At 37.5% G+C, this 64007-nt stretch overlaps 6 protein-coding genes and 1 non-coding gene across 9 annotated transcripts; 1 reads left to right on the top strand and 6 right to left on the bottom strand.

The window, feature by feature from the left end:
- Positions 1 to 7006: 7006 nt before the first annotated feature.
- On the bottom strand, positions 7007 to 10810 carry LOC104110759 (probable anion transporter 5). 2 transcript variants are annotated; one of them, XR_689535.4, is made up of 3 exons: positions 10666 to 10810; positions 7485 to 9013; positions 7007 to 7192 (listed from the first exon to the last, which is right to left on the bottom strand). XR_689535.4 is itself a non-coding variant. In XM_009620301.4 (2 exons), exon 2 carries the CDS (start codon positions 8925 to 8927, stop codon positions 7599 to 7601), a length of 1329 nt encoding a protein of 442 aa, XP_009618596.1. In that variant the 5' UTR covers positions 8928 to 9013; positions 10666 to 10805; the 3' UTR covers positions 7319 to 7598. The 2 variants fall into 2 exon arrangements, 1 of the variants encoding a protein (XP_009618596.1); XM_009620301.4 differs by lacking the exon at positions 7007 to 7192 and having other exon boundaries at positions 7319 to 9013; positions 10666 to 10805.
- Positions 10811 to 17627: 6817 nt separating this feature from the next.
- On the bottom strand, positions 17628 to 17734 carry LOC117280183 (small nucleolar RNA R71). The gene has a single exon (XR_004510671.1). It is a non-coding gene; the product is annotated as a small nucleolar RNA R71 (small nucleolar RNA).
- A 6976-nt stretch (positions 17735 to 24710) lies between these two features.
- LOC104110760 (probable anion transporter 5) lies at positions 24711 to 27547 on the top strand. Its single transcript, XM_009620302.4, has 2 exons — positions 24711 to 24851; positions 25915 to 27547. The coding sequence occupies exon 2, from the start codon at positions 26001 to 26003 to the stop codon at positions 27327 to 27329; it is 1329 nt and encodes a 442-aa protein (XP_009618597.1). The 5' UTR covers positions 24711 to 24851; positions 25915 to 26000; the 3' UTR covers positions 27330 to 27547.
- Positions 27548 to 28088: 541 nt separating this feature from the next.
- Positions 28089 to 33577, bottom strand: LOC104110761 (uncharacterized). Of its 2 annotated transcripts, none has more exons than XM_009620304.4 (12): positions 32742 to 33577; positions 31954 to 32156; positions 31670 to 31867; positions 31460 to 31531; positions 31183 to 31278; positions 31030 to 31109; positions 30810 to 30885; positions 30240 to 30450; positions 29940 to 30136; positions 29539 to 29647; positions 29108 to 29197; positions 28089 to 28996 (listed from the first exon to the last, which is right to left on the bottom strand). In XM_009620304.4, exons 1-12 carry the CDS (start codon positions 33259 to 33261, stop codon positions 28251 to 28253), a joined length of 2598 nt encoding a protein of 865 aa, XP_009618599.1. In that variant the 5' UTR covers positions 33262 to 33577; the 3' UTR covers positions 28089 to 28250. The 2 variants fall into 2 exon arrangements, with proteins under 2 accessions (XP_009618599.1, XP_009618600.1); XM_009620305.4 differs by having other exon boundaries at positions 29539 to 29644; positions 32742 to 33575.
- A 5749-nt stretch (positions 33578 to 39326) lies between these two features.
- LOC104110762 (protein PELPK1-like) lies at positions 39327 to 40798 on the bottom strand. Its single transcript, XM_009620306.4, has one exon. The coding sequence runs from the start codon at positions 40766 to 40768 to the stop codon at positions 39614 to 39616; it is 1155 nt and encodes a 384-aa protein (XP_009618601.1). The 5' UTR covers positions 40769 to 40798; the 3' UTR covers positions 39327 to 39613.
- Positions 40799 to 42895: 2097 nt separating this feature from the next.
- LOC104110763 (protein PELPK1-like) lies at positions 42896 to 44235 on the bottom strand. Its single transcript, XM_009620307.3, has one exon. It carries the CDS (start codon positions 44189 to 44191, stop codon positions 43079 to 43081), a length of 1113 nt encoding a protein of 370 aa, XP_009618602.1. The 5' UTR covers positions 44192 to 44235; the 3' UTR covers positions 42896 to 43078.
- Positions 44236 to 46474: 2239 nt separating this feature from the next.
- Positions 46475 to 47590, bottom strand: LOC104110764 (protein PELPK1-like). The gene has a single exon (XM_009620308.4). It carries the CDS (start codon positions 47588 to 47590, stop codon positions 46475 to 46477), a length of 1116 nt encoding a protein of 371 aa, XP_009618603.3.
- Positions 47591 to 64007: the final 16417 nt, after the last annotated feature.

Genomic DNA, 64007 nt, shown 5'->3' with positions numbered 1-64007 from the left:
CTCAAAATGAACCTGGATATAATAATTAAATTTTAGTACGAATTCAAGTAAATTATCCCAATGAAACTAAGTTTTCTTTAGGGCTTAAGTTGTTGGGACACGTGGACTAAGCAGTTTAATTTGTAAATAATAATACTAATACTTTTTATTTTAAAAAGTGATTTATTTAGGCCACCAAGTACACAGGTGTACACTCAGTAATAGAGCTTGATATAATAATCCTATTTACTTAATATTTAATCAATCTGCGTTTGAATAAATTAGACACTTCTTAGTTAATTAATTACAAGGTAGATTTCGCAATCTATTAAATTATGAATTAACTCCCTTTATTATCGGAGATTAGAGTTGGATGTAAGCTAGTGTATTTTTTAAATCCTTATGGTGTTGTCTTTATTTGGCATGTTACTTATTCGATTCCGCGGACGATTGTTACGTATGGTTTCATAATATATTATATTTTATTATAATTATTTGAATATATTATATTATTTTGACGTCGTTTCATGATGTAATTCACTCGCTATGAAAAATAAACTTACAATATTACAACAAAAAAGTATGATACGAGATAGAATTATTATATAAAAAAATAGAATAAAAGATAAAATGAGATTATTTAATAACAGAAAATGGGCAAGATGAAAGAAAAAAGTAAGGTAAAGACGCAACCACACCAAATCGGTCGTTACATAAAGTGACATTTTTCGTCGTTATATAACAACGAATTTAACAATACATACAATAAAATTTAAGTAATAATCAAATAATATTGTATTTAAAGTGACAATAGAATACAATAAATACTCCCTCCGGTCCATTTTTATTGATTTTTTGGCTCTTTTCACACATATTAAAAAATTCACCTTTTAGCATTAATTAATAATGAAATTGACCATATTAACCTTAATTTGTTCATTGTAAATATAACAAATACTCTCATGCTCTTTACTCCAAGAACAACTTTGAAAAAGGAAAGTTAATTCTTTCTTGATATCTAAAAATATCAAATATTGTGGACAAAAAAAAATGGTCGAAAATCAATTAAACTGGACCGAAGAGAATAACCATCCAAACAAGTTGTTAGTGTTTGGAACCAAAAGGTTATCTTCTTTTTTTTTTTCGATTTCTTGAACAATATCTGGTACTCATATTGAGGCCCGACGAGGACCGAATTCAAGCTAAGGCGAAGCAACTGTAATGGCTGTTTTAGACCCCAAAAATATTTAGGCCCCAAAATTTATAATATATATAAAAATTACTGCTAGTTAATAATAAATCCGAAATTGAATTAACCACAATCTTCCAACTTCAAATCATATAACTATTGCCCATTGCCAGCTAAAGAGTAAAAATTATATGGGGCGCCCTATTTGGTCGCCCCCATTTAATCTATACCCATATTTTTAAAATTATTTAACCTATACCCTAATTTTGACAACTTCAGATCCTGCGACCTATGCGCTCATTTCTTCCTCCTCTTCTTTTCCTCTTCTTCTTCTTTTCTCTCTCAAACATGTTATCCTGTAAGTTACACATTTTATCATTTCTAAAAATTGGACAAAGCGACAAATCAAGAAGAAAGAAAGACTCGCCACTGCCTCTCAAATATTAATACATCCCAATACAAAATACGTAAATAATAAAATAAGAGTTTATTGTCAAAACTCGAAAAAGCATCAACTGAAGTTTGGGACTGCAGGGACAAACTTCAGACATTACCAGGTTAAATTTTGTCTAAAGTTTGCAACTATTATGCCAGAAAAAATAATCTGAAGTTCAAATATAATAAGTTGATTTTGTCTGAAGTTTGCACTATAAACTGAAGAACTTCAGACAAATTAGTCTGAAGTTTGCACCCCAACACAAAGTACATAAATAATAAAACAAGAGTTTATTGTCAAAACTCGAAGAAGCATCAATTGAAGTTTGGGACTGCAGGGCCAAACTTCAGACATTACCAAGTTAAATTTTGTCTGAAGTTTGCAACTATCATGCGAGAAAAAATTATCTGAAGTTCAAATATAACAAGCTGATTTTGTCTGAAGTTTGCACTACAAACTGAAGAACTTCAAACTAATTTGTATGCAGTTTGCACTACGAACTGAAGTTTTTTTTTTTATTGCTTTTGCAAGTTAAGCCAAACTTCAGACGAAAATATCTGAAGTTTTACTTTGATAAGGTCACACTTCAGGCAAAAAATTCTGAAGTTCAAACTTCAGGCATAAATTCTTGCTACTTCAGGCCCCGTATGTCTGAAGTTACTCGAAAAGTGGGTACGCTTGCAATTTTTTTATAAAACGGGTATAAGTTAAATTGTGACCCAAAAACTTGGTATAGATGCAATTAGTTGCGAAGGTCATTTAAATCTATTTTTGAACATACTACTCTGCATGCATATTAATTATATATGTATTACGGTGGAGATTCTCAGAAAAATATTAAAGAAATAGGACAATTTACATTCTTTATAAGTTTTTCTAAGATTTTTGTTCAACTACTCTTTATTTAGTTGCTATCCTTTATAACACACATAAGACACTTACACCCTCCAGAGAGCTTGACCTTTGCTTTAAAAGGAAAAGAAAAATTCAAAGATTGTGGCGGGACATATAAAATTTCTTCATTCTTATTCAGAGATCTCGGTTCGAGTTTTGAGATGAAAAAAATTATGGTATAGAGTGTTTCCCCTTTTATCGAGCCTTACACAATGCGAGTTCAAGTTAATCTAGTCACGCTTTGGATATCGAATGATTATTTAAAAAAAGAAGGAAAAAAAGAAGGTTTTGACTATTTTGCCCAACATCTTGGAGGATAGGAACTAAATGCTTAATAAATGTTTAAATAACTAACATGAGAATTGAGATTGGAATTAGCCAATCAAGTCAAAGGGCCAATAATAAAATACTACTTTTTTACCCATAAATTATGCATTATACATCAGTTTGTCTGCTAAAAATTCAGTCTTACAGTTCATTCATTTGACCTCATGTAAATTTTTGTCTTTTTCAGTCTATTTTTCTTGAACTAGAGTAGGAGAATCTTCAAAAAACATTATAAAAATAATAAAGATCAAACTTCATTTTTTTTTTTTTTTGATAATTATGGTATTCAGACTAATAGTATGATTGATGTTAAACAAAGAGAAATAAGAGAGCATTGATCATGGGCATGACAATCATATATATGTAGGGTATACGTTGAAATTAATTCATATTTTGGGCAAATTAATAGCTGTGCCTTTTGTTTTGTTAGGAATGTCATTAAATTAGATAACGATCTGATATTTTCTAAATCCTTAGGTAAGAAATTACAACAAAAAAAAAAAGTTCTTTGAAAAAACCGTGAATTAGAAAGGATTGGTCAAAGAAGTATGAAATGAGGACTTTTAATATACCTCCTATTGCATTTTAATTTGTTCGATATTTTTTGCTTAAATAAGTGTATTTAGTATGATAAAAAATATTTTTCGAAAATATTTTGCTTGAGCACGTGAGATGAAATTTTTTGTTCTAAAAGACATGTCATGAAATAAGAGTGAGATGGAGGTTTAAAGACATCACGACTGCGTAATTCTCAAAACTAAATAAAATGTTCCAAATTATTACTATTTTGTATTATAAAAAAAAGTGTTTCAAATTATAATGTGTTGGGAAAATGGGAGACATAATTAGCTTATGTTGTATGCAATTTTAAGACTTTCTTTGTTAACTTTTTGGTGATAACACTTGGTTAATAGCCTGTTTGGCCAAGTATTTTTTTGGCATTTTTTTTTATATTAGAGTTAACTCGTTTGGCCAAACTTTTAGAAGGAAAAATAATATTTTTAAGTAGAAGCAAAAGCAATTTTTGAGAAACAGGAAAATATAGCTTCTCCACAAAAATACTTTTTAAAAGATTGATCAAACACTAATTGTTACTCAAAAGTGCTTTTTCAAATTGAGTGGCCAAACACAAATTGGTTCACGCCAAAAATACTTTTTTTGAAAAGTACTTTTTAGAAAAGCAACAACAACAAGTGAAAACTGGGAGGGTAGTGTTTACCAGCCTTATCCCCACCTTGTGAAGGTAGAGAAGTTGTTTTTGATAGACCCTCAGCTCAGGTGAAGCATAGTCAACACATTAGTTGAAAAGAAAACAATAGTGTATAACCCATGAAAGAAAACAGTAACACGAAACAATACCAACAATAACAGAATAACAAAAAACTGAAGCAAATATAAAAATAAATGGTAATAATATAATTTTACATATAAAAAAATATGATAATACTATTGATCCTACAAGTAAGAAAAGGATACACTTACGACTACCTACTAGCCTTCTATACTTGTTCTCGATCTCCATACTTTCTTGTAAACACTTTTCAAAATAAGTTGATTTTAGAAGGACGACCAAACATGCTATAAGTAACAACATTTCACTTAGAATCGACCACCACGTCAACTTCATTATTCAAAAGGAGAAGACAAAATTTTTTTGCTACCAAAATTCGAAGATCAACCTGTCGAAAAACTATCAGGTAGGTGAGGGTAGCTTGTCGGCAAGTTTATGATAGTCTTTTGTTTGACGATAACAAGAAAGATAATTGATTGCAACATTTTCCGCCCTATTTGTTATTGGGTGGGGGTAATCGGAGGAAGATAGCACGGGGCAAAGCAAAGGGCAGAGCTTCTGGTGATTTATTAGGGCTGTCGAAAAGCAAAGAAAAAAATAAGTGTGGTATAATAATCAAAGTTCCTCTACCCTTAGAAATCTAGAATTGGAATTCTTGGAATGAACTTTTCTTTGCTAGAGCACTAATCTCCTATAATAAGTATGAGTATTACAATCTATTTGGCCAAGTTTCTTCAAATTCAAATGTTTGGCCAAGATTTTAGAAGAAAAAAAAGTGATTTTGAACAAGAGCAGAAGCAATTTTAGAGAAGCAGAAAAAAGTAGTTTCTCTCCAAAAACACATTTTTGAAAAATACTTTTGAGAAAAGTACATTTAGAAGCGGTTTTTAAAAGTTTGGCCAAATACTAAGAGCCCATTTGGATTAGCTGAATGTAAATAGCTAATAAGCTTGAAGTGCTGAAAAGTATTTTTAAGTGCTGGAACTGATTTTTAAATAAGTATTTACATGTTTGGATAGATGTGCTGAAACTGTTAATAAGCAATTGATGTGTTTAATAGAAACGTGATAAACTGTTCTTTTATTAAAATGATTAAAATATCCTTAAAAACTTTACAAAAAATTATGAATTAAAAAGTTTCTTTGTAATGAAAAGGATGAACAACCAATATGGAATGAAGAGAAAGTTAGGAAATTTATTTTGTGAATTAAAAATATTATTAAGACTAAACTAATAAAAGCCTGGGTCAAACTAAAAGTGTTTATAAGTTGAAAAGTCATAAATTGGTGTGACCAACTTATGACTTATGACTGCTTTTAGCTTATAAGCACGTTGGGTGTTTACCAAACGCGTAGATAAGCCAAAAGGTATTTGTAAGTCAGTTTGATCAACTTATAAACTTACAGACACCCTCTAATTGCTGCTCAGAAATGCTTTTCAAATTAATTAGACAGACACAAAAAGTACTTGTGAGAAAAAATACTTCTCATTTGGCCAAACATATTATTAATTGGATCAATAATTCCGGACACCAAATAATTAAAAAAAAAGGACAAGAGGAAAGGCATTACAGCAACGAGCATTAAAGTACGTTATGTGCAGTCCCCATCAACATTACAATCCTCCAAACGAAGTGATGGAACATCACATATTTCTGTGTAGGAATGAGGATTTTAGGAGTGATATTTTTTGAATAAGATCTTAAGGTTAACGTATATTTTGACGTTTCAAAAAAGTTGAAAATAACACTTTTGTTTTTAACGATAAAGTTAACTTTTTTAGCTAAAATATCTTTCAAGAATAAATTACAATACAAAACATTTTTCACCTGAACACAAAAGGAAAAAAACCAACAAATTTTCGTGGATTTCATTTTTTTATTATCATTTTCATCCAAAATATATATATATATTCACTAGTTTCTTATTCTGATTTTTGAAATTGTTATGGGACAAAACATTGCTAGTATATTATTGCATATTGTTTGAGTCAAAATTCTAATGTAATTAATGGCCACCAATTAAAGAGACAAATATCTTTCCAAATTTGTGTCAAATAAGTAATGCAAATATCTTTCCACTTTTGGAATTTATCCCCCACCAAATCAATTGCTTTCTACTTATAGCAAAAGCAATAGTGTAGGCTAATCAATCTTGATCCTTTCCTATGTAGTAATAATAGGAGGTTCTTTTGGAAAATGTGTGGAAGAAAGAGATGGTAACCAAAATATGTATAAGGGCGGTATACCTATAACGGCCGTTTGCCCGTTAAAGGTATAGCGCCCTTTAAAAGAGCGTTGTACATATTTTGGTTACCATCTTTTTTTCCCACACATTTCGGTAGTTTGAGTCCAAAAGAACCACATTTTGGTTTCGGACTCGTAATAATAGTGCAGGCTAGCCACTTTTCAGTCATGTAATTGAAAACTAGCCACTGACATGAAGTTTCAAATTCCACGTATGAAACTTCAGGACAATATCATGGAATTTCACCTGACGTAAAGTAGGACGGCGTAGCATTTTCAATAAGGTCATTGAGATTTAAACTCGTGTACTAAAGTTCACATCGCGATATCTTTGTCACTGAGTTGTTCCTTTGGGCACAACCATATCAATATTAGAAGGTAGTTCCTCTCGCACCTGGTCTAGTATCTCTTAGGTCGATATCCAGTAGCAGCTGAGGGAGAAGATCGGGAGTAGAAGGTAACGAACTAGAGGCTCAGAGAGAGATCAGAAGCAAAACTCGGCAAGGCAAGGAGAAGGCGGAACACAGGTGCTACACTAAACTAGGCGTTACCTGGGGCCACACGACTCAGCAGACTCTACCCGTGCGCGTGCCTATTTCGCTTAGTGCAAAACTTAGACACGCAAATGAAAAAGAAGAGAAAATGTAGTTCAAGAAGGGAAAATTACACTTTTGCAAAGTACAGAACCAGAGTTCTGTTTCAAAAAGGAGTTCAATTCATTAACAATTGATACAAATCTAATATTACAGTTCACAGAACCAAAATGGAAGTACCTGACCATTTTATTTTGGCAACTATGATACATGAAATACTTTCTGATATTCGCATCGCCTGACAAAAATAGGATGAGCATTATATTTATTAAGATATAAAAAAAGTTGAAGTATGCACCCTTTAACACCATAAAGAAATCTAATATGCTGTTAACTTGTTGAACTACCACAAATAACCAATATATGTAAAATCAGCTCAGTAAAAAACCACAGCTTGAAAATATTGAAGAATCAGTCGATTAAGCTGGCAAATGTATGCAGATAGAACCTTATGAATTAATCTTCAGCAATCAGCAGACTTCAAAGAACTCAAGTTAAAATGTAAGAATAACCTCAATAGAGCTACTTACTATTTCCGACAGCCTTCGAGTTTGAACTGCAAATCCTAGACTATGTATACTTCCTCCTTGAACTGCTTCTTCCAAGAATAAGAAAGATAAACCGCAATATACATGCAGAAAGCCTTAGTCGAAAATTCTCTCCCCTGTTGACAGTGCTAGAAAAACAAAAGAACTAAAAATGCAGAGCAACCCCGGAATGGAAAACACTGCTATCCAGCTTTCTGGATTTGTCAGATCCAACTGGGCGTCTTTAGCAGCTTCCAGTAGTCGACCAGTGAGATCAACTCCAACGATACCAGCTAATGTACCAGCTGTATTTGAAACTCCCATAATAATTCCAGCATATCTTGGAGCTATATCCATGTGATTAACTGCAAAACCGGCTCTTCCTAGCGCCAAGAAACCAAGAGCCACAGAGGAACAAAACAGAGTGCCGCCAGATGTTCTAAAATAAGGAAGAGCCATTAACGCAAGAGAAGCTACAATGAAACCCACTGTGTTTAACAGTTTTCTGGTTTTAGTTATAGACAAGATTCTCCTCGTGACTAAGTGATCCGCAATCACTCCACCAATATTTGAGAATATAAACATGTTAAGGTAGGGCATCATCTTGGAAGAACCCATTTCTTGAAGGCTGATCTCGAGACCCAATTCAAAGTACGTAGGAAGCCAGTTCATGAGCACATAAAGAGCATAATGAAATGTGAAATTATTCACGACGATTGCCCAAACTGGTAAGCTCATGACGATTCGTTTCCATGGGATAGTTGGACTTTTGGTGGAATGTACTCCATTCTCTACTTTCATCTTTGAACTCCCTTTCATGGGCAGCAGGGATTCCCCAAAGCCCGACGCAGTTGCTTTTGGGTGCTCAGAACGAGGTGGATCAACTGCATAACTGAACCAGAGTAGAGACCACATTGCACCTAAAGCCGCTTCAGCAAGAAACACTGACTGAGGGCCCCTATACTTCACCAGAGTAGGAAGCATAAGCATCCCCGTAGCTGCACCTAAGTACATTCCAGAAGTTGTAAAGGAAACAGATCTAGATCTTTCATGTGGTGGTACCCACTGTGCAAGGACAGTGTGTATGGATGGAAAAATGAAACCTTGGGCCACACCAACAAGCAAGCGGGCTATTACCAGGACCATTGTTCGGTTTGGGTCAAGTGGTACAAAAGCACATGTCAAAGACCATAAAAGAAAAGAAAGGAGGAGTACACGCCGTCCACCGATTTTTTGAGCTGCCCAACCACCAGGTACTTGTGAACATGCGTATCCATAATAAAAGGTTGACAGAATTACACCTTTGCTAGTCTGATTTACTCCTGCAGCATCAGCAGCAGCAGTATACGCAATAGAGAAGCCCACCCGCTCTATGTAGCAGACAGAAGTGCAGATGAAGGTCAAAAATACAATTAAATAGCGCTTTGGAAATCGACTGCTGCCCATTATTTGCTAGTTTGTAAATGCAAGCCATACACTAGACGGCTTGAATTTCTGTTGAGGTGATCCACTAAACCGTGATGTGCAGCAGGCTTGAAAATAATAGAAAGAAAGAAATTATCAGATCAAAACATTTAGCTGATTTAGTAAATTTAACGATATAGAAATCAAACATTAATGGCAAATCACAGAAAGGCAACTCAAAGAGTTTCCTAAAGGGGAATACTGGAAACAAGGGAGAAAGAGCACGGAATGCAGGGAAAACGCAACTGAAACAAATGGTAAAACCCATATCTTGCATTTCGATCCAACAATATCACTTCACGGAAATAACTTTTAACTTCTCGATTGGTGCATGTCATCCTTGCGCAGGGGTCATGCTAATTAGTAAGAAGACATTGTTCAGATATTACTAACAGTTAAGAGGGTTCTGAATGATGCTATTTATATAAGAGCTAGCCTTTCTCTTGAAGCTTTAGAATTCTAAAAAAATTTCCCCAGATAAATAATGGACAAAAGCAGATTTGATCATTACATAGTAGCACATCACTGAAAGATGGCCGCCAAAAGAAGTTAACTACCAAAAGAAGTCACAACTGATAATCTAAAATTATTTAACCATATCTTTAGCAATGTCAGAGAACACTTCGATATTCACCAAATTAGTCCTAGTGTTGTCAAAAGCTCATTTAAGGCGCACTTATGCCCTGAAGCTCATAAAAGCTTAGGGAGGGCGCTTCGCCTCGCTTAAGCTGCGGTTCAGTGTAAGGCAAGGCACTAAGACATGCGCCTCATTGCCCATGAGTTCTATCGGGAATCAAGAGGCACTAAACAAACTAGAAAATAAATGTATTAGCTGTAAAGGAAAACATTATAAATGAATTTGTTACTTTGTTCTTGAATTACAAATATATTATATTTTTTCCCGTAGCTGCTCCTTTTTTTACTAAAGCCCACACTTTAAGTACGCTTTGCGCTTAAAGCCCTAATAAACCTACAACGCTTTTTAGAGATTTTCGCCTTTGATAACACTGATTAATCCCCTAAGTTTCTCCAAATTTGAATTTTCCTACTCAAAACTTCAAACCATTCTAATTCCATTCCCAACTAAACACATACGTAGTAGTTTTTAAACCCAACCTGCAAAAAATTGTTAAGAACAATGGACCACGGAATGCCATTATGGTTGCACGGAAACCACAGAATGCAAGCAGTTTTCATCTAATCACTGGCGTGTGGAAGACTCGGCTCCAAAATTTAGCTCATGAGGTAAGAATTATCTAAGATTATATAAGGAGATAACAACATATTTCTTCAACAAATGTGGAACACTCTAACAAGAACCAAACCCACATTCCCATTTCCAGCATCATACAAGAAACAAGTCTACATTTTTTCTTCCCAAGTCTTATCAATATCAATCAGTTCTGCTATATGAATCCTCTGAGCTATTTCATTTCAATACTAAACAATTTATCTTTTAAGCAAATAAAAATGTTATAAACAAGAAAAGGAAGTTATTATTAAGAAAAAAAAGTGAAACAATGAGAAAGATCTATTTTGGGCACCAACTTTTCAACAGGTCAACCACAGTCCACAACCCGATCTTACCCAACAACCTTTAAAAATCTATGGAAAAGAAACCCCATTAATCAAATTAACAGAATTCACAATACCCACAAGCTTAAAAATACAGAAAAATTACTTCAAAATATACAGTACCGTCAAGATTAAGATAAATTACCACAAATCAGAAGAACTTGATACTGACACTTCACTGGAGATCAACAAAACACTGTTGCTTCAATGGGCAAGATCTTTAATTGATTAATTTAAGCAGCATTCTGATGAGGGGGTGGGGCTATGATGGTGAGGATAAGGAGAGGTCTGTAGCAGGGGGAGGTGTAAGGGTGGTGGTATAGGTCGGGGGTTTTTTTTTTTTTGGGGGGGGGGGGGGGAGGAGTAAGTCGTAGGTTGTAGCGTTGACAATCTTTGTGGGAGATTTCAAGAGACAAATAAAATACAAAGTTTACTGATTTGAAGAGTTTTAGTAAGAAATTAGTACTCCCTCCTTTCCAAGGACACAAAATTCAAGAAAAAATGAATAATTTTAAAATTTGTGATCCTAAACAAATTAAAAAGGGGTTCAGAGTATTTGTGTGGTTATAAAATCTTCTTATTAAGGTAGAATTGGAAGTTTAAACTAAACTGTTTTCAAATTTAGAAATGGGTCATTCTTTTTTAAACGGACCAAAAAGAAAATAGGTTCACATAAACTAGAACGAGTAATAAATAGTACACTTTTTAGGTCGGCTATTAAAGCTTAGTCATATTTTAAATTGTCATGGCAAATTAGCTACTTATTAATATAAAAATACAAGTTTGGATATCTCTATCTAAATACGGAACAACTCCAGGAACGATTAATGACCTGAAGCAGTAGCTCTCAATTGCTGAATTTAATGTGAATTCAAAAACCATGAATCGTTCTTGAATTTTGCACTAGCAAAGGTTTAAAAACCAGTAATTTTTTTTGAATTTTGTACTTAAAGGTTAAAAATTGCTGAAATAAAATATGAATTCAAAAATCATGAATTGATCCTGGATTTTGCACTAATAAAGGTTCAAAAATCAATAATTTTTTCGAAATTTTGTATTTAAAGGTTAAAATTATTGAAGTATAATGTGATTATCTATATACTAATTATCCTACTTGTGTATAAATATAAACTCATCAAAAATGGCACTTTTTTGGGCGAAGCATGTCAAATCAAGGAGTTAAACAGGAACTCAAACAACAATTGGAAATATCCAAGCAATGGTTTCTTTAGTTTGATGAACTAGGTGCAGTTAATAAATGATGTGTGGATATAATTTCATAGTTTAACACATTATTCGTCTTGCATTATATATGCTTTAATGATAAATTATACTTTATTTACGCGTAATGGAGTCTATTTTATGTGTAGGTAAATTGGAGATGAAAGTAGAGCAAAAAAAAAATAAGTAAAATCTAAAGCGTGCTCGAAAACAATTGAAAAGAAGAAAGAAAGAAGTGAGCAGCCGAAAAATGAAAAGATGGCAAAGTCAGGCCTAGAGCAGGCGGGGCGAGCCTTCCACCTCGCATTAAGGCTGGCGACGTCAGGCCTGGGGCGAGCTCCACCGGGCGTTGAAGCTGGCGACGCCAGGTCTTATAACGACCCGGCCGGTCGTTTTGAGAATTTAAGCTCCGTTCGGTGGCATAAGGTCTTGAACAGCTTCATATTATGTGTATTTGACTTGCGTACGTGGTTGAATTCAGTTACCGGATGATCCGGAGTGATTTGGGATACTTAGTCCCTAAAACGGAAGCTTAAGTCTTAATATTTGGACCTTAGTCGGAACTGTGTGAAGACAACTCCGTAATGGAGTTCCATCAGTTTCGTTAGCTCCGTTGGGTAATTTTGGACTTATGAGTGAATTTGAGGTCTGTAGTTGATTTAGACTTGAAATGACAAAAGTTAAATTTTTGGAGATTTTGACCGGAAGTGAACTTTTTGATATTAGGGTCGGAATGCGATTTCGAGAGTTGGAACAGCTCCGTTATGTTATTTAGGACTTTCCTGCAAAATTTGACGTCATTCCGGGTTGGTTAGATTGGTTTCGGCACGAGTTTTCAAAGTTGGAAGTTTTGGAAGTTCATAAGTTCGATTCGTGGTGCAATTTGTATTTTCGGCATTGTCTGATGTGATTTGAGACCTCGAGCGAGTCCGTGTTAGGTTATGAAACTTGTTGGTATGTTTAGACGGGGTCTCGGGGGCCTCGGGTGAGTTTCGGATGGGCTACGGGTCATTTCCCCCTATTTTGAACTGCTGTTATCTGTCATCTGGTTTCCTTCATCGCGTTCGCGTCCTTGCCTTCGCGTTCGCGTAGTGTTATTTTGGAGGGTGAAATATTTCCTCTTCGCGTTCGTAGTCACCCTCTCGCGTTCGTGAAGTTCTGTCACCCCCTTCTTCGCGTTCGCATTCCCTATCTCGCGTTCGCGAAGTGCAAACCAGGCCCTGGGCATTGGTGATCATTTTCCTCTTTGCGTTCGCATGTCGCTTACGCGTCCGCGTAGCTATTCTATTACACTCTTCGTGTTCGCGTACTACTTCACGCGTTCGCGAAGAGCAGTCGTTAGGCCATCATATTTTTCCTCTACGCATTCGCGAACGTGTTGTCGCGTTCGCGAAGAACAACTGGGCATCTTTTGTTTTTCTTCTTCGCGAACGCGTTGCTTTCTCCTCGTTCGCGATGCACATAACACCTAGGCAGAATATAAAGTCCTCTATTCCGAGGGTTTGCCATTTTCACCATTTTTGGAGTTCTAGAGCTCGGTTTTGAGCTATTCTTTGTGGGTTTTTCAAGCAAATCGATTGGGTAAGTGTTCTTCACCTAGAATTTATTTTATTCCGTGATTTTATCTTTGTTTTTATCATTTAATTTTTTTTTTGAGTTGAGGAAAATGTTGGTTTTTGAAAAAAAAATCCAAAATGAAAAAAAATCATGATTTGAGGGACGAAATGGTATCGGAATTTGATAATTTTTGTATGGTTGGACTCATATCGGAATGGGTGTTCGGGTTTTGTAAAATTTGTCGGGTTCCGAGGTGCGGGCCCGGGGGTCGACTTTTGGACCGATTTTTAGATTTTGATAAAGATTGAGACTTTATAATCCGGAATAGTCTCTTATGAGTTTTATTTGTGCTTCGAAATTATTTTGATTAGATTTGAGCCGTCCGGAAGTCATTTCACCCGAGAAGTTCATTTTTGAGTATCTGTGTGTCTTCTTTGAGGTAAGTATCTTGCCTAACCTTGTGTGGGGGATTTTCCCTTAGGATTTGAGTCTTCTATATTGATTGTAGTCCGTGTACACGAGGTGACAGTGCGTGGACGAACTTATTTGTGGAAAGTTGGCCTTTTTGGGTTCTTAGGTCCTTGTATTCGTTGAATATGCAGTTGTTCTTGTTATGATTATATATCTAAATTACTAGATTCACACCTACCTGCTTAATTAGAATCAATTGCTTCATGATCCACTATTATTGTTACTTGATTCATATGTGCCTTAATTGAAGTTGTTATCTCTTTTATAGCCATGCTATCTTTTTATAACTGCTTATCTTTATTTGGAATTAATATTATTTTATCCTATAATTATTTAGTCTTAATTGAGGTTATGATTATTTTTCGATGCTTATCCTTAATTGAATTGTCGAATATCCTTTGTAATTTCCTCAACCTTAAAAGAAGTTTAGATATCCTATATCTTAGACGACTTGTTTTATTTGGAATTATTTGATTCGTATTAGCTTCCCTGTTGTTGAAGTGTATATTGTGGGATCGTTGCTACGCATTAATTTTTCCTTTGTTGAGTTGTTCTCTTTACGCCTAGCATTTTTATTGTGGTTATTCCTTGTGAATTGGTTCTACCATTTCGTTGTGAATTAAAGTGCTTGAGTTTATTTACTTGTCGTACTTTGTATTATTGTCATTGTTGCTGTTGTACTTGTTGTGGTGATGCACGAGGTTTCTGCCGTGCGGTTATTATTATTGTGATGCACGAGGTTTTTGCCGTGCGGTTGTTATTATGAGGTTGCACGAGGTTTCTGCCATGCTATTGTTACCATTGATATTTGCACATGCGGTGTGACGATATAAGATATGTGTGTATATATATATATATATATATATATATATATATATATATATGTGGGTTGTGCATGTGGCGAGACAAGGTGAAAATATTATTATGCAGGTGTGGCGAGACAAGGCGAGCATTTATGTTACTACTGCACATGTGGCGAGACAAGGTGGGCTGTGTCAGGGATTGATTTGTGATGATTTGTGGCATGGGGGCATTCTTGTTGTTGATATTTGTGTAGTGGTATACGTACATGTGTGAGCTTTATCTTGTAAAAGCTGTGAGACAATATTCAACGTGTTGTCCGTTCTTTTTCCTTATGCTTATTTGCTGATATGGACTATAGTAGGACACTTGCACAAGCATACACGCAGCTAGGCACTCTTATAGGATAAGAGGTGTTCTTTATATTGTTGAGCATAGATGCTCACCCTTGTTTACTTGCATTCTATGTGAGAATGGCTCTATTGGCACGTGAGTCGTCAGTGCGGTTATGAGGTGTTATGAGGGCACATGATTCCAAGTGTTAGGGTTCAGGTATTGAGACCCGTGAGCTGTGATTTATCCGAGGTTCGGTACCTCGTGGAGTTGTTGACTAAAACCTAATGTAAAAGCGGTTGTTGTTGCTGAGTTATTATTTGTCCTTGTTGTATTTGTGATTTCGGATTTAGGTTGTGTGCCATTCACTTTTCTATGTCATTTTTATGGTATTCCACTGATACTTGTTGTTTCCTTTCTTATTGCAATTACGGTATTGTGAGCCATATTGCATAGTCTTTATGTAGACATCATATTTCTGATGTTCATATACTTATACCTGTTTAGTTTGTTAGACCAATGGGTGTCTTGACTGTTACTCGTTACTACTCCACCGAGGTTAGTCTTGATACTTACTGGGCACCGCTTTGGTATGCTTATTCTACACTTCTGTACATTTTTTGTGCAGATCCAGTTATTTGTTTGTTAGCTAGTTGTGTGGACTGTTGTTGCGAAGACTCAAGGTAAACCTGGGGCTGCGTTCGCAGGCTTCAGAGTCACCTTCAAGTTTTCGTTTTGCACTGTTTATTCTTATTTCTGGACAATTATATTTAGTAGTTTTTTAGAAAACACTCTATAGAGCTTATGACTTGTACTACCTGTTTTTGGGAATTTTAAGATATTCTATTTAAATAATGTTGTTGTTTCAATTATTGTTAGGCTTACCTAGTCCCTAAGACTAGGTGCCATCACGATACCCAAACGGAGGGGAAATTGGGTCGTGACAAGTCTGGGGCGAGCTTCAGCTCGCGTGAAGCCTCGCGAGGCCAGGTCTGAGACGCGCACATTTAGAACTTTGAAGGCTTATTTCGTCTCCTGGTTTGACTAGGACTTGGCCTACACATTTAGGTCTTTTCCTACACATATCAATAGACCTAAAATGCCACTTTTGAAGGAGTTTTTTGGCAATTCGAGGCAAGGATAGCTTGTGGAACAACAGTTGAAAGCTAGACTCATCGATTTCTACATCCCTTTAACCTTACTTTGCAATTTAATTATGCAAAATATTGTGGATATTTTTACTATGAGCATGAGTAGTTAAACTCCTAATCTAGGGTTTTGATGGAACCTATTGAAAGATGATTTTCCTGTTACGTTAATATAGATTTGCCGTAGTATTTTCTCTATTTGTTCAACTATAATATTATTGTGGTTAATTGAAGGGCTTTCAATTGGTTGTACCTATTTAGTATGTATTACTCGAGAGAGAGTGAATATTTAGGTAGTTGTTGAACAACATCATTCCTAACTTATATGAGGGATCAATACGAAGGGTTTAAAGGTGGGATTAGGGATAACGAAACCTTGGTGCGATCCGAGTGAGCCATACTTAATGCCAGCTAGCGTAATTCGGGAGAATATATCTAGTAAATTATGGTAATTACTCGGGAGAGAGTTACGACAGTCAGAGTGCTCATAATCGACAGAGAAGACTTAGGCGAATTTATAGAAAACGTTGCGCAAAAGATTCCGACAATAGGGGAAATCACAACCTTAGATCATTCCAATTCTTGTCTACAACCCGTTAGTAGTTAGTTATTAATTGTTGCACTTTCATTAAGTAATATTTAGTTAGTAAACATCCAAATTGTTACTTAAATATTTCTGAAGATTGATTGCGTGAGTTCGTGCGAGTCTAGTAGCTGTGTTTGATAGGTTAATTTCCTGTGGGATTCGACTTCGGACTTATTAGCCGGAATATATTTGCAACGACCGCTTAGTCCTTTTTATAAGGCATAGTTGGGCGTGATCAAATTTTGGCATTATTGTCGGGGAATTCACGGTGTATTAATTATAGCTAAAAGAAGTGCTAGAATTCTTAGTGTAGTCAATTTTCTTCATTTTAAACCAAATACATTGAAATTTTAACGTTTGTAGTCTTGGGTGTTACAAGTGCATGCCTAGGAACTCCTCGAGAACTAATGAATTACTTGAAGCATTATCAGATCCTGAGAAAGTTTTCAAGGCACTAAATCGTGCAAACAATTAAGGCAAACAACAACAAAACTCGACAGACCAAATCGAACCAGACATGGATGACGTAATAGAAAATCCAATCAACAACATAAACAATGCGAATGAACCAAACAATCAGGGTGTGGTGCCTCTTGTGCCAGTAGCAGCCTTGTATGATTGGGCACAACCCACCGCCGAAAATCTGGCAACCACAATTGCAGTCTCTCAAATTCAAGCGAAATCATTTCAAATCACAAACAACATGCTACATTTGTTGCAGAACAAGGGACTGTTTTCAGGGTCGTACATTGAAGATCCTCAGCAGCATCTGAAAAAGGCAACGACCGCTTAATGTGACACCGAAAGCAATAATACACACAAAGGTAACCTAATGTGACACCGGAAGCAATAAAGCTGTTATTGTTTCCATTCTCGGTGACGGGAGAGTCTTAGACTTGGCTTAATTCACTCCCCATAAACTCCATCACTACTTGGGAGGAATTAGTCAAGCAATTTATAAACAAGTTCTACCCACCCAATAAGACTGCAAAACAAATTGATGAGATATTGAGCTTCAGGCAAAGACGAACAGAAACACTACAAGAAACGTGGGAGAGGTTCAAGGGTATGCTAGTTAAGTGTCTGCATCATGGCATTCCAGAGCAAATGTTGGGGCAGAGGTTCTACATAGGATTGGTAGACAACTTAAAGGCCAATGTTGATGTTTCAACGGGTGGAGCATTTTTTAGCAAATCATTCAGAGAATGCAAGATCCTACTCGATAAAATGGCTCAAAACTCAGGATGGATGACAAGAGACTCTACGATCACTCCTGTAGTTCACTCTATGGCTTTGGACCCAAACAACTCTATAGCTGAAAATATGGCCACTCTGATAACACAAATGAGTATCCTCACCAAGAAGATCGATGAATCAAGCCAGAAGTAACAAGTACACATAGTTGATGTGACTAATGGGGGCTTATGCACACCATGCATTAACCAACCATATGCATGCTCGTGGAGTGCGGAAGGTGACAACCAGCACTATCTGGAAGATATGAACTATGTGGCCAACTATGGGGGACAGAAGCAAGGTGGTCAGAATTGGGGACAACTTAATCAACAATATAGACCAGCACAACAGCAGTACAATAACAGCAACAATCCTGGAGCTATACAACCACAGGGTCAAGTGGTGCCTTACCAAAGGCAACAAGGTTACAACCAGCAAAATCAGCAGCTAGCGTATCAACAACCTCAACAACAACAGACTGTGAGACAAGATGATGAGTTCGCTGAACTTAAGGGAATGCTGGACAGCAACAACAAAATGTTACAACAACTGATTGGGTCCACTGGAAAAATGCAAGAGAGAGTGGACTCACATGAATCAACGATAAAGGGTACTGAGATTCAATTAGGACAGATTTCTATGGCTCTAAACAATCGTCCCCAAGGGACGTTACCTGCAGACACACAAGTCAATCCAAAAGATCAGGGCCCGAAACAGCTTATGGTAGCGAGTCTACGAAATGGTAGAGACCTAGATCTGGAGCAAGAGATTGCTCGCGAAAGTCGACCCACTGAAACACTTGTGCCAGTACCCATTGAGATAGATGATTCAACAGGGTTAACTGAGGTGACGGTACAACATGCACAAGTGAGCACAAGCAAATAAAAAGAGGTCGCGAAAGAGACTGCGGTAGCACAAGAAACGATAGTAGAAGCAGTGCCTGAGCAAGATAAAACTCAAATCACAGGAAATAAGTGACCTCCAGCACCATTCCCGCAAAGATTGGCAAAATATCTGAAGGACAGGCAATATAAGAAATTCATAGAGATGTTGAAATAAATACAGGTGAATATTCCACTGATTGATGCATTGTGGGAGATACCGAAGTATGCCAAAATGATGAAAGATTTAATGTCTCGCAAATTCGACTTGTATAATGTCTCGTAACTCTCTCCCGGGTAATTACCACAAGCTATCCTTTTAGTTTTTAGGTACTAACAAGTTTGCAGGTGATTTTGGTCAAATCGAGGAAAATTTTCAGCGTCACATGAAGGAAACCAAATGGGGGAGCTCACCTCGCGAGGGTTGAGGTGAGGTATAGCTGGAGAAGGAGATCGCCTCGCCTGGGGTAAGGCCCAGGTATACCAGGCGCTAAGACTCGCGTCGCATGGGTTGAGTCCAGGTACTTCACGTGTTAAGTCGCGCGCCTCAAGCTCCCAGGCTCGTGTTAGAGCAGACGAGGCGAGGGATTACGCGAGGTACATAGGCAGGTGCCGCCAGGTAAGGAATTTCGGACTTGTTTTTAATATTTTTTGGTTCCCTTATATTACTCTAACCCCCCACTTACACGCCCAACCTAAACTAAACAAAATAAAACCCTAAGGCAAACACTCAAACTTCTCCTAGTTCCTCAAACACTCAAGCAAACTCATCTAAGGCAAATCACTGCTCAAAAGAAAAATTCCTTCCTCTCACACACTCACGCCAGTTACCACTGCTAAACCCCTTCCCTTCACAACCCCCATTGAAGACAAGCAATATTAGGCAATTCAAAGGTAATTCCTTCTTCTTAAAGCATACAAGGTATGGTTTTTGTCTCTCTCATTTGCAATTTTGAGTTGGATACAGGTATGAAATTAGCCAAAAAAAAAATGGGGTTGTTCTTCATTGTAATAATGTGTTTGTGTGTACCAACCCCATGAACCCCATAGGAATGGTGTTGCTATTGTATGAACACATACTCACCCCTACAAGCACTTTCATGGCACTAGTGCATGCTAAGTGTTTGCTATAATGCCTCAGTGGCATTCCTTGTCCCCATTGGAGCCCGAGTCTCCGGGATTAATAGACTAGTGTTATGTAGTCACGCACCACGTTAAAATCGTAAGTGTAGGGTGCCTCACTAGTAGCTCGATGCTTCGAAATCAGAGGAAGCACCCATGTGTTACGGTTTGATTCTCATGTTAAGAAAATACGAGGTGAAGTCTGAGTAACCTCGGAAATTTGGGCAAGACTATGTATGCCATATCGTAATGCAGTTTTAACTGATTGATGATTACTTGTGTAGGAACGAATATGCCTCCGAGAAAAGACACCGACAAAGGAAAGGCTACTTCCACTGCTCCGGCTAAAGCAAAGGCGACCTCCACACCTCCCCCAAAGAAGAGAAAATGGGGAGAAGCTACCTCCAGTCGAGGTGAATGAGCACATGTTGTACATCTAGAGGCCCCAAGGCCAACGGGAGTTTGTCATCATAAGCATACCCCCTGCATACTAAGGATTGGTACAGGCGCTATAGGCCTAAACATGTACATCTAGAGGCCCCTATCCATGAGCGCCGACTGCAAGCAAAGTACCAAGCTATTTGGAGGGGCATCCATGATTTGGGTTTGAGCTATGTCTTTAAGAACACATGGGATATTAATCTCAATCTAGCGAGGGAATTCTATTCAGGGTTTGATCCATAGGATACCGAACAACTGGTGCTGATTCGTGGACGGTTGATAAACTTTTCCAGCCACAGCCATATGTAACTTTTTAGGTGCTCCGGATGTTCCTGTGGAGCCATTGGACTACTTTATTCGTCGTCCTACATATAGAGAGCTGAGACACACGTTATGTGGTGTCAATTCTATGGCAGCGTGGATCCGTGATAAGAAAACAAATCGGCACAAGAAGTTCCCCAAAAAGAAAATGAGGACGGAGGCTTAAATTTGGTTGAAACTGATTAATGCACGGCTCCTACCGTGCAATAATGACACGCTCATTAGCCGAGAGAGGACTTGTGTGATCTATTTCCTCATGAAGGGTCAAAGGGTGAATGTGGGTCATCTAATTTGCTACCAAATGTCTTTGGTAAGAACGAGTAAGATGGTCGATCGAATGCCATTTGCCAATTTTTTGACTCAGTTCTTAAGACACGAGGAGGTTGAGGAGGAGACAGAGTTTAACCACATCATTGATCAGCCTATACGACAGACAGACATCACTAGTATCCGGGTGAAGGAAGAGACTACCATGCCATCATTGACAGGTGCCAAGCACAATGCTCGTGATGATAGTTTTATGGCCCATTTCTATGGGATGATGGATTTGCAGCTGACGATAGGGGACCGGCCAGCTACTATAGCAGAGAGGGACATATTGGAGGAGCGGTTCCCGCTCAATGCTCATGCTCAGCAACTGGTTGGGCTAGGTGATGTATACAGACTCCCAGATGATGAGGATGTCAAAACACCTGAGCAGTCCGAGGCCGAGCCAGAGCAGTCAGATGATGAGGATCATGATGATGAGGAGGAGGAAGCATAAGATGAAGAGTGGGAAGCCTCAGGGGATGAGGGCGATGATGCAGCATGGCCATGGAGTTTTTCCTTACAATATACTTAGTTTTCTTGTTTTGTCATTTTGTGCATGCATTGAGGATAATGCATGATCTAAGTGTGGGGTGGGGACTTGTAAATATTAGTGTGCTTAGTTATTTGTGTTATTTTAGTAAGTGCCGTAGTTGTTTTAGTTGATTGTTCTACGATGGATCTCCTAGACAGTTTTCTTGAGGGAAGTAAGTCTAAAGAAAAACAAACCAAAAAGATTTTCTTGTAGGTAGTGTATAATTCCCCTTGATTTTTCTTTGGGCCGCGGTTCTTTTCCAAGGGCTTTTAGTTGAACCGGGTGTAGTTAATTTTAATTTTTAGGAGTAGGAACCAAGGGGCTATGCATTTAATTGTAACAATATCTCTTAGCTTTGTTATGCCTTGAGAATAGTTAGTACTATGGTTGTGGCGCTTAGGCTCGGTTTTTGACTCTAGTATAAGTACCTTAAATCAGAGATTCTTAATTTTGCTTAACTGCTTGGATTGGAGTGTCGCGATGAAACCAATCCTGAGTGAGTTATGTGCCATATCTGTGTGAGGTTCTGTAGGCATTCTGTGCATTGCATTTGATGTCTAGAACTTGCCCCGTGTGTGTGCAAAACGAAAAAGTAGTTTTGTTCAGTCTAGGAAGTGATATAGGCGTTTCTTTGTTAAGACAAATATATATAGTTTACCCACCTAAATGTTATGTATCGTAGTTAACCCCTTTGAGCCTATAATCTTGTTTCTTTGGTAACCACATTACAAGCCGTACCCTTTTATTTGAATTGACCATAAATTTGAACATTGTCACCTCTCATGAGCACTTGAATGGTGATGAATTATGTAAAAGTTAAAGTGTGGGGGTGGTGGGTTGGCTTTTGAGTGGAACAATTGAAATGAGGAGAAATGTGCATTATCTTGAAAAAAAAAAGATGTCAATAAAAGCCACTTGAAGAGAAAAAAAAGAGAAAAATGATAATAGTGTATTGTATGAAAAATAATTCTTGATGATAGTGGCTAGTGATATACTTGTGCTTAAAGAAGTATGAGGTAATATAATTTGAAGTGAAGGTGGAATGTTGGGTTTGACATAAGTATGAGCTATTGTATTAAGGTATATGTATTAAAGTACTTAAGGGAGGTGTAGTCACTCATATTCAAATGTATCCTACCCGACCTGCAACCTACATTACAACTAATGAAAGTCCTACTTGATCTTAGACTGAATGAACTCGATTAGTAGGGTATTATACTACGGGCAAGCCTATGGTGCATCATGTGTGGCATATGAATGTTTATTTCTGAGAGCGAGTGAATTTTTCCTATCTTGAGTTCCTACATTCTTAAAATTCATGGTGTGTGGAACTAAGCTCTTTGATTAGGTAAGGGCACATGATTCACAAGGGAAATGTAATGTCATTGACCTCCATGTTGGAGTAAGTGAGTGAATTGTGAATAAGGCATCGTATTTGTGAGTCAAAATCTTGAGGCGAGGATGTTACACCTTTGGGCTTAGACTATTTTAAATATTCTTGGTGTAATGAGTTAAGGGAATTGTTTAGAAAGGTTGTGTCTATAAGTGTAGTTTGATTGCTCGAGGATGATCAATGTTTAAGTGTGGGGTATTGATGTGTGGCTATAATTTCATAGTTTAGCACATTATTCGCCTTGCAGTTTATATGCTTTAATGATAAATTATACTTTATTTGCGCGTAATGGAGTCTATTTTATGTGTAGATGAATTGGAGATGAAAATAGAGCAAAAGAAATAAGTAAAGTCTAAAGCGTGCTCGAAAACAATTGAAAAGAAGAAAGAAAGAAGTAAGCAGTCGACAAATGAAAAGATGGCGAAGCCAGGCCTAGAGCAGGTGTTAGAGCAGGCGGGGCGAGCCTTCCACCTCGCGTTAAGGTTGGCGACGCCAGGTCTGGGGCGAGCTCCACCAGGCATTGAAGCTGGCGACGCCAGGTCTGGGGCGAGCTTCAGCTCGCGTGAACCCTCGCGAGGCTAGGTCTGAGGCGCGCACATTCCGAACTTTGAAGGCTTATTTCGTCTCCTGGTTTGACTAGGACTTGGCCTACGCGTTTAGGTCTTTTCCTACATATATAAATAGACCTAAAACGTCACTTTTGAAGGAGTTGTTTTGGCAATTGGAGGCAAGGATAGCTTGTGGAACAACCGTTGGAAGCTAGACTCATCGATTTCTACATCTCTTTATCCTTACTTTATAATTTAATTATGCAAAATATTGTGGATATTGTTACTATGAGCATGAGTAGCTAAACTCCTAATCTAGGGTTCTGATGGAACCTATTGGAGGATGATATTCCTGTTACGTTAATATAGATTTGCCGTAGTATTTTCTCTATTTGTTCAACTATAATATTATTGTGGTTGATTGAAGGACCATCAATTGGCTGTGCCTATTTAGTATGTATTACTCGGGAGAGAGTGCATATTTAGGTAGTTGTTGAACAACATCACTCCTAACGTATATGAGGGATCAATACGAAGGGTTTAAAGGTAGGATTAAGGATAACGAAACATTGGTGCGATCCGAGTGAGTCGTTCTTAATGCCAGCTAGCGTAATTCGGGAGAATATGTCTAGTAAATTGTAGTAATTACTCGCGAGAGAGTTATGACAGTCAGAGTGCTCATGATCGATAGAGAAAACTTAGGCGAATTTATAAAAAACGTAGCGGAAAAGATTCCGACAATAGGAGAAATCACAACCTTAGATCATTCTAATTCTTGTCTACAACCCGTTAGTAGTTAGTTATTAATTGTTGCAATAAACTTTAGAAGCAATATCAAACAGGTTAATTCTTCAATAATTAATAATAAAGTGATATTTTTTATAAAAAAAAAGAATCTTGTGAGAGTTTGAGACTCATATGCACATGACTAATTTACTTTAACTTCAACCACAATTTTAATTTTTAGGGTGTATATCGTATAGTGTGGCGTTTTTCGTAATAAAAAAATGACAAAATTGGTCCTTTATGTTTGAAAATAGGTTCAAAATAGTTCCTTAAGTAATATACTGAGCATTTTTGGTCCTTTAATTTGAAAAAAGGTTAATATTTTTAGTCTCTATTAAGTATTTAATGAACTCTTTGTGTTATATTTGTCGGGAACTATAAAAACAAAACAAAAAATTGGTGAGAACTCTGTATATACTAATGGGCTACTTTGAACCTAACCTCAAACATAGGGGGTTATTTTTATCATTTTCTCAAATCTCTCACTACACCTCCCCCAGTACAGACCTCCCCAACCACCTCCTTCAGAATGCTTGAATTAACAAATTAAAGATTTTTGGCCATTGAAGTGACACTGTTTTCTTGATCTCCAGTGAACTGTTCATAATCTTGCAAATACCCACTACCAAGTTCTTCTGATTTCTGGTAATTAATCTTAAGCTTAATGGTGCTGTATATTTTGAAGTAATTCTTTTGTATCTTTTAGCTTGTGGGTATTATGAAATTCTCTTAATTTGATTAATGGGGTTTCCCTTTCATAGATTTTAAGGTTGTGGTAAGATGGGGTTTGGGGAAATGTAGTTGACCTGTTGAAAAGTTGGTGTCAAAGATAAGATCTTTTTCATTGTTTCACTTTCTGTTTTTATTTTAAAGAGCTTCTTTTTCTTGTTTATACCAACATTTTTATTTGAATAACTTGCTTCTTATATAATGCTGGAAGAGGGAATTGGGGTTCGATTCTTGTTAGTGTGTCTCGCATTAGTTGAAGGAATATGCTGTTGTCTTGTTACGTGGTATTGGACAATGCTGACCTCATGAGCTTATTTTCGAGGTTGAGTTAGGTCCAAGCTCCAGAACCATGTCCATCCTTGTTGTTGTATTTCATAATGTTGGGCCCCGTATCCGGTCTTGAGCATGTGTGGTTGTTAGAATATCTCACATTGGTTGAAGGAATGCGATTTTGTCTCATTATATGGTCTTGCGCAGTCCTCAGCTCTTTTTTAAGATTGAGTTAAGCTCTAGGTCCGTCTTTCTTAACCATTTTGCGCTGGTTGGCTTTAGAAACTATGTGTTTAATTGGGGATGGAATAAGATTTTTTTGAAGTTTTAAGTAGGAAAGTTCAAATTTTGAGAAACTTAGGGGACTAATTTGGTGGTATATTGAACTGATCTCTAACAATGCTAAAGATATGGTTAGATGAATTTTAGATTAGAAGGTGTGACCTTTTGTAGTGGTTAGCTTCTTATGATGGCCAATCCTTTGAACGTTATTTCTTTGGAAGTGTTATTGTTGAGTTCAAATGCAAGATATGAGTTGTACCATTTGTTTCAGTTGCGTTTTCCCTTGTTTCCGGTATTCCCCTGTTTGGAATCTCTTTGAGCTGCTTTTGCATGATTTACCATTAATGTTTGGTTTCTATATTGTTAAATTTAGTAAATCAGCTAAATGTTTTGATCTGATTCTTTCTTTCTGCCTATTATTTTCAAGCCTGCTGCACATTATGGTTTAGTGGATCACCTCAACAGAAATTCAAGCCGTCTAGTGTATGGCTTGCATTTACAAATTAGCAAATTATGGGCAGCAGTCGATTTCCAAAGCGCTTTTTAATTGTAGTTTTGACCTTCATCTGCACTTCTGTCTGCTACATAGAGCGAGTGGGCTTCTCTATTGCGTATACTGCTGCTGCTGATGCTGCAGGGGTAAGTCAGACTAGCAAAGGTGTAATTCTATCAACCTTCTTCTATGGATATGCATGCTCACAAGTACCTGGTGGTTGGGCAGCTCAAAAAATTGGTGGACGGCGTGTCCTCCTCCTTTCTTTTCTCTTATGGTCTTTGACATGCGCTTTTGTACCACTTGACCCAAACCGAATGATGGTCTTGGTAATAGCCCGCTTGCTTGTTGGTGTGGCCCAAGGTTTCATTTTCCCGTCCATCCACACTGTCCTCGCACAGTGGGTACCACCGCATGAAAGATCAAGATCTGTTTCCTTCACAACTTCTGGAATGTACTTAGGTGCAGCTACGGGAATGCTTATGCTTCCTAGTCTGGTGAAGTATAGGGGTCCTCAATCTGTGTTTCTTGCTGAAGCCGCTTTAGGTGCAATGTGGTCACTACTCTGGTTCAGTTATGCAGTTGATCCACCTCGTGCTGAGCATCCAAAAGCAACTGCTTCGGGCTTTGGGGAATCCCAGTTGCCCACGAAAGGGAGTTCAAAGATGAAAGTAGAGAATGGAGTACATTCTACCAAAAGTCCAACTATCCCATGGAAACGAATTGTCATGAGCTTACCAGTTTGGGCAATTGTTGTGAATTATTTCACCTTTGACTATGCTCTTTATATGCTCATGAACTGGCTTCCTACGTACTTTGAATTGGGTCTCGAGATCAGCCTTCAAGAAATGGGGTTTTCCAAGATGATGCCCTACTTTAACATGTTTATATTCTCAAACATTGGTGGAGTGATTGCGGATCACTTGGTCACAAGGAGAATCTTGTCTATAACTAAAACCAGAAAACTTTTAAACACAGTGGGTTTCGTTGTAGCTTCTCTTGCATTGATGGCTCTTCCTTACTTTAGAACATCTGGCGGGGCTCTATTTTGTTCCTCCGTGGCTCTTGGTTTCTTGGCGTTAGGAAGATCTGGGTTCGCAGTTAATTACATGGATATTGCTCCAAGGTATGCTGGAATTATTATGGGAATTTCAAATACAGCTGGTACATTAGCTGGCATCGTTGGAGTTGATCTCACTGGTCGACTACTTGAAGCTGCTAAAGACGCTCAGTTGGATCTCACAAGTCCAGAAAGCTGGACAGCAGTGTTTTGCATTCCGGGGTTGCTCTGCATTTTTAGTTCTTTCGTTTTTCTAGCACTGTCAACAGGGGAGAGAATTTTCGACTAAGGCTTTCTGCATGTATATTGCAGTCTATCTTTCTTATTCTTTGAAGAAGCAGTTCAAGGAGGAAATATACATAGTCTAGGATTTGCAGTTCAAATTCGAAGGTTGTCGGAAATAGTAGCTATTGAGGTTATTCTTACATTTTAACTTGAGTTCTTTGAAGGCTGCTGATTGCTGAAGATTAATTCATAAGGTTCTATCTGCATATATTTGCAGCTTAATCGACTGACTCTTAAATTATTTTCGAGCTGTGGTTCTTGGATGAGCTGTTCGTATTACATATGTTGGTTATTTCTGGTAGTTCACACAAGTTAACAGTAAATTTCAAATTTCTGTATGGAAGAAGAAAAGCCTCGTTTGTCCATAGATTTTTTTCTCCTTTTTTCCGGAATTTGTTTTTTCAAAATCATGTTTGTCCATGAAAATTTGTAAGTTTTTTTGGAGATTTTCGGAAAAAAAAAAAAAAAACTTTTTTCCCCAGTCACAAAATTACAATATTTTGTTTAAGGGAAATGCATGTCCAAATATAATTTCAAATTACAAATACTATTTTTTTTTAAAAAAATCATAATTTTTATGTCCAAACGCCTACAAAGTATAGTCCTAATTCCAAAATGCCTATTTGACATGTTTTCATCACATCAATCAATCAATTGATCAACTACACGTCAATCCTAAACAAGTTTGGTTCATCTGTGTGAAATACTCTGTATTCATTTCTGTTCAAATATTCAAAAATCTTCTTTCAAGAGAAATTAAGGATTCTCAAACTGAAGACTAAAATAAATACTAGACAAGCAATTTTAATGATTATAGGCTAGATACATAGCAGCTTCTCCTATCTAAACATAATATTGGAAGTTGAACATATATGATTTTATTGTCATCTGGAACAAACAGTAACTTCCCTGGCTACCACTCTCTCTATGATTGAATGTTAAAATACACAGTATAAGATTCATCTCTCAAGCTAAGTAATGGTGCCAAAACAAAGTTTCTCTTTGCCCCTTTTGCCACAAAACTAATAGGATGATATTCACTAATGCCATTTCCCAATTTAAAGCTTGCTGCCTGTTTGAAACCAGCATCCGAGGACTCTGAATTGCAGCTAAGCTTGACAGTTGAACTGGATTTGTAACCCACACCAGTATAAATGAAACAACCTTTCTGTGATTCAGACTCAAGAGAAACTGTATCGTCTTTCCCGTCCAATCCAACAGTCAAACGGAACAAAGAACCACCCTCATCCGAGGAGGCAGCGATCCCAAGACTTTGTTCTTGCCCTTGATGAGATATAAACATTCCAGGGAAATCAAAGGGCTCTAACATGACTTGATTTCCGATGAAATCTTTTCGTTCTGAAAGCTTAACAGATGACATGTTAACTGAAATGAGTCTGAATGTAGCACTAACAGCAGCATCTGTTCCAGCTTCAGGGAACTTTTCCATTTGAATTGACTGATTGGAGTTTGTAAGAACATATGTTGCATTACCAGATTCTTGCATAAGAGATATTAACTGAGAATTATAATCGGCTGGAATGGGAGTTATCACGTCCGAAAGAACAGTGGTTGACTTTGTTTCAATATCCCAATCACCACTAGAATGGCCAGCTAGAAGGTATGGACCGTAGAGAATTGCCTGAACGGATGCATACTCAGGCCGATCATCTGAAACATCACACAAGAATTCGTTAGCTGTTACAAAATCGAGAGATCTCTTCTCCACGCGAAGCAGGTACATAGAAACTGATAGAACATCAGAAACAGTTAAAGAAGTACCTTTAATGGCCTCGGTTCTAAGACTCATGGGTAGCTCGAGAGTGATTTTATCGCCTTGGCCCCACTTTTTGGTGATTGATAGGAAGTTACCTGCATCGACGAGTAGACATAGAATACCTTAAAACTTTTCCTTAAAAGATACTCTCTCCGTTTCACTTTGTCTGTCATAGTTTAACTCAAAAAGTTTAAGAAAGAAAGGAAGACATTTAAAACTTGTGGTCTTAAATAAGCCATAGCATCTGTGTGGCTATATAAAGTTCCCATTAAGGAAATATTGAAATGTGTCATTCTTTTTTGGAACGGACTAATAAGGAAATAGTACCAAACAAAGTGGAACGGCAGGAGTACCAACTATACAAAAGACTGATAACTAAGTAAAGAAAATGACTTGGTGATAATGCAACAGCATCAGATGAAAGAAAATGTCACACCTGGTGTTGGTAGAGACAAATCCTTTCCATTTAAAGTTGCCTTTGCGCCACTTGAATGTGTCCAGCTTGGTATTCTCAAGTTCAGTGTTGAAGATGCACCAGTTGCCTGCTGAAAGAAACAATTATACAGGATATAATCTATTGACTATTCCAAAAGACTTATGTTGCTCGGACTCTGCAAAAAATGTTACTGGGTGCGTATCGGATCCTCCAGAAGTAGTGCATTTTTGGAGGATCCGACACGGGTGCAACAACATTTTTGGAGATACCGCACAACATAGCAAAAGACAGTACTCAAGGTAAAAAGCATGATAGATACATGCTATTTAGTCAGCAAGTAGAAAAGTTAAAAACATAAATGCAATAATCTGAAGATATAGCATGATAAAATGAACGCTTACCCCGTTTGAAGATATGGTAATTGTCACTTGGAGGCGATTATCCCACGAAACAACAGGCTCGATTTTCTGACTCACCAATATCTGCCCAGACTTCCAATCAAGAGAGCTAGGTATATACTGGATAATGTAGAGGCTCGGCGAACTCCCTTTCTCTTCGAAATATATAGAATCTCCCAACTTGGAGAATGATTCAATTCCTACAGAGGGAAACAAGGTAAACCAACCATTATAGTTTGAGAACATAACTTCTTTGCCAGAAAAAAAGGGGAAGGATTAAAAGTTGAGGATTGATTCCAACACCTGTTCCATAGCAACACCAAAAGGAATCGAACTGTGTTCCCCATCCGTGGTAGCTCCGAGCTTTGGAACCACCACGAAGAAGAGGAAGCATATATATCATTACACCAGGATCTCTTCCCCTTTGTATGCTGAGTACACCATTTGTTAATGCGCGTTCATAATAATCAGCATATGCCATTTCTTTTGTCCATCTGAACAGGTGTCGGGACACCTACAAAGATATTAAAAAAAGAAAAGAAATACACTTACAGAATTGCCTATGAACAAATATAAACTGCAATAGTAGTACTTTAGTTCCTTCCTCTCTCATTTCTCCGAGAAAGGAAGCAATGAAAGTTTTCATAACTAAACTTTTCTCGAAAGCAAACGAGACTAGAAAGAATATATCACTCTGGAGGGCATTTTTATTGGTTGTAGTGCGGATGTTGGAGCAGCCCCTCTATGCTGTCGGTTTTTGGGGGGGGGGGAGGGACTGTCGCCACCTGATAGAGGCAGAAGCGGGGGTGTATCCTCTTTCCCCCCTAGGTAGAAAAAGAGAGAAAAACAAAGGCACAAAATCTTATAGCGTACCTTCAGCATGTTGTAGGTTGTACAAGATTCCTCATTCTCAGTTTGTAATGTGCTTGCCAACCGCTTTGGATCTGACCTGTTCAGGATTGTACGAGAGAAGAAAGATATCAGCGAAAATGCTAAAGATGAGCTAATTTTGAGCTTATAACAAGTGTACTTGAACAAACATGAAATAAAACTGATTCATCAATAAAGTTAAATTTCTAATATTGGCACTTACCAAAACTCACCAACTGATGTCCCACCAGTTGCATAGCTGTGGGAAGTATTGACGATATCCATAAAATACGTTCCAATTTCCTGTCAAACGAAGTTCAATAACTTAAAAAGATCGATATTCCTGTCAAACAACTTGAAAAGCAAATCAATGTACCTTATATAGGGGATCTCCAGTAATTTCATAACGAAGTTGAGATCCAATAACAACTGGGATGTGTGTATTGGCATGAAAACCAGATATATCATCAGCCTGTTTCAACAGAAGACATCAAAAATGGTAAAGAAAAGAATCATACATTATAATTTCCTGTTGCCATGATCAGTTGAGTGTAACACGTTCTATTACAGATAAAGCAATGAGGATAAATACAAGAAACGACATTTTAGTATGAACAAATGAATCAGAATTTGAGCAGAAGTGTGATTTCCACCTTTAAAGCTAATAGCCCTAGAAAGCAAGGTTTGTCAAATAGGTGAGCCAGCACTAAATGCTTTGAATTGCCCTGCAAAACCATTAAAAGAAAGAGTTAAATCAGGATAAGCAATCAGTTCTGTTGTGCTCATTTGGACTTGAAATATTACAACAGAAAGTAGAAGGATAAAGAAAAGGTAAGACAGTTCATTCGACATATTATACATACCGTTACACTGTATAACTTATAAAGAACATCATTCATGCCACCAGTTTCTTCATTTAAAGATCGCCAGTGTCGTTCAATGGTATACTTTGATATCACATTCTGCACTCGGTTGTAGAAGTATTCGGCCATCCACGTAGTCATTTTTAAAGCTTGATCGTTACCAGCTAACATATACTGGTCTAAGAGACCTGCCAATATCTGTCAAGTCCAATGGAATAAGTCACTTATTTAAGAACAAAAACAGATGTAGAGACAAAAACTTTTAGCAATTTAGTCTAGTTTACCTTGTGTATTGTATAGTATGGCGCCCATACTGGTTTTATAGCTTCAACACGGTCGAAAAGTTCAGAAGGGAAAGCAGATAGATAACCTGATCCCATTTTCTCTTGACAAACAGAAAGTGCAGAAACAACAGCAGACATTTTCTGTTTGAGGCTGTCATTATGAGTGCTAGCCCACATCTGTGCCGAGGCGCTAAGGTAATGCCCTTTTCAAGTTAACATTTAACATCAGTACAATAAGTACATCATATCGCCGATACAAGCACATAATTGAATGAAGTACAACTGCCGAAACCTTATCTTAAATGATCAGAAAATAAACATACTGAAAAACAAAAACATTGATAGTTTTTTCATACTGCAGTATTCTGGTCACTAATCCAGTACTAAACATTGATAGTTTTTCATATTTGTTTTCAAAATCCGCAATCAAAAAGTCAGTAAGAGTGATTCTTTAACATGTTGAAAAAAGATTCTTGTAAGTCATTCTACAAAATCTTGCTTTCAGGATATTTTGCCCTGACTCTCCGAAAATGTCACTGGGTGTGTGTCGGATCCTCCAAAAGTAGTGCACTTTTGATGAAAGTCCGACACGGGTGCGATGGCATTTTGGAGAGTCCGCGCAACATAGTTTTAGGACATTGACAGAAAATAGTGACATTAACTTGAACTAATAAGTATCTGATCACATGATCAGTTGTTGAGAATAAGTAATACAACTATGCCTCAATCACAAGCAAGTATGAGTCAACTATATGAATAAAAATTACTGAATATAAAACAGGACTAACCAACAAAATGACCGCGAAGCTCAACATTTGGACCTTCCCAACCTCCATATGGTTGACCAGGAGTCTCCAAACCAGCTGTTTTCCTAAAACTCCATACCAAACTATCAACATCCAACAGCAACAAATACTCCAAATTAGTCTGCTGAGCTATTCCATGTATTGAATTTGGTTCCAATCTCACATCATTAAGTGAAACCTCATTCAATAAACCATCAATCCCTTTAACACCACCAGAATTCTTTATCTTTCTATACATCATTACCCAGTCAAATTCTTCCTCCTCCTTTAACATTTTCCTTGGAAGCAAATTAGACCAGGCCGAATCATCGGTAGGAGTCAAATGGTAATGAGAATACATCTCTTCTTTCCAAGATTCATTCTTTGATGATAATAACTCATATCTTAGTGTATGTGATGATAATTGAGTAGGAATATTAGTACACTCCTTACACATCACACCACCAAATAACATAGAAAAAAACACCAACCCCAACATTTTCAAGAACACTAAAGACTTCATCTTGATCAAAATAATGAACCCCTATGAACTAAAACTGATAGAAAACTCTCAAGAAAAACTCATTCTAAGCTCAAAATATAATAAAAATTGCACTTTTCAAAGAACATTAGAAGGAAGGAAAAAACATATCTTTATGTAGAATAATAAGAGAGCAAAACCAACCCCACCAATTTATAGCAATCAATCAATAAAGAATGTTGACAATTGAACCAACCAAAATACCAAAGTCCCGTGAAAGGCAAGAATTGTTTTTCTTGTATAACAAAAATTATCCACAGCTAGATATTTTTTGCCACAAGTGAAAGCAAAAGGAACCAAAACACAGTGAGCAGAAAAAACCAAGAAAATCAAAACCCCATTAAAATAAGAAAGCATAAGTACAAATAATATGTTAACACCATAGTTTGGAACCACTTAGAAGTAAAATAAAAATTCAAGAAAAAGACAAAAAAAAGAAAGAATGGAGTTTAAGCTAAGAATGAATGATTTGTCTTTCACTACAAATCAAAATATTCATACCTTAGACATAAACAAGAGATATTTATATAAGTAAATTCACAACACATATACTTATATATATATATATATATACACAAAAATGTAGGATAAATGATTATTTTTTTAAAAATGGAGATAAGGAGATATAGACAGAAGAGAATCACGGATGTGTTATTTATCTTTGGAAGGTTGTTCAAAGTTAATAACTCAGAAAATGGTGCCAAGATTTTCTCACAAAGTTGTTTTCAAATATGGACATGCACAGCACAAAGAGATAAAACAGAATGGATTATTTATGATAACTAAAAGCTCGTAATTACTAATTTACTATATATATTTATCCCAAGATGGATTCACTATTCACAAATTGTTACCAAAATAGCTAATACAGTGTAATTTCCCACTCAATAACTTAACATTGAGTTTAATTTTTGTGTACTATTCGCGGTATATAGCTTCATTTAACGGGTATTATTTTATAACAAACCTAATATGATAACTTGTGAAATAGAATACTAATTTGCTATTGCTAGTAAATTATACTGATAGCGTAAAAATCTTTTTTCATTATAGACAGATGCAACATAAACTCGATAATTCAACTGAAAAATATTATGATCTCATAATTTTAATAAGTACAATAGGTTTGGCGGGAAAATTTAAAGATTAAATTTATTTAATTTAAATTTTGAATCACATTAGTGTATAGCTTAATTCCGTATCCTGTGGTAGTTGCCTTTATATAAAAGGCCGGAAAAAACAAGAGATGTTCGACGTTTATCTTTTGCTTCGTTTTGAATTATAGTTTATTTTTTAGTGGAGTAATTATAGGAGATGTATATTTTTTCCCCCTCTGTTGGAGCTATGGTGGGTGGGATTTTTGGCATTATTTTGATTTTTTTATTTTATTTTATTATATGGTATCTTGTGATTTCTGAATTGGACTAAAGTGATCACCCGTGATTTTGCATATTCTAATTTCGAGGCAGCTTCGTTGCGCCCCCCAACCCCCCAAGGGTTATGGGCGAAGAAAATGTTTCCTAAAAGTAAGGTAACTTTTAATAAATTCTAAAATTAAAAATTACTGTAATAAATCGAGGCAAATCCAAATGACGATCCGATACACAAAGTATTTCACCTTCACGTGAGGTCCGGGGAAGTGTCGCACCCCAAAAGACGTGATATAGACAACCTATTATAATTCAAGTATTAGTGATTATTTCACGGCTCGAACCCGTGACTTATAGGTCATAGAGAGAAAAATTTTAAATTAAAAATTATTGAAAAATTGAGACAAATTCGGAATTTTAATAATGAATGAATACTACGTTAACATATTAATATTTTGTGTCACAAAGGTAGGGGAGATGAGCAAAGAAAAAAGAGTTCTTAAAAGCGAGGTAACAAATAGACAAATCCGGAATTTTAAATCAGTAGGTGAATGATATTACTTCATAAATTATTATTTTGTATCACTAAGGTGTAGATTTAGTGTTTATTTATTTTTTTTAATACAAAACCGTTCAACTAATTGTATTGTTGACTTGATACATGATGTTGGTGGAATGATCACTAGTTTAGAGAGTTATTAAATTCGTGAGAGTACAACATCTCTTCTAAAAATGTGGATACATGTCTTTTCATAATGTATCGTATTATATTGTACTGCATTATATTGTATTGTTTGATGAATACAATATTTGGATGGATTGTATCGTTTGACATCGCTTCATTTGCTACACACTAACAATATGAAGAATAAACTTATAACATTACTAAGAAAAAATAGAATACATAGCAGAATTATTATATAAAAAAAGTAGGGTAAAAGATAAAATATGATTATTAAATAATAAGGAAAGGTAAGATGAGAGGAAAAAAATAAGAAAACGCCGCCACCATACAAAATCCATCGTTTCATAAAGTGACACTTTTCGTTGTTACGTAACGATGAATATTACGATACAATATAATAAAATTTAAGTAACAATCAAAACAAACATTGTATTTTAAAGTAAGGGAAAACGCATAAGTATTCCCTTGACCTAAAGCCGAAGTTTCAACTACACACCTTATTTTTGCGGGTGTCCTATCACCCCATGAGCTTTTTTAAAACGGAATAAATATCACCCTGAAACTGGATAACCAAATTCTTGGCAGGCAGTGAAATACACGCGCTGCCGTGTGTCTATTTCGTAATTTTTGAATTTTGTTACTCTTTCTTTTCCTTTTTTTTCTCTTTCTTTTTATCCTATTACACTTTTTTAATTTCTTTTTCATTCTTTCTTCACGTTCAAAATTTTCAACTCTTTATAAAGATCATTCTTTGATCCAATCCTAATTTGATTAGAGTCTGTGTATGTGGGTCTATTGCTTGTTTCATGTTGAAATACTAGGAACTCCATTTTTATCGGCGGGGAATTTATTGTTACCGATTGTGAGTTCCGATTTTGATTTTATTTTTTCGGTGGCTTCTATGTTCCGGTGGGAAGCTGGAGAGATAAGATCCGGGTTTGGGTAATGATGATGGTACTGAGGTGGTGGTGCCGAGGTGAAGATCAAATGAGTGAAGAATAAAAATGTGGGCCTTATCACCTGGTGGGGGAAGGTGAAGGTGGTGGTTACAGCGTAGATGTGGTGTTGAGAGTGAGAGGAAGAAGATTAGAAGGAAAATAAAAGAAAGGAAAAATAGTTGCCCCGAGAAGGTTAACGGCGTTCATGGTCTTCGGCGGAAAAGAATAAAAGAAAAACAAAAAGAGTTATTTTTTTTATTGTAAAAGAAAATTACAAAAATAATTTTTTTCCCCACTTTTTTTGCTTCTCACTCTCTCAAAGAGAGTAAAACACACTCTATATGCCACCTCAACATTTAGGGGGTTAATAATTCTACTATTAAATAGTTTAAGGGGTAATAGGACCACAATAAAAGATAAAGTGTGTAGTTAGAACTCCAGCCTTAATTCAAGAGGTTACTTATGCATTTCACATAAAGTAACATACAAATATACAATACAATAAATAACAATCATCCAAATAAACTATCCCCCTTAATTTATCATCATATCGTTTTCTTCTTCTTTCTTCTAATTCTTCTATTTTTTCAGATTTAGAAAATTAAAATCTTCGTGAGACTACAATACTTTCATTTTGTAGGATCAATGTATATATTTTGTGGGTTGCTCTAGTGGTGAGCACCTTCCACTTCCAACCAAGAGATTATGAGGTCGAGTCACCCCAAGAGCAAGGTAGGGAGCCGAGGGTCTATCAGAAACAGCCTCTCTACCCCAGAATAGGGGTAAAGTCTGCATACACACTATCCTTTCCAGACCCCACTAATAAAATTATACTTTGTTTTTTGTTGTTGTTGTAATATATATATTTAAATTGAAACCATACCTACTGTTCAAATAATATGACCACCCTCAACAATAGAGGTGGACATCAAGTCATTTGTTCCCCATATTGTCTCCTTTTTTTCTTTTCTCTTTATGATTCCAAACTGTCTTGTTAGTTGACATCAACTCTATTCATTGATTGCTTCCACGAATATTTTGTCCCGCGTATGTTTACCTTAAGGTATAAAATAGTACAATTGAGAGTTAAATTCCTACGTGACTTTTAGGTTATGTTGCCCATAATAAGAAATTTTAACTCTCTTTACCTAACTTAAGAAACTTTGTTGAATTCAAAACACTGAAAATGGAAGAAATAAAAATGAAATTTGCCTTGGAAAGGTATAAACTTTGCGATTGCTAATTTTTATTCTTGAGATTGATTAAGATATTGTATAGTTTTTTGCCTTGGAATAGGAATAAATTAAAGAAATAAAATGGATTGTTTTAATTAGTTATTAACGTGCTCCTAGGCTAATGATATCAATTTCAAATACTTTTGGAAGATTGGGCTTTTAGTCCTTGAAATATTAACAAACTTCAATATTTTCCCTTGTGATGTTTCGCTAAGTATACTTAAGTTTCAATTAATTGAAAGATTAGTGTAAAAATGATACCACATAACCATTCTACATGGTTGTTATTTAGAAATTAGCCAACATGTTCTGAATTTCAGTTTTTTCAGTTTAATTTTTCAGGACAAAATAAGTACCGACTAAACCATAAATAACAATCGTAAAAATGACTGTTTGTGTATTTCCCCAAATTTAGTTGATTATATATTATATCCGCCTTGAATGAAGTCCATTATGTGATGTCATAATCAGTTGAGTTGGAATGTTGGGTCCATTATACAAAATGCTTTCATCACTAAAAGAATAACAACTTATGTGGGTTTACTTCTGTTCTATAAAAACTAACAGAATTGGAAGGTATCTTTAACTAATGGATATATATAGTTTTGGAATTGTTAATTAATGCCCTCAAGTGTTAGTTTTATGACATTTAATTCCAACTACATATCTCTATATTTAGAGTACGTAACAGAAATATATATAAGGTTTGTGTGTTTGCATACATTGAAGTCACAGGTACTCTAACTACTAAAAAAAATGAAAAATCGATCTATAATATCGACCGAAAAAATTGACATAAATCTTTTGTACTCAATGTTTGAAAAGGCAAAATTCTTGGTGCTCGCCTTGAGCCTAGACAAAAGTCGCTCTAATTAATTAGATTTTATCTTATTGCCATTTTATCTGTTATTTGTGATCCAAAAGTAACATTTTTCTTTCTTGGGTACCTCCCAACAATATAAATTAATCTGGATCTCGATGTTCATGATGGTCTTTTTATTGATTTTGACGATTGAATTCCAATGACTGAAAAATAATTACTTTGGTCGAGAGTAACCACTAGTGATAACCCGCATTATCATGGGAATTAAATTAGAGATCCTTAATATCAAAATATCTATGTTGTCTTATGAGTAATAACTTCATCTTCCAAAATTTTCATCAAAATAAATTGAATATTTAATAAAAAGAAAACTTAAACTAATAGAACAATACTTGAATTTAAGAGATAGAAAAGGAGATCCTTAATTAAGAGATTGTCTAATGGAGAAATTAAATAATACAAGGCTTTAGATGTTGAGTGCACGTTGATATATCGCCGTTAACGTTAAAAAAAGTTGGGTATTAATACGAAAAGGAAAAAGGCAATTCGAAAAATATAATCAAAAGAAAAGGAGAAGAATTTGGAGGGTCGAATTTTATCAAAAGAAAAGGAAAAGAATTCGAAAACCAAGCATATCAAATTGGGGTATTATCACTTTTAGCCAGCGTCAGAAACTATTTACAATTTGTAGCCGAAAAAGTATATCAAATTTGTATAAATTTTGTATATAACATACAATATATATATATATATATATATATATATATATATATATATATATATATATATATATACAAAAATTATACACTTTTTCGACTATTATTTTTAGAGTGACTATACAATTTCATTTTTCTTATAAAATTTTATTGGCTAATGGACTTTGCAGGCCTAAAGCTTAAAAGTGCCAGCAAAGATACAAAGATGAAAAAGAAAAATTGTTAACCTACTAATTTTCAAAAAAAAGAAAGAAAAGGTAATAAAGATCAGACAGTGAAATGAAAATTATTGGACTGATATATGATATGATGTACTAGTACATGAACTTTCACTTTCAATAAAAGAACTTGTGAATTGTGATCAATTTATCAAACAATTCTGTGGAAACATTCAAAGGACAACTTAAATGACAAAACAATTGCAATAATAAAAGGATTAAGGAAAACAACAAATAAAGAATTACAAATTTTGATATCATGCCTTAAACTCAATAGAGATATCCCTTAAGATTATGTTATGTTGGAGAATGGCTATCTGAAAACATGATGAACATGAAAGATGAAGCTTTAATAATATGGAGGAGGTGGTGGTGGAGAAGGGGTTGAAGATGATTGATAATAGTATGGAGATGGCGGTGATGGTGAAGGAGGAGGGGGAGAATTATAGTAATACGGTGGTGGAGGAGACGGTGAAGGTTTCTTGTAGTAGTCATTCTTTGGCAAAGAGGGCACGTTGTATTCCGGTTTAGGCACTGAGGGTACCTTGTAGTAATTATCTTTTGGAACAAATGGCACCTTATAGTTATCTTTTGGAGTTGAAGGTTTCTTGTAGTAGTCATTTTTTGGCAAAGAGGGCACCTTGTATTCCGGTTTAGGCACTGAAAGTTCCTTGTAGTAGTTATCCTTTGGAAGAGATGGCACCTTGTAGTTATCTTTTGGAACTGATGTCTTTTTGGAGTAATCATTTTTTGGCAAAGATGGTGCCTTGTATTCTTGTTTAGACACTGAGGGTACCTTGTAGTAGTTATCCTTTGGAACAGATGGCACATTGTAATTATCTTTTGGAACTAATAGCTTTTTGTAGTAGTCACTCTTTGGTACTGATGGCATCTTATATTCCGGTTTAGGCGTTGATGGTGCCTTGTAATAGTTATCTTTTGGAAGAGATGACACCTTCTTGTACGTATCTTTTGGAACTGATGGTTTCTTGTAGTAGTCATTCTTTGGCAATGATGGCACCTTGTAATCCTGTTTAGGCACCGAAGGTGCCTTATAGTAGTTATCTTTGGGAAGAGATGGTATCTTCTTGTAGTTATATTCCGGAACAAATGGTTTTTTGTAGTAGTCATTCTTTGGCAAAGATGGCGCCTTATATTCCGGTTTAGGCACTATGGGTGCCTTGTAGTAATTATCTTTTGGAACAGATGACACTTTCTTGTAGTTATCTTTTGGAACTGATGGCTTCATGTAGTAGTTATCCTTTGGCAAAGATGGTGCTTTGTATTCTTGTTTAGACACTGAGGGTACCTTGTAATCGTTCTTGGACACTTGTGGCACTTCGTAATTGCCTTTTGACACTGGTACTTGGCTTGGTACTTGATTATATGATGGAACTGGTGATTTATAAGAATCAGCTGAATATGCCATAGTGGAAGTGGCAATCAAGAAAAATGCCAAAGCACAAACAAATTGATGGCATTGCTTCTTCATTTGGCTCCCCATTGAGAGGATTTGGGTTCTAAGGCTGATTGGATTGTTAGTTTGTTTCTTTTTTGTGTGTAACTATGAGTTTATATAGCCTAAACTAAGAAGGTGACTTGATAATCTGGATGAGTATAATAATCCAAACTCATATGAGATTTATCCATTTTTTTGTTAATGTTGTTCCACTAAGGTCTTGAGATAATGGAGAGCCATGAATAAGTCACAACTTTGCTTGACTGACTTAAATTTAAAATAAGATCCAGAATTTATTGAATTTAAAAAAAATGTTTCCATGTCTACATACATTTCTAAACTAGTGGCAATAAAGGAAAATAGAGAAACTGCTTTGTTTTTCTATATTTTCCCGAGCTTATAATACATTTCAGTTCATTCTAATTAAGCTTTTGTAATACCTTACGACTTCTTAGCGCTAATTATTTTAGTATTAAAAAGTTTATTCTCATAACTTCTGATACATAATATGAATTTATATGTAAACACCTACTAAAATCTCAATAAGTATTAGATTTGAACCCATAATTTTAATAATACAATGAGTTTAATACTAAAGATTTTAATAACTGAACCCATTAAATTTAATCCTGGATCGGCCTCCGTCTATCATGTAAGCATCAAAGTTGGAAGGTTGGGTCCATCATATATGAACTTGATGCTGTAAGAAATAAGAATATACGATACACCACTAAAAGATACACTAGAATGAATATGATCCCTTTATTTTTAATTAGAGGTTATGGATTTAAGCTTTAGGAGTGAAAAATTCCTGATAGGAAATGTTTTTCTCTTTTGTGGGCTCTATGCGAATCTAAATTAGTCGGGCAAATAGGTATCAAATATAGATGGTTATACAAAAAATAATATTATATTGTATTATTTTGGATTTAGTCCAATGATATTCTAATTCTAATGTCATACATTTATATTTAGAAAGCCATGAAAGATAGAGTTAGAACTTTCTCTACTTAACTGACCTGGTCTTTTTTTAGTATACTGAATTAGTAAAAGGAAGCAGATGAAGGTAGATGTAATAAACGTCACATTATTTTTTCCCTATTAAAGTCACAAAACTTTGTTTTGTCACATAAAAATCACAAGACTCTTGAAACAAAAACTAATCACAATATTCAGAAACCCAACCCTTCTGATGCACTAAAATAATTGTTACTAATTTAAACTCTCACATCAACACATCCGACATTTTAACCAATTTTTTTTCTTCAATCTAATGGATACCCGACCCAATTGAAAAAGAATCCGACCATACAAAATCCAAAACCAGGAAGAAATTAAAGTATATTCAAGCAATCGAGTATTTCAAAAATTAAGTGGTTATTGAGTATCTAAAAAATTAAATTCATTCTTTTTATCTAAAATTTTTTGCTATTCGATAGAGCTTTTCTACAGGTAAAAATAACACAGGCTAACCAGTTTTCGGACTGTTAATTAAAAAATAGCAAGTGTTTGCAAAGTCATTGAAAATAGCCACTATTTTGCTGCAACACGGAAAGTTCCAGCATAATATACTGGAGATTGATGTACATGTATATGAACTTCCAGCATATTATGCTGGAACTCTAACACGCGGAAAGTTCCAGCATAATATACTGAAGATTGGAGTACCTGTGTATGAACTTCCAGCATATTATGCTAGACCGGTATATTATACTGGAACTCCAGTATATTATGCTGGAAGTCCATTATATTATACTTGAACTCCAGTGTATTATACTGGAGTTCCAGTATATTATGCTGGAATATTTTTCGGATTTTGAACAGTATTTTCGTTCAGATATATCTTTATATGAAAAGTGGCTAAATTCGATTACTTTTGAAACTGTGACTATTTTTCAATGACCATTTATAAATCTGGCTATTTTTGAATTTCTCCCTTTCTACGTACGTTGGCCCTAATTATAGTGAAAACCGGAAAGAGTAATATTTTGCGGAAAACTGAAATACTATTGCATTCTTATAACTTATGAAATATTATTTCATTCTTATAACTTAATGAATTATTATTTTGGGGTGAATAAAGTGAGATTTGACTATATGCTATGGATTTGATCAATAAATTTATGTGAAGAAATTGGGGATTGCTGGAAGAATAGGTGAAAATACATAAACTAGATCAATAAAAGGAACTTGTATTCAACTGAAATAATTCTCTGGAAACATTCAAGATACAATTTAAATGACAAAACAATTGCCAACCGAATAAGGAAAAGAAAGAAACAACAAATTAAGAATTAAATTCTTTGATATCATGCCTTCAACTCAAGACCCTTGAGATTATGTTGTGTTTGAAATTTAATAATATGGAGGAGGTGGTGATGGAGAAGGAGTTGAAGATGATTGATAAGAGTAAGGAGGTGGTGGTGATGGTGAAGGGGGAGGGGGTGAATTATAGTAGTATGGCGGTGGAGGTGAAGCTGAAGGTTTCTTGTAGTAGTCATTCTTCGGTAAAGATGGCACTTTGTATTCTTGTTTAGGCATTGAGGGTACCTTGTAATAGTCAGTTTTTGGAACTGATGGCTTTTTATAGTAGTCATTCTTTGGAACTGATGGCTTTTTGTAGTAGTCATTCTTTGGTACAGATGGAATCTGGTATTCCGATTTAGGCACCGAGGGTGCCTTATAGTAGTTATCCTTTGGAACAGAAGGCACCTTGTAGTTATTCTTTGGAGCTGATGGCTTTTTGTAGTAGACATTCTTTGGTACAGACGGCACCTGGTATTCCGGTTTAGGCACTGAGGGTACCTTATAGTAGTTATCCTTTAGAATAGAAGGCACCTTGTAGTTATTCTTTGGCACTGATGGCTTTTTGTAGTATTCATTCCCGGGTACAGATGGCACCTTGTATTCCTGTTTAGGCGTTGAGGGTGCCTTGTAATAGTTATCTTTTAGAACTGATGGTTTCTTGTAGTAGTCGTTCTTTGGCAAAGATGGCGCCTTGTATTCCTGTTTAGGCACTGAAGGTACTTTGTAGTAGTTATCTTTTGGAAGAGATGGCACTTTCTTGTAGTTATATTCTGGAACATATGGTTTCTTGTAGTAGTCATTCTTTGGCAAAGATGGCGCGTTGTACTCCGGCTTAGGCATTGTAGGTGCCTTATAGTAATTATCTTTCGGAACAGATGGCACCTTCTTGTAGTTATCTTTTGGAACCGATGGCTTCGTGTAGTAGTTATCCTTTGGCAAAGATGGTGCCTTGTATTCTTGTTTAGGCACTGAGGGTACCTTGTAATTGTTCTTCGATACTTGTGGCACTTCGTAATTGTCTTTTGACACTGGTACTTGATTATATGACGGAACTGGTGATTTATAAGAATCGGGTGAATATGCCATAGTGCAAGTTGCAATAAAGAAAAATGCTAAAGCACAAGCTAATTGATGCCATTGCTTCTTCATTTGGCTCCCCATTGAGAAGATTTAGGTTCTAAGGCTGATTGGATTGTTGTTTTTCTTTTTTGTGTATTTGAGAATGGTGTAACTAGGAATTTATATAGCCTAAAGTCCTAAACTAAGAAAGTGACTAGATGATTTGGATGCTTAAAATAATCCAAACTCATCCGAGTTTTTACCCATGTTTTGGTTAATGCTGTTCCACTAAGTTGTTGAGATAATGGAGAGTCATGAACAAATCACAACTTTGCTTGACTAACTGATATGAAAAAAATTAAAAATTCAAAGTTTTATTGACTTTCCAGAAAATGGTTTCATGTCTACATACATTTCTAAACTAGTGGCAATCAAGCTGGAATAACAATTCCTTATTACATTTCTGGTACAATTTTTCAGTTAGTGTTTAATTCTCTTAACAAATTGGAAAGGGAAAAGATATAATAAAAAGCGCTTCAAAAAGCGCAACTTAGTTATCAGTTTTGTGAAAGAGTCCACTACTGGATTACCAAATTAATTCACGTAGTACTCGTGTCTAATAGGTCTAACGTGAATATTTTATGTGAATTCTTCAAAATTTATACATTAAAAGTTGATAAAAAATGTATACATGTATCGATCTATACTAGATATTTACACAAAAGCGTATCGAATATGTATGTATCTGCCTAACAAATGTTCATTATTTGATGTCAGAATCAATTGAGTTGGAATATTGTGTCCATTATATGTACTTGATGCTGCAGATACCTTAAGCACGACTTATAATTCACATCACAGGGCTATGATTTTATCGTGAAGAAATAAGAACGATATGGTGGGATGAATGAGATCCTCGACGTTTAACTAGACGTCTCAAATTTGAACCTTGAATAACCAAAACGAAAATGATACGGTACTTTGATAAAAGACCATATAATGTTTGGACTTTCTCTGCATGGCTGAGCTAGTTTTTGTGGCGAGGCAAGTCAAAAAATGTAGAGGGACAAGACTTAGCTAATATATGGTAACTTATAATTAATGGATAATTGCTTATGGATTACCATAAGATCTAGACATATAAAAATCACAATCTCATTTAAGACATGAAGTTTTATTTTTATGAATTTGATTTTTGAGGTTTTTAGCACTACATTCATTTTACTAATAAAATTATAATTTCTTAGCTAGGAGTATTTAATATTTATTAGAAATTTTTTAAGATTTCACATAAAAATCGACACCCCGTATCAAAAGTACTATGTTCGAATGAATCCGATAACGAACATCAGTGGCGAAGCCACATGGTCACTAGGTCAAAAAATTACACTGTGTATATAGCTAAAATATTACGTTTTAGAGGTATATAACACATATTGAACACCCTTTGTTGGAAATTTTTTTTCACTTCTTTCAAATTTGAATATCCTTGGAAAAATTCCTAGTTTCGCCAGTGATGAACACTGAATCTGTCTCTAGGTACAATATCACCATTACCTTTTGTTATGAGATAAAAGATTATTGATATTGTTGCAAATATAAGTTAGTATAATTATGTTAGTCTCCTCGTAGGATTGATTATTTTTAGTCGTAGTACCAAGTGAGCAACCATTGGTCTCCTTGCCAAATCTAGATATACTTCAAGCTAATGTTGTTCCATAACTAAGTGCAGTCAATAGGCTTAAATATTGTGAATAGAACCGGAGGCGGATCTAGGATTTTAAGAACACGGTGCATTACTAAAGAAAGGAGAAAAAAAATATTAAGTGAGAATTGATCTCTGTTCTTTTGGGTAAATAACTCAATATTCAACCAAATGCACCATTCAACCTTTGTAGAGCGTGAGTGTCAACAAATAATATTAGACTAATTCTAAAAAATACATACATAAAATACCTAGATTGGTGGATTAACCATGGGTTCACGTGCCCCATTAACAAACCTATAAATCCGACCCTGAATAGAGCTGATCAAAATCTGAATTAACGCAAGTGAATTGCGAGAAAGGAGAGTTAAATTAACCATTTTGTTCCAAATCGTGCAATTTTATTAAGGAATAGGCAAATGTCAGACTGATAAGTAGTACATAAATTCTAGATAAAAAGAATTTGCATTAATTTGAACAAATATTCTCAGAATTCAATAGTGAGACATACAATAAAATGGAAAAACATGAGCTGCAACCAACCCCATAAAAATATAAATAAAATACAGATAATGAATAAATACAAATTTCTGTATCATGCCTTCAACTCAAGACCCTTAAGATTATGTTGTGTGGGAAAATGGCCTTCTCGAAACATGTTGAACATGAAAGATGAGAATTTAATAATATGGAGGAGGTGGTGATGGAGAAGGAGTTGAAGATGATTGATAAGAGTAAGGAGGTGGTGGTGATGGTGAAGGGGGAGAGGGTGAATTATAGTAGTATGGCGGTGGAAGAGAAGGTGAAGGTTTCTTGTAGTACTCATTTTTTGGTAAAGATGGCACTTTGTATTCTGGTTTAGGGATTGAGGGTACCTTGTAATAGTCAGGTTTTGGAACTGATGGCTCTTTATAATAGTCATTCTTTGGTGCTGATGGATTTTTATAGTAATCATTCTTTGGTACAGTTGGCACCTGGTATTCCGGTTTCGGCACTGAGGGTACCTTATAGTAGTTATCCTTTGGAACAGAAGGCACCTTGTAGTTATTCTTTGGAACAGATGGCATTTTGTAGTATTCATTCTTTGGTACAGATGGCATCTTGTATTCTTGTTTAGACGTTGAGGGTGCCTTGTAATAGTTATCTTTTGGAACTGATAATTTCTTATAGTAGTCATTCTTTGGCAAAGATAGTGCATTGTATTTCTGTTTTGGTACTGAGGCTACCTTGTAATAGTTATTCTTTGGAAGAGATGGTACCTTCTTGTAGTTATATTCTGGAACTGATGGTTTCTTGTAGTAGTCATTCTTTGGCAATGATGATACCTTGTATTTCTGTTTAGGTACTGAAGGTGCCTTATAGTAGTTATCTTTTGGAAGAGATGGCATCTTCTTGTAGTTATATTCTGGAACCGATGATTTCTTGTAGTAGTCATTATTTGGCAAAGATGGCGCCTTGTATTCGGACTTAGGCACTGTGGGTGCCTTGTAATAATTATCTTTTGGAACATATGGCACATTCTTGTTGTTATCTTTCAGAATTGATGGTTTCATGTAGTAGTTATCCTTTGGCAAAGATGGTGCCTTGTATTCTTGTTTAGGTACTGAGGGTACCTTGTAATCGTTCTTGGACACTTGTGGCACTTCGTAATTGTCTTTTGACACTGGTACTTGGCTTGGTACTTGATTATATGATGGAACTGGTGATTTATAAGAATCAGTTGAATATGCCATAGTGCAAGTGGCAATCAAGAAAAATGCCAAAGCACAAACAAATTGATGGCATTGCCTCTTCATTTGGCTCCCTTTGAGAAGATTTGGGTTCTAAGGCTGATTGGATTGTTTTTTTTTCTTTTTTGTGTATTTGAGAATGATGTAACTAGGAGTTTATATAGCCTAAACTCATCTGAGTTTTCCCCCATGTTTTGGTTAACGCTGTTCCACTAAGTTTTTGAGATAATGGAGAGCCATGAATAAATCACAACTTTGCTTGACTAACTGATATGAAAAAAATTTAAACATCCAGTTTTATTGACTTTCCAGAAAATGGTTTCATGTCTACACACATTTCTAAACTAGTGGATTACCTAATTAATTCACGTAGTACTCGTGTCTTTAAGGACTTTACGTGAATATTTTATGTGAATTCTTCAAAATTTATGCACTAAAAGTTATTAAAAAATGTATACATGTATATATCGATCTATACTAAATATTAATTACATAAAGGCGTGGCCTATATTGTAAGTTAGTTAGTTAGAGATCGAAGCTGGACCTGAGAGAGACTAGACTTCTAGTAAGAGTAGGTGCGCCTTAAGTTGAGGAGAGTTGTTCACAAGGAGTGGTTATGAGCTCTTTCTTGTTCCGGTTCAGAAGAGGTTGCGCACCTTCAGTTGCACTAGTGGATTGAATAACTTTTTTTTTTAGTGCCAACAAAGTGCATGTGTTCTTGATTAATAAAAACACAAGTATAGGCTAGAGGACTGATACTATAAGTAGGACAAAGGCTTTCAAAGAGAAATGAAAGGATTTTTTTAGCATTTTTTTAACTTTATCCAAGGAATCCCTTTCTTGGCATTTGTATTTGAGAGAGAGCTATGCTTAGGTCAGTTCCTTCAGTCAACTTTTTTGGTAAGCCAAAAGTGAACTTTAGGTAAGTAAGTAGTCCCGTATGAAATTCATAAAACATTCATGTTTGACACTTGAGGAGGTCAATCTTAAGTGTTGGAAGCTACTGCTAAAGGACTCCCACTCATCTAGAAAGGATAGGCAATTGAGAGAGAATAGGGCGGTAGCGACAGACATAGGAACTGAAATAGATTAAAAGATTACTTCCGTAGAGGAGAGGGGAAAACTGCTTAGATAGGGCGATAGTCCAATTTTTATTGTTTATCCTTTCCTGCGCTTATCTTGTATTGAGGTATACCGAAGAAGTGAGTAAAAGTAGGTAACATAAGGGGAGGGATTACTGTTTTTTATTAGTGAGGACAAGCAACTTTCATTTTATTCAATCTAATGGTAGGGCTTTAAAGAGTAGGCAGTTCGTATCTTTCTATGACCCCTAGAATAAGAAGTAGGAGGATAGGCAGAGCAAGAGCTCTTGAAGTCTACCCGGGCGCCCTTCTTCATTCATCCATTTAGGCCCGACTAGGAACATGTGGATCCAGGAAACCTGGCTCGGGAACAACTTCTTACTAGTAGGAGCTAATCACAGTAAGAGAGTCCAATCTCTGAAATAGAGCTTAGTCTCTCCATAGTAGTCTACTAGTAGAAGGCTTAGGTTATGACTTGATCCAATAGAGTCAGAACACCTTTCTATCTAAAAGAAATGGTGCTCGATGAAAGGATCCAGATTCTGCACTATGCTGTGGGCTGGGGAGAGAGCTTTTCTGCGAAGCTGGGCGTTCAGTATTCTTATGGAGAAACCATACTAGAAAGAGAATTAAAAGAGCCTTTAAAAAGAGTGAGGGAGTGATGGGCAGCCTTAGTCTATATGTTGCTCGTGAGCTGCCAAATACCAGTCTCGCAACAGTATTGGCGCAAAAGGATCGGTCCTTCACTTGCTGATCGTTTGCGAGTCGAACTCGCTCTCTTGCCACGCCTTCCACTCACTCGCTTGAGTCGGACTCAATCACTCTTTTAGTTTGGAGGATCATCGTTATTCACTCTCTTGCTATTACCCGCAGGGAGCGCATAAACTAAGATGCATATTATCATATAGAAAGAGGCGAAGCGTAGCGATTCGTACTACCGAAAAATTTTCGCTAACCGGCAAGCAATAGAATCGGCCGATAGGCGCAGGCAAGCGTAGCAAATCACATAGATAAGTCCCTACCTGCCAGCGCACAGATGGATAGGGCGAGCGAAGCGCGAAGGGGATGGATGTCTGAGCGGTTGAAAGAGTCGGTCTTGAAAACCGAAGTATTTATAGAAATACCAGGGGTTCGAATCCCTCTCCATCCGCGAGGTCATAAGTTCTCTCTTTCATTATCTATAGATAAGAACGAATCGGATCGACTCGACTGATATGATAGATGAAATGGGAGTTTGTGTTCTATTTAGTTAGGACCTTGTCTCCCTTTCGTTATCTTTCGCTCTCCTTGTATAGGTTGGGAAAGGGTCGAGTGGATTACCTTTGGGAGCAAAGTCGAAGATCTCGGTGGTCTTGTGAGTGGTTGATAAACTGCGATTGCAGTTTTCTTTAGGAAGTCCCATAGCTGTAAGGCTTAACAGATAAAGAAAACGGTGAATACTTTTCCGGGTAGAAGGTGACAACCCTAATGAATTGACTATGAAGGTGGATCTTAGCTACATCAGCGCTCAAATTCCTTAATCGTTATTGCACAGGCTCCGATGATCAACCCCTAGCACATTTAGGTTTTGATCTTCGGCCATCCCGGTCCTCAAGACCCAATACTATATTATTCAACTATATTTTCTTTAAAATGAAAAGATGCAAAATGTGTTGATACGTTATATCCACATAGAAATCTTACCCTCTTCCACACATTACCTGTGGATGCTACAACCGCTATCACTTTGGCTACAGGATGGCAATGAAGATCGATGAGGCAAGGAAGAAAATGTTATTCGCTATTGGCTTACCCTTATATCAGGCCTTGGTACGGTCTAGTTCGTTGCACTCACCCTTTGTTTCTATTAATCATTCATGACCCCTGAATGGAAGATAAAAGACTTTACTAAGCAAACTGTCTGTCGGTCCCCGTTGGTTAATTGTGTTAACAGAGGCAAGGAGTACCGCTGGACTATCCCACTAGCGATCCTACTTCAACGACCTTCTCATAATATGTAAAAATAATATCCCGATCCTGTAGGAGTGACAGCCGTAGTGGAGATCGATGAAGATCTTTATTCTTAAAAGAAAGGGCAAGCACCGAAACACAGAAATGATCAAAGAGAGGCCTCAGCTGACGCTAATAAATCCAAAGAGCAAGAAAGAGGTGATGATGTGATTCCTTATGTACCCATGTCTGTGTCGCTTGACAAGTATACCTATTAATCAGTTGACCTATCTCTATTTGTGTTTTCTTCTACGTCGGTTGACCCTGGTCTTCTTTGAGTTTATGATATTACCCGCTCGTCCGAGCTTTTGTAGGCCGAAGCAAATGCTTAGATGAGAAGAAGTCAGAGCAAAAGTCAAAACAAGAAGGACAAAGAAGTCTCTTCCACTCCTCTAGAGGTTGAGGATGAGGAAGTGATAGGGACGACGATGCTCGTGCAAGATAAGATGACGACTGGCTGACTTACCGAACGGACAGACACTTTGATCTTGATCGTGCAATCTAAGTTGCAATTAGGACTATTGTTAATGCAGCTGGAGCAGCTAGATCCCACAACAGTGATCTTCAAACTGATAAACCAACCTTTCACTTCTCATATGGGGAATCATCCACATGAGGACCAGAAGACGGTATTCTAAGGCTATATAGAGCCCTTATCCAAGAAATGAGCTATCTTGCTTAGCATACCTCACCAAAGCTCTTCAAATTAATCTCCTCGGTACTTGAACTTGATTCTTTAAAGCCGGGAACTCCATTCAATTAGCCGGGCATAAGCTCTCCCCTTGCTTTGCTCATTTTCTCTTGATACACTTACCTTGCCCGTTTAGGTTTTCAAGAAGTAGACACGGGCAGGGAAATTCGAAGTCGAACTCTCCTACGACTTGGTAGATTAGGTTTGGAATGTGGAAACCAAGGAATGAAGATCGACCTCGAGTCCCACCGAGCTAGGACCCGAGGTCGGAACGCTTGCCTTCGACTAGCGGTGAGTCCGGTGTCGACCTTAGCCTCGAATGAGCTCAGAGACACATTGTTGAGATAACTAACAGAAGAGCAAAATATCAGTGACCGGTTAGATATTGCGTCGGGAATCTCGGCACGTATCAATAAGGAACTGGCAATCAGCAAATCAAGAGACTTTTATCGAATTGTATCTAAAGTAGGACTCCTCTACTATATAAATGAGGTCTAATAGTTCATTGAACACACTGTAACTCGCATCCCAAAGAAATATATTGTTATTTTTAGTTCTTATTATTATCTTATCATTCTATTCAGATATCGATAAAAGCACTTTTGGCTCGAGGGAGGCTAACCTTCTAAGGCTAAGAGTATTCAACCTGTGTTGTTTGCATTTACTTTCCCATTGTTTATTTCAATTTCAATCTGATTTATTATTTTATATCAAGCTAGATCACGTATCCTTAAAACCATATACAAATTTAATTGTTATCCGATTTTGAGGGAAAATAGTTTGGCATCCACGGTGGGGCTAAGGATAATTGTGGTTATTTGATATAAATCTCCATAACACACACTACTTTACGCTTGCTCTTTGAAGTGTCTCTGATTTTAGGTTAAAACACAAAATGTCGAACTCTCAATCAGCACCCCTACATGTTGACAATGAGTCCAGAAACCACGGTGAAAATAAGAACGTAGCACTCGGTAACGAGGTACCGCCCGCCGATCCCATTGAAATTCCGGTCACAAACCCAATTGACGCTAATTCACGTGTGGCTATCGACGCAAACTTGCCAACTGACCCTGAGAATAACGTCCGTGGTGGAGCCCGATTGGCAACTCAAAATACATAAAACATTGGAGGGGACGAGATCAGTTTACGGGTGATCTTCGAAATGCTGCAGGCTCAACAGGCGGCGATAGCTCAGTTATAAAACCAAAGCCGTACACCGAGTAGAGTTGAACCTGATCCACCCTGAGAAGTCACTCGCAGGGATGAACCGGTCTCAGAGAGGTCGAATGAACATGAATCGTGTCTAAACCCGAGATCATAAAGATACTCGAAGAATTGATAAAACGGATAGAATCAGGGGAGAAGAAAATCGAAGCTAATGATAAAAAGGTGGAAACCTACAATTCCAGGGTAGACTAGATCCCAGGAGCACCACCGATATTGAAAGGCCTGGATTCCAAGAAGTTCGTGTAAAAACCTTTTCCTCTGAGCGCGGCTCCGAAGTCGATCCCTAAGAAATTCCGTATTCCTGAGATACCTAAGTATAACGGAACGACCGACCCAAATGAGCATGTAACCTCTTATACAAGTTCCATAAAAGGGAACAACTTAGAGAACGATGAGAATGAGTCTGTTCTACTGAAAATATTTGGAGAGACCCTGTCAAAGGGAGCTATGATATGGTATCACAAATTACCTCTTAATTCTATTGACTGATTTGCTATGCTTACAGATTCTTTTGTGAAAGTACACGCTAGTGCCATCAAGGTCGAGACTAGGAAGTCGGACCTTTTCAAAGTAAAATAGAAAGATAATGAGATGCTCAGAGAATTTTTATCCCGATTTCAGATGGAACGGATGGACCTACCGTCAGTTGCTAATGATTGGATTGTTCAAGCTTTCACTCAAGGACTCAATATCCAAAGCTCGGTGGCTTCACAGCAGTTGAAACAAAACCTGGTAGAATATTCGACTGTTACTTGGGCCGACGTGCATAACCGGTATCAATCAAAGTTGAGAGTGGAAGATGAACAACTCGGGGGGTCTTTCGGGGCATGTTTATCCTGTTAGAAAAATCGACAGAGTCAAGAGAGACATCGATCATGAACCGAGACCAAACAGGGATCGGTATCAGCCGTATAATGAAGACCAAAGAAGTAGCAGGTCCGGGCGAACTCTATGAGAAACGAAAGGAGAAGAGACAAAGGTCATAGAAATTGGGGACTCATGAGGTAAAACAGCTTCGATAGGCCCATCGGGCCTAAAGAAGCACCAAGGTTATCGAAATACAACTTTAATATCGATGATGCCTCCATTGTATCAGCTATCGGACGTATCAAGGACACCAAATGGCCTCGACAGTTACAATCCGATCCGTCCTAGAGGGATCCTAACCAGATGTGTAAATATCACGGCACTCACGGCCACAGAACGGAGAATTGCCGACAATTGAGAGAGGAAGTAGCCCAATTATTCAACAACGAGCATCTTTGAGAATTCCTGAGCGACCGAGAAAAAAATCATTTCACGAATAGGGATTTAAACAAGCAGGACGAGCAAGATGAACCTCAATACGTCATTAACATGATTATCGGTGGGGTCGATATTCCTCAGGGGCCGATGTTGAAACGCACCAAAATATCTATCACAAGGGAGAAACGGACTCGATATTACATACTAGAAGGAACCTTGTCTTTCAACGATGAGGACACGGAAGGAATCGTGCAGCCCCACAATGATGCATTGGTAATATCTGTACTTATAAATAAATCCAGAGTTAAACGTGTGTTTATTGACCTAGGTAGCTCCGCCAATATCATCCGATAGAGGGTCGTAGAGCAACTCGGTCTATAAGACCAAATCGTGCCTGCAGTCCGAGTTTAAACGGCTTCAACATGGCCTGTAAAACCACTAAGGGCAAGATAACGTTACCAATAAACACCACCTGGACCATCTAGGAAACTAAATTTTATGTGATCGAAGGAGACATGAGGTACAACACTTTATTCGGAAGGCCATGGATCCACAACATGAGGGTAGTGCCCTCGACACTACACCAGGCACTGAAATTCCCAACACCTAGCGGAGTCAAAACAACATATGGTGAACAACCGACTACCAAAGAAATATTTGCGGCCGAGGAGGTGATACGGGCATCTACAATCTCAACATCGAAGGATCCGAACCAGATGGTCAAAAACGGGGCCAAATTGCAATCACTGACGCCAACCTCGACAGATTCGGACAAACGAGGGGAAGACGAGGATGATGATTTCGGGGTCCCAGATCTTTTATAGCCCCCGATGATTCCGATGCCACTAAATCGACGGTCGAGGAGCTGGAACAAGTCATATTGAGAGAACACTTGCCTGATCGAAGGGTATACCTAGGCACAAGGTTAAGCTCCGAGCTCAGGAAAAAACTCATTCAATTTCTTATAACTAATGAAGATTATTTCGCTTGGTCCCATCTTGATATGAAAGGGATCCCACCGGAGTTAACCACTCACAAGCTAAGCCTGGACCCGAAATTCCATCCGGTCAAACAGAAGAGGAGGCCCCAGTCCGAAGTCAAATATGCTTTCATCAAGGACGAGGTATCTAAACTCTTAAAATAGGGTTGATTCGAGAAGTTAAATACCCGAATTGGTTAGAAAATGTAGTGGTAGTCCCTAAAAAAGGGAACAAATTAAGAATGTGTGTAGACTATAATGATTTGATCAAGGCATGTCCCAAGGACTCTTTTTCTCTACCCAACATCGATCGCATGATCGATGCCACGGCCGGCCACGAGATCCTCAATTTTCTCAACGCCTATTCCGGGTACAACCAAATACGGATGGGCCCGGATGATCAGGAAAAAACCTCCTTTATCACAAAGTACGGCACGTACTGCTATAACGTGATGCCATTCGGATTAAAAATTTTTGGTGCCACTTATCAACGCCTAGTAAACCGGATGTTCGAGGAACAAATAGGAAAATCAATGAAAGTTTACATTGACGACATATTGGTTAAGTCCCTGCGAGGAGAGGACCATTTAAAATATTTGCAGGAAACCTTCAGCATATTGAAGCAATACAATATGAAGCTGAACCCGAAAAAATATGCGTTTGGAATTGGGTCGTGTAAATTCCTCAGATTCATGATATCCAACCGAGGAATCGAGATCAACCCCGAAAGCATCAAAGACATCGAAGATATCACGGTCGTGGACAACGTGAAGGCCATGCAAAGACTAACCAGATACATAGCCACCTTGGGACGATTCATTTCGAGGTCGTCCGATAATAACCACCGATTCTTCGCACTATTGAAGGAGAAGAATAACTTCTCATGGACCCCGGAATGTCAACGAGTTTTGGTGGAACTCAAACAGTACTTATCGAGCCCACCGCTGCTTCACACACCGAAGGCAGACGAGCAACTATACTTGTACTTGGCAGTTTCAGAGATAGTGGTAAGTGTAGTCCGGGTCCGGGAAGAGCAAGGTACGTAATTTCCAATTTACTATATTAGCAGGACCCTATGTGAGGCCGAAACTAGGTACCCTCACCTAGAAAAACTGGCGCTCGCTTTGCTAAGCGCCTCTAGGAAGCTAAAATCGTACTTCCAGTGTCACCCCATATGTGTCGTAACTACTTACCCGTTGAGGGACGTTATGTATAAGCCCGAGCTCTCGGGTTGGTTGGAAAAATGGGCCGTGGAAATAAGTGGGTACAATATTGAATACCGACCCCAGACCACCATTAAGTCTCAAATATTGGCAGACTTTGTGGCCGACTTTACGTCGGACCTAATACCCGAGGTCGAAAGAGAGTTATTAATTAACTCAGGGACCTCTTCGGGAATCTGGACCCTCTTTACGGATGGCGCCTCAAACGCAAAAGGGTCCGAACTTGGCATCGTATTGAAGACACCAACAGGCAACGTAGTTAGACAATCTATTAAGACTGTGAAATTGACTAACAATGAAGCCGAATATGAGGCCATGATTGCAGACCTTCAACTAGCCAAAAGCTTAGGGACATAAGTGATCGAAGCCAAGTACGACTCCCTCTTTGTGGTAAACCAAGTTAATGGAGCATTCAAGGCCATAGAAGAACGAATGCAAAGATACTTGGACAAGTTGCAGGTAACATTACATCGGTTCAAAGAATGGACTTTACAACACGTACCTTGCGATCAAAATAGTAAGGTTGATGCCCTCGCTAACTTAGGGTCATCGGTCGAAGACGACGAGTTCAATTTAGGGGCAGTCGTATAGGTTATGAGATCGGTGGTGGAAGAAAGCCATGCCGAGATCAACTCGACGAGCCTAACTTGGGACTAGAGAAATAAATATGTATAATATCTTAGGACTGGGAAACTGCCTTCGGATCCAAAAGAACCGAGGGCCCTACGTACAAAGGCAACTCGATTTAGCCTGTCCGAAGATGGAACCTTGTTCAGAAGAGCATTCGATAGCCCACTCGCAATATGTCTAGGCCCAGGAGATACTGAGTACATTTTGAGGGAAATCCACGAAGGTACCTGCGGAAATCATTCGGGCGCTGAATCGTTGGTTCGAAAAATTATCAGAGCCGGTTATTACTGGATCGATATGGAAAAAGATGCGAAGGAGTTCGTACAAAAATGTGATGAATGTCAAAGACACGCTCTGATGATTCATCAGCCCTGGGAGCTGCTACATTCGGTTTTGTGACCATGGACGTTCATAAAGTGGGGAATGGATATTGTTGGCCCCCTTCCATGGGCTCCGGTAAGGCTCAATTTATATTATTTATGACTGACTATTTTTCTAAGTGGGTGGAAGCCCAGGCATACGAAAAGGTCAGGGAAAATGAAGTCATCAACATCATTTGGGATCATATCATATGCCGATTTGGAATGTCAGCCGAGATCGTATGCGACAACGGGAAACAATTCATCGGCAACAAGGTAAACAAATTTCTCGAGGATCATAAGATCAAAAGGATCCTATCAACACCCTACCACCCTAGTAGGAACGGACAAGAAGAATCGACGAACAAAAGCATATTCCAAAACCTCAGAAAGAGGTTAACTGATGCCAAAGGAAAATGGAAGGAAATCCTGCCCGAAGTCTTATGGGCATACCGAACGACCTCGAAGTCCAGTACCGGGGCCACCTCATTCTCACTGGTCTATGGCGCAGAAGCTCTAATACTGGTCGAAGTCGGAGAACCAAGTATTAGGTTTCGATATGCAACCAAGGAATCAAACGACGAGGCTATGAACACGAGCCTAAATCTACTTGATGAAAGGCGCGAAGCAGCCCTTATCCGGTTGGCCGCCCAAAAGCAACGGATCGAAAGCAACCTTCGACATTTCAATATCGGGGACTTGGTACTAAGGAAGGTTACACTAAACACCCAAAACCCAAATGAAGGGGAGTTGGGTCCAAACTGGGAAGGTCCTTATCAGATTATTGAGATCACCGGTAAAGGATCGTACAAACTTGGAACGATGAAAGGTGAGCAACTACCGAGCAACTGGAACATAGCTCACTTGAAGTGATACTATTTCTAAGGTACATCCTCATTCATTTCCTTTTATATATCTATTCTGAACTAACACTTGCAGGCAATGATTGAAGAATGATACAATTTTTAGGTCTGAAAGCACGCGTTGCACCATTTTTCCCTTGCACCGGTTTTGTCCCACATGGGTTTTCCGGCAAGGTTTTTAACGAGAAAATAAGTAAATAGTGCTAACTTAGAATTGAAGGTCAGATACAGAGCAGTGACAAAGATCACAACAGCATTCGTGGCCTCTCTTCGATCATCCCCGAACACTGGGGCATTACCCTTAGATAATAACTTTACCAAGGAAGGAAACTTTATGATTCAATGGTCTCGGATCGATCGATAGGATTTATTGTAAGGGTCAAATGTTCACATGAACCGCGCCCACATAGACTACTCGAGCCCTGGCACAAACCTTGTACACATGTATAACTATCACGCACAAGAATAAAAGTTTCTACCTTGTGGATAAATATATTGTCCTTTAAGAATTTCTCTTTTTTCTTTTAAGGAATTTCTTACATTCAATCCCCTAAAGGTATCGAGCCCAAGGGCTTCCTTTATCCGGGTTCAAACGATCACTGCCAATCTGAGGCTGCCGTCCAAAAACAAACTCGGACGGCTCGGATTATCGGAGCAAGTGGGCACAAAGCAAAATAATGTTGAAGGCAAGGTTTGTTCGAACCTCCGAATGTAACCTAATTATTTCATGCTAAGGCATTTCAATCTTTGCAAATATAAGTAATAAAGCAAAGGCAAAATTCAAAAGTTGTTGAAGGGAAAAAGCCTTATATACATATCAAAAATTCTTTTTACAAGGGCCAAACAACCTCGATGCAAATTTTTACAAAGGCCGAACGACCTTAGCACAAAGTTCTAAATACAAAAACAAAAGAAACAAAATCAGATAGAGGCACTTAAGCTGCCTGATCTTGGCCGGAGCCCGCCTTGTCACCGAGATTCCTGGGGTCTTCTCCACCCTCGGACCTGCTTGAGTCCTCAGAATCTTCCTCCTCGGGATAGGCCAGCTTCCTGGTCTCATCTTCGAGCACCTTGGCATTCTCGATCTCAGCCGATAAATCAAAACCTCGAGCGTGAACTTCCTCGAGGGCCTCCCTTCGGGATTGCCACTTCATATGCTCAACTATATTTTTTACAAGGTCCCGAGCCGCCTCGGCATCGGCCTTGTACTGGGCCACCATTTTATCAGCTTCGTCATTGTCCACAACGACCTCTGAACTGGCCATTTTAAGCTCTTTGGCCAGACTTTCTCAATCTGAAACAACCGAACCTAACCAGGATTGGAGTTCCTCAAACTTTTTGGTCTGAACCTCGACCATATCCTTTGCTGGTCTAAGCTGTATTTCAGCCGAAGTTAGTTGTGCCCGAGCAGCCTCTTTTTCTAAGGCCAGACGATCCATTCTGCCTCTCCATTCATCCGTCTCAGCTTTGACTATATCCATTTCAACTCGGAGCTAGTCAATCCAATCGTGTTTTTGCTGGACCTACGGATTTTGACCATTAGTCACCAAATCAAATTCATCGTCACTAACCTAAAAAACTTTTACCTTCTCAACCAAATCAGCATGTTCCATCCGAGCAACTTCAGCTCGGCACGGAGGTTCTTAACCTCCCCTTCGAACTGCTCGCTAAGAAGTTTAAAGACGTCTCTCTTCTCAGTGAGCTCTCGAATTTCAGCTTCGAGTTGTTTCAGCTCATCCCGCTACCTTCAAAAGGTATCTTGATGAAGCACCGAGGCCTACGAGCATGAAGAGAAACACTAAATTATCTACGAAATAATCTAAGTGTAAATCAAAAAATCACTTAGGAAAGCATGAAGTTACCCGGTTCAGTGCCTGTTGTGCTTCGTTGAAAAGGTAGGGTGCATCCACCTCGGTCATCTTGGCTTGATCATCCTCGGTCCCCAGACACCGAAGATAACTGGCCAACCCTACGGGGGCGGAGAGGATTCGGGCATCCTCCGGAATGGATAAAATAATGGATCGCTTCCTATCGGGATTAGCACTTGGGGAAGGGATTCGATCGACCAATTTTGGGCTTGAGGAGGGCCCGCTTGCTTCATAGGGTGAGTTCTTCCTCGGTATCTCTAAATCGCCAAATCCGGTAGCGTCCTCCGTGGATGCCGAATCCACGCCGTCGAAAAAATCATGGAAGGGGTCGTTCGCTCTATGTGCCCCCTCGATGGGGTGTTTTTTTTCACCTTGGGCCTCGTTGAACATCGACTCTATGAATGAGCGTGACTCGGCAATCTCTATTGGGCCAAGTGCTTCCTGCGGGGCTTTGCCCGTATCCCGGGAAGCTTCAGTTCCTGCCTCTTCCTCGGCCTCCCTGACTTGATAAAGATTGGCCTCGCCTCCCTATTTTTTGGAGGCCCCTTGCCCTTCGAGCTGCGGCGGCACGCTGGACACCAGATCGAAGGCTTCTCCTGCCCCTCGGACTCATCCCTCAATCGATAGAGTGACTCCGGAGACAGTACTCGAGCACTGGTGCTTTCCTTGGGTTTACATGCCAATCTTTTCCTTGGCTTGTTCTTATCTGAGCAGATGGTTCGGTAAGGATATCGTCATCACCGGATGGAGGCCTCATTGTGACATCTTTTGATAAACCTGCCAAAATAAAAGTATGAACTCAATAGCACAGAAGGGAAATCAAATGCCACTTAAGAAAAATCTCACCATGGGAACGGGCCTCACATCGGCCCTTCGAAAGCTCGCGCCACAAATTCTCGGAATAGGACCTTTGTGTTGCAATGCCCTCGACCCATTTCTTATGTCGAGGAACTGTATCCGGCATCCGAAAAATAGCTGCACCACCACAAAACATCGATGAGAAGGGAGAAAAATGAAGAATGATGAACAAAATCTTGAAAGCAAGATTATACTTACGTGTCATGTTCCATTTCTCAGGAAATAACATATGCTCGATTGGGATCAAATCCGAGGTCTTCACTCGGACAGAGCAGCCTAACCAACCTCGATCCCGATCTTCGTCGATACTCGAGAATGGGGCCTTACTGGCCCGATGAAAAAGCTTGATTAGTCCCCCTCAATAAAGCCGGGGACTATATAAGTGCATGAGATGGTCGAGGGTGAAGGGATACCCCTCGATCTTGCTTACGAAATAACGGAGGAGAATTACTATCCTCTGAAAAGAAGGATGAATTTGACCAAGGGTCACCTCATACTTCTTATAGAAGGCAATAATGATCGGGTCCAAGGTAACTAGCGTGAAGGGATAAATGTTAACACTCAAAAATCCTTGGACGTGGGTAGTGATGGCTTCCTCGGGCTTGGGGACCACTACATGCTTATTAGCCCAGTTGCAGTCTTTCTTGACCTCGGAGAGGGCGTCCTCGGTGATCGAGCAAATATATCTCGAGAGCAGCTCACACCGACCCGGTATCGAGGAGGGCTTATCGATCTTGAAATCAGCACCGTTCGGGCACCCCCCGGGGATAAACATTTTCAGAGGAGGTTCCGGTGCCGGTTCCTCGGTAGCAGCAGACGAAACATTTTTCTCAACATCCGGTGGTGAGGCAGAGGGAGTTTCTTTTTGGGGAACAAATTTTGAAGTCTTTACCATTTCTTTGATAAATGAAGAAGATATAGGGAGTTAAAAGATTAAGCTTGATGGTTTGAGATAAAAACAGAGCTGAATTTCTTATAAAAAGGATTTCAGAATAGCCAGAAATTTAATGCTTGGAAGTGTTAAAATTTCTAAATGTACGAGGTCAGAAGGTTTGAAAGTAAAGTTTGAATTAACTAATGAGGGAGTATTTATAGCTTCACAATGACTGTTCATATCCGGGAATGGCCGACAGACAACTGACAAGTATTTAATTCCATTAAGACTTGACTTACGAGACGTTTCGACTGTTTTGTCATTTCTATCGCAAAATATTGAAGTCAGGATTGGAAGTTCATGTCGTTTCTCAACATCTACTCTCCGAAAAATGAGGGGACTATCTGTATACGGTAAAAATCGAACTCGCCTATGACTTGGTAGATTAGGTTTGGAACGTGTCAACCAAGGAATGAAGATCGACCTCGAGTCCCACTGAGCTAGGACCCGAGGTTGGAACGCCTGCCTTCGACTAACGGTGAGTCCGGTGTCGACCTTAGCCTCGAACGAGCTCGGAGAGACATTGTTGAGATAACTAAGAAAAGACCAAAATATCCGTGACTGGTCAGATATTGCGGCAGGAATCTCGGCACAGATCAATAAGGAACCGACAATTAGCAAATCAAGAGATTTTTTACCTTTTATAGAATTGTACCTAAAGTAGGACTCCTCTACTATATAAATGGGTTCTGATAGTTCATTGAACATACTGTAACTCGCACCCTAAAGCAATATATTATTATTTTTAGTTCTTATTATTCTCTTGTCATTCTGTTCTGATATCGATAAAAGCACTTTTGGCTCGACGGCGGCTAACCTTCTAAGGCTAAGATTGTTCAACCTGTGTGGTTTGCATTTATTTTCCCATTGTTTATTTGAATTTCAATTTGATTTATCATTTTGTATCAAACTATATCATGTATCCTTAAAACTACGTACTAATTTAATTGTTATCTAATTTTGAGGGTAAACACAAATATTGTATCTCCGTGTAACCTACAGGTCATAGATTCGAGCCGTGGAAGCAGCCACTACTACTTGCATTAAGATATATAGGCTGACTACATCACACCTCTTGGAATACGTCACTTTCCTAAATCCTGGATGAACGTAAAATATCTTGTGCACCTGCCCTTTGCTTTATCAAATATGTATGTATCTGCCTGAGATATGTCCATTATTTGATCACGTAAGAATCAGTTAAAGTTGGCAGGTTGGGTCCATTATATTATATGTACATGATGCTGCAGATCCTTAAGCACGACTTATAATTCATCACATCATGGGGCCATATTTTTCATCTTGAAGAAATAAGAATGATATACACCATTAAGCGATTTGGTGGGATGGCCGGATGAGATCCTCTACCTTTAACTTTAAGCACAGGCCTCCGATTTGAGACTTGGAAATGAAAAAATACCTAATAGGAAATACTTCTCTTTTTTCTCCTGGGACTTAAGCAATGTGCATTTAGATTAATCGGACCAGTGCGTAATAAAAAGAAAACAATACTGGTACTTTAGTTGAAATGCAAATAATACTAGAACTTTGTCTGCTTGACTGAGCTGGTTTTTGTGGAGAGGCGAGTAAAAAATGTAGTGAGACAATTTTTAACTAATATATAGTAACTTAATTGATAATTTCTTATGGATTATCATAAGATATTGACCTATAAAAAATTCACAATCTCATTTAAGACATAGAAGTTTTATCGTCTTGAATTAGACTTTTAAAAATTTTAGCATTAAACTCATTTTAATTAACATATGTTGAAATTTTTGTAAGATTTCACATAAAAATTGGCATCCCTCGTCGAAATTACTAGGTTTGAATGAATCCGATAAGGAACGTTGAATCTGCCCCTAGGTACAATCGTACAACATCACCATTATTGGGTTTTAGTTTGTGTGGTGTGAATGAAAAATAGAGGAAAATAAAAATAATTGAAATGCTTCCTTTTCACAAAAGAGCTTCCCCCCCCCCCCCCCCCCAAAAAAAGAATTTGCATTAATTTAAACATATATTCTCAGAATTCGATTATGAGAAATACAATAAAATGACAAAACATGAGCTGCAACCAGCCCCATAATAATATAAATAAAATACAAATAATGAAGAAATACAAATAATGAAGAAATACAAATTTTTATATCATGCCTTCAACTAAAGAGTAAACCCTTAAGATTTTGTTATGTAGGAAAATAGCCTTCTCGAAAAATGTTGAACATGAAAGATGAGAATTTAATAATACGGAGGAGATGATGATGGACAAGGAGTTGAAGATGATTGATAAGAGTAAGGAGGTAGTGATGATGGTGAAGGAGGAGAATTATAGTAGTATTGCGGTGGTGGAGAAGCTGAAGGTTTTTTGTAGTAGTCATTCTTTGATAAAGATGGCACCTTGTATTCTTGTTAAGGTATTGAGGGTATCTTGTAATAGTAGTTTTTGGAACGAATAGCTCTTTGTAATAATCATTCTTTGGAACTAATGGCTTTTTATAGTAGTCATTCTTTGGTACATATGGCACCTGA

Source organism: Nicotiana tomentosiformis, chromosome 12 (genome assembly GCF_000390325.3).
Source record: "Nicotiana tomentosiformis chromosome 12, ASM39032v3, whole genome shotgun sequence".
Lineage (NCBI taxonomy): Eukaryota > Viridiplantae > Streptophyta > Magnoliopsida > Solanales > Solanaceae > Nicotiana > Nicotiana tomentosiformis.
This window is presented reverse-complemented; position numbering and strand designations above follow the sequence as displayed.

Bases quoted from the DNA above. Each gene is read 5' to 3' on its own strand.
- LOC104110763 (XM_009620307.3), bottom strand. From the start codon at position 44,191: ATGGGGAGCCAAATGAAGAAGCAATGGCATCAATTAGCTTGTGCTTTA.
- LOC104110760 (XM_009620302.4), top strand. From the start codon at position 26,001: ATGGGCAGCAGTCGATTTCCAAAGCGCTTTTTAATTGTAGTTTTGACC.
- LOC104110762 (XM_009620306.4), bottom strand. From the start codon at position 40,768: ATGGGGAGCCAAATGAAGAAGCAATGCCATCAATTTGTTTGTGCTTTG.
- LOC104110759 (XM_009620301.4), bottom strand. From the start codon at position 8,927: ATGGGCAGCAGTCGATTTCCAAAGCGCTATTTAATTGTATTTTTGACC.
- LOC104110761 (XM_009620304.4), bottom strand. From the start codon at position 33,261: ATGAAGTCTTTAGTGTTCTTGAAAATGTTGGGGTTGGTGTTTTTTTCT. The intron at 31,868-31,953 runs GTAAACTAGACT...TGGACTTGACAG, and splicing joins CATACTATACAATACACAAG to ATATTGGCAGGTCTCTTAGA. The intron at 31,532-31,669 runs GTATGTATAATA...ATGGTTTTGCAG, and splicing joins ATAAGTTATACAGTGTAACG to GGCAATTCAAAGCATTTAGT.
- LOC104110764 (XM_009620308.4), bottom strand. From the start codon at position 47,590: ATGAAGAGGCAATGCCATCAATTTGTTTGTGCTTTGGCATTTTTCTTG.